The sequence below is a fragment of the Danaus plexippus genome, chromosome 14 (assembly GCF_018135715.1).
Source record: "Danaus plexippus chromosome 14, MEX_DaPlex, whole genome shotgun sequence".
NCBI lineage: Eukaryota > Metazoa > Arthropoda > Insecta > Lepidoptera > Nymphalidae > Danaus > Danaus plexippus.
Window position 1 is genome coordinate 3483197 of NC_083546.1, and position 60948 is coordinate 3544144.

The 60948-nt window shown below is 29.5% G+C and overlaps 5 protein-coding genes and 1 non-coding gene across 12 annotated transcripts; 3 read left to right on the top strand and 3 right to left on the bottom strand.

Moving 5' to 3' along the window:
• Nucleotides 1–3366: 3366 nt before the first annotated feature.
• Nucleotides 3367–6740, top strand: LOC116769566 (uncharacterized). 3 transcript variants are annotated; one of them, XM_032660699.2, is made up of 9 exons: nucleotides 3367–3699; nucleotides 4069–4232; nucleotides 4301–4494; nucleotides 4657–4875; nucleotides 4988–5159; nucleotides 5233–5410; nucleotides 5527–6190; nucleotides 6326–6441; nucleotides 6516–6740. In XM_032660699.2, the coding sequence occupies exons 1-9, from the start codon at nucleotides 3460–3462 to the stop codon at nucleotides 6651–6653; spliced, it is 2085 nt and encodes a 694-aa protein (XP_032516590.2). In that variant the 5' UTR covers nucleotides 3367–3459; the 3' UTR covers nucleotides 6654–6740. The 3 variants fall into 3 exon arrangements, with proteins under 3 accessions (XP_032516590.2, XP_032516591.2, XP_032516593.2); XM_032660700.2 differs by having other exon boundaries at nucleotides 5236–5410; XM_032660702.2 differs by having other exon boundaries at nucleotides 3642–3731.
• Nucleotides 6741–29930: 23190 nt separating this feature from the next.
• LOC116769846 (solute carrier family 22 member 13-like) lies at nucleotides 29931–33233 on the bottom strand. The gene is made up of 6 exons (XM_032661045.2): nucleotides 32911–33233; nucleotides 31725–31953; nucleotides 31346–31601; nucleotides 30639–31262; nucleotides 30230–30411; nucleotides 29931–30159 (listed from the first exon to the last, which is right to left on the bottom strand). The coding sequence occupies exons 1-6, from the start codon at nucleotides 33099–33101 to the stop codon at nucleotides 30007–30009; spliced, it is 1635 nt and encodes a 544-aa protein (XP_032516936.2). The 5' UTR covers nucleotides 33102–33233; the 3' UTR covers nucleotides 29931–30006.
• A 613-nt stretch (nucleotides 33234–33846) lies between these two features.
• Nucleotides 33847–50252, bottom strand: LOC116769727 (uncharacterized). Of its 3 annotated transcripts, none has more exons than XM_061522523.1 (16): nucleotides 49429–50252; nucleotides 49186–49273; nucleotides 48677–48805; nucleotides 48385–48504; nucleotides 48163–48289; nucleotides 40342–40468; nucleotides 40205–40273; nucleotides 40033–40119; nucleotides 39606–39718; nucleotides 39249–39329; nucleotides 38784–39171; nucleotides 35866–36067; nucleotides 35719–35785; nucleotides 35586–35635; nucleotides 34426–34590; nucleotides 33847–34183 (listed from the first exon to the last, which is right to left on the bottom strand). In XM_061522523.1, exons 2-16 carry the CDS (start codon nucleotides 49252–49254, stop codon nucleotides 33998–34000), a joined length of 1980 nt encoding a protein of 659 aa, XP_061378507.1. In that variant the 5' UTR covers nucleotides 49255–49273; nucleotides 49429–50252; the 3' UTR covers nucleotides 33847–33997. The 3 variants fall into 3 exon arrangements, with proteins under 3 accessions (XP_061378507.1, XP_061378506.1, XP_061378508.1); XM_061522522.1 differs by having other exon boundaries at nucleotides 49186–49291; XM_061522524.1 differs by lacking the exon at nucleotides 49429–50252 and having other exon boundaries at nucleotides 38784–39168; nucleotides 49186–49402.
• Trnag-gcc (transfer RNA glycine (anticodon GCC)) lies at nucleotides 41196–41266 on the top strand. The gene has a single exon. It is a non-coding gene; the product is annotated as a tRNA-Gly (tRNA).
• LOC116769726 (collagen alpha-1(II) chain-like) lies at nucleotides 42498–47503 on the top strand. Its single transcript, XM_032660912.2, has 6 exons — nucleotides 42498–42630; nucleotides 44038–44167; nucleotides 45894–46016; nucleotides 46105–46198; nucleotides 46349–46409; nucleotides 46512–47503. Exons 1-6 carry the CDS (start codon nucleotides 42621–42623, stop codon nucleotides 47198–47200), a joined length of 1107 nt encoding a protein of 368 aa, XP_032516803.2. The 5' UTR covers nucleotides 42498–42620; the 3' UTR covers nucleotides 47201–47503.
• A 169-nt stretch (nucleotides 50253–50421) lies between the features above and the next one.
• On the bottom strand, nucleotides 50422–57613 carry LOC116769673 (organic cation transporter protein-like). Of its 3 annotated transcripts, none has more exons than XM_032660831.2 (7): nucleotides 57235–57613; nucleotides 54766–54973; nucleotides 52817–52917; nucleotides 52006–52160; nucleotides 51293–51928; nucleotides 51030–51211; nucleotides 50422–50800 (listed from the first exon to the last, which is right to left on the bottom strand). In XM_032660831.2, the coding sequence occupies exons 1-7, from the start codon at nucleotides 57393–57395 to the stop codon at nucleotides 50612–50614; spliced, it is 1632 nt and encodes a 543-aa protein (XP_032516722.2). In that variant the 5' UTR covers nucleotides 57396–57613; the 3' UTR covers nucleotides 50422–50611. The 3 variants fall into 3 exon arrangements, with proteins under 3 accessions (XP_032516722.2, XP_032516723.2, XP_061378509.1); XM_032660832.2 differs by having other exon boundaries at nucleotides 57347–57612; XM_061522525.1 differs by lacking the exons at nucleotides 52817–52917; nucleotides 54766–54973.
• Between the last annotated feature and the right edge of the window lie 3335 nt (nucleotides 57614–60948).

Below are 60948 nucleotides of genomic sequence, written 5' to 3' on the forward strand. Positions count from 1 at the left end.
AATAGAAATAATCTGGACCGAATAGCGCTTCAGCTTCTAATCAATGATTTTAATTTTTATTGACAGTGACGTATTCATATGAATATGGAGATATCTCCTTAGTATATTTGATTTCCAGTCACAAAAGTTCTTTGTGACTTCATCCCTTATACAAAAATGTTTTCAACATCAATATTTTCAAAATGTGTGATTTTGAAATAATGTCATTAAATTACTGTTATCCAACAATAAATAGAAACATTATTTTAAAGAATATATGAAACTTATTAAGTAGATACTGATTGTTTAAATTATGTGTTTATTATGCAATCTAATCGATGTCCAAAAATGTACAAAAAAATATATATATATATAAATTTATTGACGAAATTTTAATTGCTTCAAATATTTAGATACGTTCAATAATGATATACAGGTATTCTCAATAATTTTAATTTCCTTTATTACTTCGGAAAACTTTTTCGAATATAATCATTATAATATATAAAATCAAATTTTAAAATATGTGCTATACAATAGTTCTAACTTTTGTTAAAGAAAATCAAAGAAGTAACTCTTTAGTACGCTGTAAAAAAGTTCTAAGATTCGAAATTGCAAATAATTTTGAGAAATAAGAGATATTCAAGTCCATAAAATTGCACAAGATAACAATTTTACAGAAAGTTCACAAAGCTCGTTGTTTTCGAAACTAAACAGTAAAATTCAACAAGATGAGCAGCTTTTCCTCCAGTAGTTTTGCAATAGAATATTATTATTTGATATTTTTATATAATATTGCATAATATATAATATTAAGCACGTATATACAATTGTTCTGAATATTGATTACTATTTTCTATAATTAAAATTTTATTAATACATGTAAAACTGTTGTAAGTCCTAAAAAATATAATAAGTTTAAAAAAATTAAAATAAAAAGTTAATAAAATATAATATAAAATCTGAGGAACACTCAGAAAAATATAAACTAAAACTTGGCAATAATTTCGTGAAGTACGAACCACGGAATTTTTTGAACAATTCCTAGGTCAGCTAACAAAGTAAACTAAGTTATCTCTCAAGATAAAAATAGCGTTCATAAAAATTTGAAGTACTTTATACTCTAACATTATACCCAAAATAAAGAGATTTCTTTTTTTTATATTGAAATTTATTATTTACAAATATCCATATTACTTTTCTCACTAATTAACCTTCGGAAGCTAACTAGTACAGTTAAGAATAAATGAAACTAATTATACTGATTATACTACGCGTATTTTATTAATAAAAAAATGTCTCAAAGGCAAACACGTCTCGTCCACCCGTGATCACGTTTGATGCAAAGTAGCCGAAACGTCGAGAGTATGTAGTTTTTTAAAGTAAGAAAATACGTGTAGTATAATGCAAAAAAATATTAATTTCATTTAAATGAATACTCGCGAAAGTCTTAGATCTCATTATGTGTATCAGTTAAGTAAGTTCTACCACTAAAATCTCTAAAAGGTAACCGATTTCTTTTGTTTAGTTTATTTGGTGCTATTTAAATTGTAATAGATACGTTGTAATAAAATTGCTATTGAAGTTTTATAAATAAATATTTTATTTGAACCGATTCTTATAATTTTTACCAACTGATTGAGAATTGTAAAAACGTGATGAATAAACTGATAACATTTATATTTGTTTATGTTCTTCAATCGTTAACCACACAAGAATATCTCTCGAAATCAACAGTTCATAAAAGTAAAATATCTAGTTTTTAATTTACCTGAGATAATTAAGTCCATTTCTGTAATTTAAAAAAAAACTTTAGACTATTCATTATTTGATATATTCAAATTTATAGAGTTAGTAATATATATTTTATCAAAATCACAGCTAGCTGCTCACAGCTCAACTAGATGCGCCACTATAAAAATCTAATATTTAATTGGTTGCTTTTTTTTAATTCTTCGAGCCATTATATGAGGGTCCTCATTAGATTCAAACACAATTGAAGTAATTGTTATTTAAAATAAGAAGGGATAATATTGACCCCGCGAAACGAACCCCTTTTTCGTGTGAACCAGAAGATTCGTGATGAATGATGGACCACACAAGGAATGAGATAGCGTTGCTATCCTACCATCGGGAAAATCATGTAGTCGCAGGTATTGATTATAAGTTTTAGTCATGTTATTCATATAACAATATATGTATATATGTCTTAGTAAGTTTCGTAGCTTTCCTGGAACATCTGGCTTGCTGTGAACCGCATATTTTGTAACTGACGTTATTTATTACGTTTATTATGTATTTTTTATACAAATCAATTATGGTTCAAACAAAATGTAAATAAAAACATTACTTTATTATTACTGCAGTAAGATAAAAATAATACTTTATTGAAATTGCCTCTTTATTTTATAATATTGCTACAAAAACTAATGGTGATAAACCCAAGTAAGAGAGAAATTTGATGTGGTTTTTATGTTGATGATAAACTATTTTTTGGTAATATTTTTAACCTGAACTTGATTCATCTATTGTAAGTTGGTATAATTATTTAATAATTAATGTACTTAATGTTATTAGTAGGTTAAAAAGGATATTTAAAATTTTGACGTAAATTGTCTGCCCGTTCTTAGGTGCAAAACCCATTCAGACCGATCTGTCAGAAATACTAAATTAACGATGACGTCAATGAGGTCTTTAATATAATATAATATATAATAATATTAATATAATATATAATATAATAGTTTATAAGTTATCACATGAAGTAGAAGTTATAGTTCAAGATCCCAAGACCACAGAACTTACTTATTTTCTGACAGACAAAAAAGGTAATGATACATTAATTGCGTTTTTAGCAGTGTTAAGCTTACAGTTGAATTAAAATAGAAAATATAGAATGAAAGATTTGTCGCCGCTGTAACGTCATATTCTAAAGGCAGTTTCAAATCCTACTCTTATTAAGATTCATTCGATATTTTTCATTTGAAGTTTAATCCATCTAAATTACATTTTCTGTCTTACGAACGTCTCTATTTTTCATTTTATATAACATGAATGTACAAATTAAAATAAAAAAAGGGGCCAGCATGCAATATATTTTAGCAGCTTCGATTCAGTGCAGTTCTACATTTCACATTGGGATTTCAAACTCTAGTTTTTGGGTGTAGTCCAGGAACTATAGGGATAATTTTAGCGATAAGCGATTTCGATAGTTACTTAATATTGATTTTAATGCTAGTAATAACGACGTTCTAAAATTTTCTATAAAATGACCTACTGAAATGATACTTCACGTAATTACGATTATACGAGCTCATGATTAATTGCTTTTTTATTTAAGTTGTCAAACACTCACGAAGGCCGCGAATAAAGAGTTTAATTGAACGAATTGACAAACGTCAATAAAAATATTTTAATAATATATTTTTCACTTTATTTAATTTCTATATTTATAATAAATACAACATATTAATCATTAATATGAGTAAACAACCGGCACCGAAAGCTTCAACAAATGACAAGATTGATTTAACAAGATTCTGCAGGAGCACATTTACCCTAACATTCGCAATAGAAATTATTGGAATTGATGTATGGCATGACTGTAATGAAGGTTGGCTTGACCTCGGGCCACCAATTCAAGGAATGAAGTTGCAATACCAATTATATCCAAACCAATCTTTTGATTTGGATATTCTTATATGGCCTCACGTCGCGAAGGTGAAAATTAAATCTGTAATATAATATCATAGGTTAGTTTTTCCTAGTTTTTGTTTGTTTCATATTATATTAGATTCTAATGATCTATTTTATCATGAAGTCTGTTTAGTAACTGCTATTACCAATACATAACTAGGTAGTTGTGTTTTACAACCTTTTTGAATTCAAAATAGTTTAAAACCTTTTATTTTCCATTTAAATTGATATGAAAGATTTAATATTCTGTGTATGTTTAGTTATGGTATATATCAAGTTGATTATCCACTACTACACGAAAAGCCTATCTATAATCTTCCTATAAAATATTCAAACATGTGTTATTTTAGTGTAATTCTTTAAATAGTTTTAATATTTTATTACTTTATGTAGATCTGGTGTGGTAATCAATATGGCTTTGTGCGAACGTGGCAATTTTTAGAGAGGCGTTGGATGGCGTTTTCAATTCGTCACGCTTTTCCACTTCGAGTACTTGATTTAATAAAGCACTTAGCTACCGTTACACCTAGTATGGGCTTGGGTGCTCTTAGTGCCAAGTATTTAATTTCCTGTTAAAAAAATAATCAATATACGACTCTTTCTACTCTAAAATTTCGATTTACAGCGCTAAGAATGACAAAAATGTGGAAGTATATCTTCCACCTTTAGCATTTGGTGAGCGACGGTATTTTGGATCTGTTTTTGAACATGAAATAATTTTGGGAGACTATATACAAGATTATATATGGCATCTGGTTGAATGCCATATACCGTCATCACATTTAGATGGAATTTTTGATAAACCGAACAATGTCACAGGTTTTGACTTATTATCGTATGTTCTAAGATAATGTATGTATGTCTGTTTTGAAACAAATTATTTTTAAATTTCCAGCAGTTAATTAAGATAACTATGAATTGTATTTCTTTAAATAAAAACTGTTTTACAAACTAAAATAACCCCAATAATATGAAATATAGCTCAAAGGCATCAAGACGCAGTGCTATTTCATGTACAAGAAACCATCCTAAAAGCTGTTTCTCATGACCATGAGGAATTATTGACGGATCCTGAAGAACTTATAAAGTCGAAAGAACGAAGAGATTCCAAAATAGCAAAAGAAAAAGAAAAAAAGAAGGTGGTTGAGATACCAAAAGTAAAATTTGAAATAAATTTATCAGGAAATACAATTTTAGCGGGTAACTTAAATAATAATAACTTTTTTGTAAACGAAATCTACTTTACATTTTATATATGTAAATACTGCTTGTTTTATGGAAACAAAATTAAAAAATATTACATAATTTTAAGGAATTGGAAGAGTTATTCCATTTGAGTCTCTTGGAGACCGTCCACCAGATATGCCAGAAGTTATTGTTTTAATAAGTAGCGCTAACCTTCCAGCACAAGACGATTTACCTATCTTATTTATAAACATTGAAAACATATATGATGTACCAGTGCAAGAATTAAAGAGAGCCGGGTAAGTAAATATATAAAGACTTTTACATACCACAAATATTAAAATAAACATCTTTTAATCAAATTTAATTAAGAAGATTCAATCAAATATATACGAACTGGAAGTTATACAACGAATCACACGATTCTCCAAAAGAAACCATGAAATCTTTGAAACCCATTAAATTCAACGATCACCATACTTTTCCCCTACCCTATGAAGTTGCATCTGAAATAATACCGATATTCTTAAGCAATCCATTTGAAATACAGGTAACTGTTTTACAATGTTATTTCCTATTAATACATATTATGATATGCGTGTGTTCAAAGTGACAAGAAACTACACAACATATTGGATATAACATTTCTTAACAAAATTGTTTTAGCTTCGAGGAGTACAAAATACGAAATCACCGCCAAAGGTTGGAAATTTTTTTGGCAACGAAAAATTTGATAGTAAATTTGGTTCTATGGTACCTTTTTTTAATTCAAAAATGGATGAAAATGATGTTCTTATAGCTGTCACAAAAATTGATACCACTATTTTGACAAGAAGTATGAATGGATTCATAAAAGGAGAATTCCCTTTATTTCCACCTATACCTGAAATGGATACGATTCCTCGCGAATGCATCTGCACTAATGACATAAATTCAATACGATGGCCTACGAAACAAAAAGTAGCTTTGCCGTCCCATATTGTTTTACAGGCTCAAATGACTTTAGAGGTATCAATGGGATTGGTAGGATGCAGACCACAAGATTTAGGTATAAATTTTTCTAGACTATACTGTCTAGCCGAAGATAAAATATCAATAGACGCTGTTTTAGAAAAAATTAAAAACATTAACGAGGAAACATTACAATCGAGCGAAAATAATGACTATATAACTGGTTTTGCCATAGATACTGGCAATATTGTTTTATTTTACTTGGAGGGACGTAGAGGTGGAGCAATTTTTAAAATTTGGGAGTTTTCTGAGGATTTCTATCCAAAACTTAAGCCTGTGTTTTCATGCTCGGAAAAACATATAAACAGAATATACCCTGGTGAGTATCAATTTAATATAATGCGTAGAATATATAATTTCATATATATAGTACTTTTTTCTTATCCTGCTCTACCTGAATGTAAGTAGAATCATTAAAATTGGATGCGTATTCTATCATAATATTTTTTTCTAGATCTTCTGACCTCAGCTACACCATTTCTTGTATTGAAAATGTTTGTACCGTTAACCTCACTTTTGGCCTGCCCTCAAGTATATGTCAAACCTGCATTACCACTACCTGCTAGAACTGTAAGCATAAATTGTCTTTAGAACTTATTCGTATAAACTATACTAATAATACTATTTATTAAATATTGTTGCAGGCTCTTTTAAAAATCGGTCGTATCATTGAAAATCGTTTCAAAATTATTCCAAAAACATGTGACATGCCTACGTACGGAGAATTGAAAAGTTTAACATTGGAATTATGTTCACCTTCCTACATTCATCCAACTTCTTAACATGGCGGAATAGTTGTTAATAGAGTACCGTCTTGTTAATTTAATAAGTTGTACAAATATGTAATATTAAAATCATATAATTAATTACATTACTTTTTTAATTAAAATACCATGTTTTGAAACTTTTTTAATTATATTGCCAACAACGTGTTTTGTGTATAATACTTGTTCTTAAGAATGAAATTTTAAAGTTTAATAATTTAAATTCCTTAATTTAAATATTTTATTTTATAACATATTTAAGAATTCTACTACAAATATAGAAACGTGATTACATAGGATAACATAATAGTTGAAATGATTAAATAGGATTAGAAAGGAATAAGAGATGAGGGGGAAAGCAAAATCTTATGCATATAGGAATATTGTATACTAGCTGTGCCCGCGACTTTGTTCGCGTAGAAAAAATACCTTAATACAAAATTTCTTCATACAAGTTGACGCTGTGTACGTGAACGCACGGTGAGTAAGAACGATCTAATCGTGTTTTGCTAACCATTGATAAGGCCTAGGAATAACGGGCGTAAGTATGTTGGTAATTCGTATGTACCTATAAGTATTTCTCTACTTTTCGGGACGATTACAGCTTGACCCGGTAGGTGCAGCTGCTATTGGTATGAAAGCTATTAAACGACTGGGCTGATTTGGTTGAAATTTTATCTATATAAGTAGCAGAGTTTTGAGTTCGTTCTAAATGCTATTACTATTAGACCCGGTAGGTGACACTGTTGTCTTCATGGTCTCAAAATATAAATTTGTTTACTTCGCTGTGGTGTATTTGTTTTACTTACCTGTCTATCGATTTTTAATTTCTGTTAAATAAAATTTTAAATTTGCATCTTTTGTAAAATTTTAACCGCCTTGTATATGATTTAATTATCTTGTATATGTATTTAATTCGGGACGGTTACGACTAATTCCGGTAGGTGGCGCCGTCATTGGTATAAAAACTTAAACCACTGGGCCGATTGGATTGAATTTTCCCTCGGAAATTAGTACATTAATTAAATACAACATGTCATTATTAAACCCATTAATTGTTAAAACTTTACATAAGTTTGCTTCAAAGTAGTTTAAAAATATTCCCATGGGAATGAGGCATTTTGCCGCGGTAAAAGGTAACCTAAATGTTGCATCAGGTGATCAGCAACCCTAAATTATGTAAAATTTCAAAGACTATTTTAAAACAGTTTTTTTTAGTACCCTTATCACGTGTTTAACTCGTCAAACTAAAGTTTTTCCCATAATGAAATATAAGACACTATTCCTCCATAACTTAGGACAGACGTTGGCACTGTCGTTTCTTCAAGATGGTAGCTTAATTTAGATATAAATGACCTGAGTACGAGTGGTCACTATACCAATGCTAACTATTGCTGCCACACACCAGTCTTCGCGATGGCTGGCCCTCTGCTGGAGAAGCTTGGAAGTTTATTAACACTCGAGTGTTAACAGGGATATCAAAGAATTTAGAAAACTCATACATACTGGTCCATTCTTTTTTATATACTTAGGTATTTCAATATAAATAATAAAGAAATGAATATTCTTAACAATTGAAAACATTTTCTCTACCTATTAGCCATTTTAATACTTGTGGATGACTGAGAAGAAATAGTGCAGTACCTTTATAAAACGTAAAATTGTGGGTAAGGCCGAGTTACTACAATCGAGATCACATTCACTAAATTTAATATCTCAGCCACGGAGTCGAAAAACTCAAGAAATGACTTCGGATAAGCGGTGTGCGACTAATGTACGCCTGACCATGGCATAAGCCACAATTGATTGTGAATTCGGAATAAAAAAATACATTTTAAATATTTTGTTGAAATATATTAAAGCTATGTTTATATTACTCTAAATAAATAAACCAGTTTTTGGTACATATTCTTATCAAATAAAATAGTGTTTTAATGCAATCTTGCAGAAATTGGATCTCTTTATTAAACAAACTTTAAAAAGGACCCTAAATAAACTACACAATTACACGAGTGAAATTTATTTCTTCAATATTCGGTTTTCCTTACATACTAATTTCCCTTATATACTAATTTTCCTTATATACCAATTTCCCTTATATACTAATTTCCCTTATATACCAATTTCCCTTATATACTAATTTCCCTTATATACCAATTTCCCTTATATACTAATTTCCCTTATATACCAATTTCCCTTATATACTAATTTCCCTTATATACCAATTTTCCTTATTTACTAATTTCCCTTATATACCAATTTCCCTTATATACTAATTTCCCTTATATACCAATTTTCCTTATATACTAATTTCTCTTATATACCAATTTTCCTTATATACTAATTTCCCTTATATACCAATTTCCCTTATATACTAATTTCCCTCATATACTAATTTCCCTTATATACCAATTTCCCTTATATACTAATTTCCCTTATATACCAATTTCCCTTATATACTAATTTCCCTTATATACTAATTTTCCTTATATACTAATTTCCCTTATATACCAATTTTCCTTATATACTAATTTCCCTTATATACCAATTTCCTTATATACTAATTTCCCTTATATACCAATTTTCCTTATATACCAATTTTCCTTATATACCAATTTCCCTTATATACTAATTTTCCTTATATACCAATTTTCCTTATATACTAATTTCTCTTATATACCAATTTTCCTTATATACTAATTTCCCTTATATACTAATTTCCCTCATATACCAATTTCCCTTATATACCAATTTCCCTCATATACCAATTTCCCTTATATACCAATTTCCCTTATATACTAATTTCCCTTATATACCAATTTCCCTTATATACCAATTTCCCTTATATACCAATTTCCCTTATATACTAATTTTCCTTATATACCAATTTCCCTTATATACTAATTTCCCTTATATACCAATTTTCCTTATATACTAATTTCCCTTATATACCAATTTCCTTATATACTAATTTCCCTTATATACCAATTTTCCTTATATACCAATTTTCCTTATATACCAATTTCCCTTATATACTAATTTTCCTTATATACCAATTTCCCTTATATACTAATTTCCCTTATATACTAATTTTCCTTATATACTAATTTCTCTTATATACCAATTTTCCTTATATACTAATTTCCCTTATATACCAATTTTCCTTATATACTAATTTCCCTTATATACACATTTTCCTTATATACTAATTTCCCTTATATATCAATTTCCCTTATATACTAATTTCCCTTATATACTAATTTTCCTTATATACCAATTTCCCTTCTTCCCCACCGCACCTACCCCGCTCCCCCCACGCCCCGTTCGCCTGGCGCCGCTGCCGGTATTTATCACCGAAACGGTATTTATCGCCGAAATTGCTATGACTCTGCATTTTAAATCTGTGATATCTTCGAAAATATTTATTTAATTTACATGCTGTAAAAGCCATATTGATCTTTATTAAATGCACAATGTATTTAAGATACTTAATTGGATAAGGATTAATACTGTATTGCTTAAAATCGCTTCGTAAATAAGCCATTATTTCTCGTACAAAGTAAAGGATAAAAAATGGTTATTGTGGGTTATTCCTAAGAGATAAACATATACCATCACGGACATTTTTGTAGACCTTTTTAAGTTGTACAATACTGTAGTAAATTGTTTTGATCTATCTTGTAGGATTCAGTCAGCGTTTGCAATGTAAGCGCAAAAAATGTGTTTTTTTTACGACCTCACATTAAAAACCTCAAAAATTTTAGCCTATGTGTTATTCTGATGTATAAGCTATATTGCGGTAAAGTTTCATTCAAATCCATTCAGTAGTTTTTACGTGAAAGAGTAACAAACATCCATACCTCCATACTTACAAACTTTCGCCTTTATAATAGTAGTAGGATACAATTTTCATTCCTAAAATTCGGCTTATTATAGAACCGGTGACGTTCATCTCATCTCCAGGAAGGGTCACAATTAATAGTAAATAATACGAAATTAAAGGAAATTATATTTGAATCCCAAAAATAAACTCAAGAAATTTGATTAAAATTTTTGAAATGTAAGCGAAACAATACCGAAATAGGAATTTTACTAATTCAATGAATAGAAATTAAAAAAAAAACATAGAAACAATAGAATTTATTGGGAAAAGACCCTTTTACCTATATATAATATTTAATAAACGTTGTTAATTAATATCTTAAATCCGTATCATACTCACTTATAATTATAATACCTCGAGTATAGAATTACGCCTACAAGATAAAGGATGAACTCCTAAAACCCCATTTCTGTTAAATTTCGTAGATATAATTTCTAGAAATTTAATATTGTTATATAAACTGCACGACAGCTATGAAATGTAAACCAGATACAAGACTACAAACCGAAGTATATTTTCTTATTTACCAAGATCGTGGTGGTGGCCTGGAGGTTAAAAGGCCCGCCTCTCATACGTGACGGCACGGGTTCGAAACCTGGCAAAGTACCAATGTGATCTTTTCCGAATCATATGTACTTTCTAAGAGTATTAAGACACCACTGACAAACGGTGAAGGAAAACATCGTAAGGAAACCTGGTCGTATAATTTCTAATTATAAGATTGAAATCGCCAACCCGTCTTGAGCAAGCGTGGCGATTAATGCTCTAACCTTCTCCATGTGAGAAGAGGCCTTTGCTCAGCAGTGGGCTTCGATAGGCTGATGATGACCAAGATCTATCTATCCCACCATAATTATCAAAGAATATGTGTTACTAATACAACCAAGCTATAAAAACAGCAATGTAAAAGTATATAGAATGTAAATATGTAAACTTATATATGTACGTATACAACAATATTGTACTTATTTTTTTTTATTTGTATATAAATTAAATTTAACCTATGCTATTTAAATACGTAAGTTAAGTTTAATTTAAATGATACTGTTTAACTGATCTGTATGCAATTAATTCAAGCTGTGGATTGCAACTCAAATAAATCAACGTGAATAGTAATGTAAGGCTAAAATTTCGGCTTTTATATTTACAGAACTCAATATCAAATTTATCACGATTGTACATTTCACCAAATGTATTAATATAATATTATTGGATATTATATTAATATTATTGGAGGTTAACTTTTAGGGGTACGATATAAACAAAATTGAAATGTTTATCATAAAGAAATTGTATTTAAAATGATATAATATTTGAATATAATAATTTTCTTAACAATAAAGGGCGACGCTTCAGTGCATATTTAAACTTATTTTTCTCAGATTATGAATAAAAAATCGATTTTTTATGATTTAATTGGATTTTGTGTTGTTTAATAAAAAACAGTACAAAACGACATCTTTAAGTGGTCGTCTTAGAACCCACGCTTGTTTGTTAAATGTACATGGCGTAAAGGACATTAATAGGGTTGAAGGACTAAGTATGGAACATAAATCACAACCAAATTAATTGTACTAGCTTATACAAATGAATAGATATAACATTTGAGTACAATATTAATTTTAATAAGGTATTAAATGTAAACATCACCCATACCACTTTCAAAATCATAAAAAAATTACTTGGATTTTATATTTAAATTCATTTATACTTTTTCAATCATTTCACATTAAACCGTTTATATTATTTTGATTGATTGGAGAATTCTTAAAATTTTTATACAAGTAAGGACTAATTATATTAGTCTTTAAGTTTTGTATATTATTAAGAACTTTTTACTTTTACATACTTTAAGTTTTATTATATTTAGATTAAGTAAATCTAGTGTTTTGGAAACTGTAGAAGGGGTAGTCCTTAAGTTTAGACAAAACATTGCTCAAGGGTTAGAAACGCTATGAATAATAACTGAAATCAAGACATGATGACAAGGGACTCAATATCTTAACATGTCAAGTGTGCGGTATCCCAAAGGCGTGACGCAATTAAGGACCCTATAATTATTAATTCATAGATAACAAATTATCATAAATAATGTTTTGTTATTTAAAATTATACTTCATTACAAATACTTAACTTTAAAGTTGGTTTATCGACTTATATCTCTCTCAATTATTTATATTATTATTGTATCTCTATGATGTAATTAGTAATTAAAAATGTGTTTTTTTTCTGTTTCACACCCACTAAACAACACTAGTCCAGGATTCTGACATTTAGAATAAGATCTCAATCAATAGCTACGTCCTACAAGTTCATACAGCGCCCACACTTCATGTCCATGGTTTATGAGCTATTTTCTACAGTGACATTTTGAATGATATTATATTAACTAAATATGTGAAATCTGTTTAAAATTTTTAGGAAGGTATTTCATAATTTTATGAGAAACATCTTATATCGCATTGGATGCTGCACAATGAGATCAAATAAAATATTTCACCAAAAATGCAATATCTATTTAAAGCAAAGTGTCCGGAACGCGTGGTTAACGTGATAATATTTCCATCTATTTAAACCATTTTGTGTAGTTTTATAAGGACTACATGGAGTGATAGATTTATGGTTAAAATATGTATACCAAAAATCTATATATTTTAGGTTCATTATAACATAAGCTATGCGGGAATCCAAGACCATTCAAGGTGCACCAAGCTACATGTAGCAATGGAGCGATTTACCGATTACAACAGAAAAGATATGTATGTCAAAATTATTTGTATTCATAGAATTCTTTTATCATAAATCTCTATTATAAATAGCTGACAATTCAATACGCATTATACATTTTCTGCTATTAACTTGGAATTTAGCTCCCTCTCTCACTCTTTGACCTAACATGCCGCACCAAAACAAAATCTTTTTTATGATTTCTCAGGGAATTTTTTTTAATATTCAGATTAGGTAGCTGAACATAAATTTTTGTAAGCGGCATTCAGGTCACTTTTGCATGTGAAAATTGGGAAGAGAAATTAATTGGTTTGATGTATTGTTTTAAGTTAATATCAATTATCCAGGAATGGAGAGTAAAAGTCTCCTATTAGGAACAAATATAAACATTTCACAAAATTATTTAAACAGATACTAGTACCCTTACTAGTATCTGTATTGAAAGAGTTTTATTGCTTTTCTAGATTTCTTTGGCTAAGTACCCAAAATTTCCGCAAAAGCATGAACAAGAGAACCTTTATTGAAACTGTATATACTATTATTTGTACATGAGTGACCAAAAGGCTAACACTATCTAAACATGACCTTTAATAATGAGATGTAAGACTTTGGCGAGTTTTATTCATTTAAATTATCTTTAATTTTGCCATTGCGAATGAACATTACCACTTTCCAAAAATTATTTGAACAATTATACTACAATATTTTTTGTTATTTTTGGTAAAAATTTATAATCAATATATATATATATATATATATATATATATATACATATAAAATTTATTGCGAATTTCATTAGAAATTCAATCAAGTCTTGTAGCCATAATAGAAACTACTAAGTTGCTAATAGAAGATTGCGGTCACTCTCAAATTCAATTTTGAAAAGGACTAATTATTTTACTATTGGAAATGGAAGAAAATGTAAAGGAATTCTTTATAATCTAATTTTTTTAGTTCTTTTTACTTGAGTCTTAGTTTAAAACATTTTCAATCATTTAACTTCTATGTAAAATATTCCGCTTAAAAAATTATTTAAATTTTGGAAAAACCAACAGATTTTTTAAAATCTTACCCAATAAATTCTTATAAATTGTCTGAACTATATTTATTTAATATTCCAAGCTACTCTATGCAAAATTTCTCTTACAAATTAGCTCGAGCCTTAGTTAATTTGCAACTGTATTTTGGCAAAGTGATACTAATAACAGAAAACCGTCTGTTTTTTCCTTAATAGCCGGGAAACTGAGGATCTCATTAAAATTTATACTAAATCCGTAAAATAAGTTTAAAGGAAAGAAAACATTTACCAATCAGTTTTACAATAAATAATAATTATCGTTTAATGAGGACAGTTATATTACAAAAATGAATGTTTTTGCGTATTAATTTTACGAATTATTTTATATAATTAAGGCTTTTACGATGCTTTGGACGACATTTATTCTTATAGCAGTTGAATTGATTAATGTTTATAAAACACTTAGTATTACTTACTACTTACTACCTACTATCATATATCATTTACAAAACAAATTGGAAATATGACTAAGATAACGAAAATTTTTGCAGTCACCTTATTATTTTCCTTATTTATCTACTTAATAAAATTGAAATGCATAGATTTTTAAAACAATCTTATTTTAATAAGTATTCTTGGAACATATTAAGTTTGAGGTTAATTAAGTATGAGATTTATTTCAATAGTAGGCAATTCCATACATAAATTAATAAATATAGTAAAGCGTGTGACATGAGTTTTATGTCATCTATGTCATGAGTCATTAATTATAATTAATGATGCGTGCCATACTAGAATGAACGTCCTGTATATCTCAAGGGACATATAACTCAATAACGAGATCTTAGATAATCAAATTTGGCTGAACCGCTAACTTTATTATTTATATACATAGCTATTTGAGCATATCATCGTCTATCGATTTTGTTGGTTAGAATTGGTAATTATCAACCATTTATTTTTAAAGCATCAATAAAAAATCAAGGCAAAACTAGTAACTGAATTATAAAAGATATTAGTTGTAAACTTGTCTTCCGTGCTATTTAGTTGGCTCGAAGTTTCTTGGGGGAATTGTTACAAAGTTGTTTAAATGAAATTGCTTGTCAGTCACTTTATCTAACCTACAATATAGAAACAACGTTAGAATATCTTCAATTTTATATTTTACAAAGAAAAACTTATAAAGGACAGGTCTAACTTTAAATAAATTGTTAATTTCTATACTTAGTATTTTCTGAAGTATGTAGTATTAACACAATTCTTACTTCTTACATTTTAATCAAATAGTTAAATTCATACTAGTCATAATTAAAAAAAATATTCAAAACAATAACTAACGATATGGCACTTATTCACAGAAATCAGCATGTGTCGTCAGTCGCAACAGCCAATAAAAGTAAATGATAACCAACTTGACAGTGCCATGGCTCCTGCGATATTAATTTATTTTTTAAGCTAAAGGGGGCAACCGAGCAGATTGCTTACCTTATGAAGGTAGTACCGTCGCCCATGGACATCCGCAACGTCGTTTTGCGGATATGTTGCCACCTTTGATTTGGGGAGATGGGGTGGAAAAGGTGGAAACGGGAGGGAAAAGGGCAAGGGTAGGAAAGGTTTTGAAAAGGGAAAGAGCAGCCGGCTCTCTCACTCATCGGACGAAACGCAGAAATTAAAAGCTTCCCCACGCCGATCTTCTGTGCAGTACTTCCCCGATAGAGCCAGCCCATGTTCGAGCTGCAGTAACTTGACCACAGCTAGATAGTTTACGAGAATGTTAAACATAAAATATAAGTTACTTGTTTCATACAATACACATATTTACACTTTTACAAATTGAAACTATTTTAAATTACACTATATTAAATCTTAACAAAATTTTCGTTTTATACGTAATGTATAGTTTCAAGATATAAACAAATTCGTAACAAAAAACATGGCATAAAAGATAAGTATAAATAAATAAAAAGGATATAAAATATAGTATTTTGCATTCGATAAATAACCAAATGGAAGAAATACAAATATAAATATTATGAGTTGCAATGTAACATGAAAATTCAACCCGAGACGGAAATGAGCAGATCTCCACAAAGCGAAAGAGATAGACCGTCACAAGCTCGCTTTGAATTCACTTCATCCAATACGATGGAATATAAAGTAGTTTACTGGCCAGGAAGTTCCGCTTTGTCTCAACGCAGAGATTATCTTGTTTGGTCGGTTGCTTTGCTAAGTCACTGTTTGTAGTTCCAATAACTCTTTTAATAACTACTTGTAAATATATTGTTTTCACCTAAAAGAAAATTCATTGTCTCCATATAGATAGTTCAGTGTGATATACATTTATGCTTAAAGTTTTCTCAACACTGTAGTTAGAACTTTGGCAATTGCTTTGCTAAACTTTGAACCGCTGCTGATGCTCAAATATAAAGATTTTGACAAATGAAGCTTAAAAGTTTAATATTACACTGGAACAACTTTAAAATTCGTATAAGAGCTTCATGGAATTTTGATTTTTTATGACTAAAAATGGATATTTGTCTTTTAATGTATATCAAATACAATTGGCAATGTATTAAAACATTTTACTATCAATGTTCTTATTTATCTGAAATAATAATGTGGGTAACAAAGTGAACATTTAGTTGTAGCAAAACCAGGAAATGGTAATTACTTCCTAAATATTAAAGTTCCTTCTTCTCTTATTCGCGCATCAGATTTTGTCAAAATTTAGCATTAATGTTTGTCTTTAATAGTCAACATTATTTCTGAACCTATTGAAGCTGGTAATGGATTAATTGGGAAATATTTTGTACCAAAAAGCTATAATTTAATATAGAGAAAGCTATAATTTAATATAGAGAATTTTGATTATAAAATGAAATTAAGTTACTATACCTTAACTTTTTTATAATTATCAAAAAAATAGATTTTTCTAATTTTATAGATTTTTAATTTAATATTTGTAATTTCAAGCAAGTGTTTATTTTTATCTTTAAAAAATATAAATAAATTTAGTTGAAGTATTTATTATATTTAATATCCGAGAAACAGGATCGTTAATAGATTACATTAATATAAACTCTTATGCAAAGAAAGATAATAATTATAACATATTTCTAATAATGATGCATAATATTTTTTTTTATTAATAAGCGTTAAGGATACAGTAATAATAAAAATATAAATGAATACTTATTGTTAGAAGTTTTTTTTAATTTAAAAAGAACATAAAAACCCTCATTAATTATTTATTATAATTTTAAAATAAAAAACTGTAAACAAACATAATTAGATAGTGAGACTCTATATTCCTTACTTAAACAAAATGTAAACATCAACTACTTCTATACGAGATACTTTTGTCAATTGCCCACACAGCTTGTAATAATTATAATCTCAGTCATTTTGTTCACTCATTTAATACTAGAAAAGAGACTGACTCCTTATTTCAGAACTATTTTCTTACACGTCACATTCTGTAGACTTGATATCAATTGCTTCTTTCATACTGTCGTGTACTTTAATATTAAGAGTTTCAGGAATAAAAAAATACCAACAAACGAAAGAAGTGCAAAGCTGGCGAAAAGAACAGAAGAGAAATTGTTAATTACTGGACATTACTGTAAGAAAATGTTTTATGTTATGAAGTTATTTTATTTCATACATGCGTGAAAATATGAAAAGCAACAATATTTTTCTTCTTGGGAAGGCTTTTTAAGTGGTAAATCCTCAATTTACATATATAAAAACTTACAAACGCTGTAGTGAGTGGTGCTAAAATAGTTCCAATTCTTCCGACCATCGATGAAAATGAAAAATGGCTTTGTCTAACTTATGCGATATAATTCAGCTGTGATCACCACAGCTGTGCTGCATTTCCAATTAAATAAATGATTACAGAAACAGTGCCGTTTTCTGGTAAAAGTTAATATAATGTGGTTATTTAACAAAATCAATATGCACAATACTTGACTGACGGTTCAAAAGTGTACCTTTAAAAAGAAAAAAATAAGCGATTTGACATAAACCGCAGAACCAGTGTGACCGATTACAGCCATTATTATCCCCCATATTGATATCACCAGAACTCTTGTGAAAAAAGTAATAAAATAATCCAAGGCTCAATAAACTTTTTTACAATTTATAATTCTTTCTCCTCAGTTTTTTCACTAATATTGTCTGTTAAAATTAAAAGTAATTTTGAAAATAACTTTTTCCTATTATCACGACTGGCTCTTGTTAAAACGTTTTCTGTTTTTTATAGTAACTCTTGCTTTGGTACCATCGAATAGATTCAGTCATCATCCATATCTATGGTATTAAAATGAATTTTGGTAGATGAAAAATTGCCTCCGAAGAGGTATTTTGAAAGCAATATCGCCTGTTGTCATCTACCCAATAGCAAAAAAGTTTTTACTGCCTAACCAGCAGCAACTCGGGAGCTTAATTCAACCATTTCCATCACTGGAAAAATATAATCTGATAAATATATATAGGCCAACTTCCTGTTATTCCACAGGTTTTATATTTATTTAAACTAAATTAACTTACAAAGTACATAACATGAAGATAATGCTCCTGATCCTTATACTACCTTTGCTGCCTTAAAAAAATGTATACAAAATAACCGTTCAAAAAATATCTTACACATTCTATGATCGCTAAATTTACTGAAAATAAAATAATTGCAGTCCGCCGACTGCTCGGATTTGATATGATACCAGTTTTTGGGAGAGATGATAAAACACCTAATATGCGCAGAGGAACAATAAGTGCTCGGAACAATAATTTCTATATTATGGTCAAACATACCACATGGACAGACTTCGTTTTGCTAAAGCTGATGAATTAATAATAATAAATAAATGGCAATTGTCGAATACCGATTTCTTGGAGCTGCATTTAAAATCCAAAATAGCAAAAATTCAGTAGCCTTCTGACCTTCACATCCGAGAATGAAACATTTAGGAAAAAAATAATTCTATTAAAAATAAGACGTAACTAGTTGCCCTAGTGAGAAAAATCTGTGTGGATTTATTAACAAATAACAAAATAGCTAATATATATGGAAATATAATATACCTTTTTGAAAACTGAGACGTTGTAAAAAAAGTTTCACTTGTGGTCCAACCACTAAATAAAAATTATAATTGCATTTTTAAACCGTACCACCCAAAATGAGCAGTTTCATTTATGAAAATTCTATCAAGATTCAACGCCTTTGTCTTCTTAAATGTATTCTTTTCTAGCTATCATTTTTAATATTTAAGTTTTTCATATTTTACTTCGTAAAAAAATTATTCAGCTAACTTGATTTACCTTTATTTCGTAAGTTTATGATAATTCAGCCAAACATTTTTGTCTCGAAATATCTGTTATTTAATTTTTTCCGTTCTACAATACACTAACGATCTTTAAAACGATATTTTAAGTTTCACCTAATTATGTGTTACTTTTTTCAGGCATTCTTATAATTTTCTGATGACACCAATGATAAAGATGGTACTGTGATATTATCATAAATTCATTAAATTTCTTACTTTGTGTTATATCGCTTCTAAATATAAATATATCGAAAGCAAGATGAACTAAAGTTCTTGAAAATATGAAAATAAAATGAAATAATAGTGCGTGGAGTTCCTCCACGCGGAAGAAGTGAAGCTTCGTAATGCTTCTCGCTATATCTCTTGTTATTCAAAGTGATCCCAACACTAAATTACGTTTCAGTTTCCTACCCTAATATTTTTTTTTTGCTAAGAAGTTAAGAATTGGCACGCATATTGAATTACAAGCTACATTATAATACACAGTTAAAAGAACTTCGAACTATACATGAAGCAACATAATTAACAGACTACAAAGAAGCGACTTTATTGCATTGTTATTACTATAATCATTGTATCATATTTGATGTTATTATGAAATCCTATTGTTCTTAGAAATATTTGTTCTCTTCCTTTTGCTTGAATTTCAATACGAATAATCTGCGTTTCAATATAATGTCTGACAATATAAAACACAAACAAACAATATAAAACAAAATGTCTGACCCAACCATACATTTGTATTCAATGAAACACGAATAACTCAGAAATCTTACGTTTGCAATTGATATTAACTGTCGTTAAATATTTGGAACAATTCCTCTATCATCACAGTTCTCTAGTTTCGTAGCCCAATTATCTAGAATTTTCACTTCTATAAAGCTGTTCAGTTGTAGAGAAATAATTTCAACTTGCCATAACTTACCTGTCGTGCATAATATAATAGTTCTTACTCCATGAATTTAAACTATTAATAAGTCCAATTTTAAGCTTAACGTTCTTTGAGGTGACTTAATTATCGAGTGCTGATGTAATTAAGGAATTCGACTCATCGCAAATCTTGGAGAGTTTCGAGTACTTTAATTAAGTAGAAAATTCAGCAAACATTTCTAGCTGCAGCTTGTCTTCATAAATTATAAATTGTTTCATGCCTGGCATAACTTCAGTGAAAATATTTAAAGTATAGATACTGCAATTGTGACTTAAAATTTAAGTTACCTTGTGACATTTCTATCCATTGGTAGCACTGTCTTCATATGTTATCATTTCTCTGTGTGAAGTCTAGGAGAAACTGCTTATTAAAAAATCTTATTCATATTTTGTACATTTTAAACGCAAACACTCATTATTGAAACATTAAGATATGTACTAGCGAGTGTTGGCTAATAGCCATAGTTATACACTTTAAACTTAATGATCTGTATGCATATTTCTTAATTACATATATTGATTTGATTACTTTTATCAAGCTTTGTATTCAATCATTTGATTGTCAAATTCTTAAAAGTGGTAAGCTATATATTTCTAAAACAGAAAAATACCAAATAAACATCGTCAAAATTATTTGGCTCACAATCCAAAACACCTCAACATCATCATCATCATCAGCCTATCGGTGACCACTGCTGAGCAAAGGCTTCCTGTCGCATGGAGAAGACTGGACTGACTGATCACCACGACTGAAGACTGAAGACTGCATTGATCACCACGCTTTCTCAAGGCGGGTTGACGAATTTATTGAAGATTTAATTGGAAATATAGGTCCAGGTTTTATGGTGATGTTTTCCTTCACCGGTTGTCAGTGATGTCGTAATACTCTTAGAAAGTACATATGACTCGGAAAAAATCACATTGGTACTTGCCTCATCTGCCCGTGATCACGGTTGCTGAAAGGTAACCGAAACGTCAGGATTATATAGTTAATATAATAAAGTACGCGTAGTAAATCTTAATAACATTAGTTTTATTTTAAATCCAAATGTGGCAATAATATATCGTTATAATTTATACAATTATTGTAAATAATATAGTGGCGCACGCCGTGTTATCGGTGGTAATTTATTTATTGTAAGTGACACTAATTTATCCTTATGTTTTGAATAATTCTAAAAAATACAATATTTATCACAAAAATGTGATAGAAATACGAAATTCATTTTCATTTATTCATTACATATTGTTAATTATAAATAGAACTATTAAATGTCGATTTGTAATATTTAAGAGAAATATAAATTCAGATTGATTGAATTGTTTTTAAAAATAACAAAATACCTCTCAATCAAAATTAATATGTTTAGCGCTTTATCATAGCTTTGTTATAAAAGAATTTTATTTTATTCAGTAACAGGAAACCGTCATTCAATAAACTATGTAAGAACGTTTATTTTGACGTGTTATGATACATTTCTTTGTTATAAAATAATTTGTTAAGAGTAATATAATAATTATAAATCTTATAACGGCGGAACAGAGTTCTGTACATGCATAAATATTAATTTAATAAATTAGATCGAAAACATTATAGAAAGATCAAGTGTAAATCAATGATAATTTAATATATTGAATATTTGTAATTTTGCTACCTCAAAGAAAGAGAAATTTGTTACATTTGATATTAGCCGTTAAAATACAAGAACTTGAAATAAAAATAATCAGAGTCATATATTTAAAAAAAGTTAAATAAATAATTTTCTTTTTAAAGTTTGTTTAATTTTCTTTGTCCATTATAATTATTTACGTCAAATTCTAACATTACACAAAATCCGTTCAGAATTTTCATAAACAAATTCATAACAGTTATTTACTTTGTCTTCTTCAAAGCATTCTGCTAGACAGAATTCTCCTTGCCTTATTGTTGAATTAACTTGTCTATAACGTCTACTATTAAACGTTGACATTGGCAAAATATTCCACAATTCCACTGAGAATGAAGCCATAGCATAAAATAGTAGATATTGTCAATATTGTTGCCATTTTGTGATATAGCACCAAAGAACTCAGGCATAAACTTATGTTTTTCTTGATTTTAACATTTAGGGATTAAAAAACCATTTCTTAAATAGTCTATTTATAAAAAGGAATACATTTTTTGTCATCAAAAAACCCAATTCGTAATATACCATTTTCAAAATTCAGTAAGTAGTAATTCGTTTTTTCAATAATCTCGTTTAATTACGTATGTTTCTTTTTTACTTTATCATAACCTAAGATTATCTTGTTACGCTTTATGTTATAAAATGAAATAACAATATTTTCTCCGGGTTGTAATAGAGGTGATAGTGGGGAAAATAGATTCTCCTGTTGCTGTTTCGCAAAAAGCGCATAAAAATTTTTTTTAAGTAACCTTTTATTACTACCTATTCGACTATCGAAAATCAAAAACCATTAAGCTCTTCTAAATTTTGAGACAAATACATTAAACCTTTACCTGAATACGGAAATTCTATTATGGTCCATAAATTGCATAGACCACATTCTAAAAGTAAGAGGTATCAGATCACTGACCTAAAAAAAATCTAGGAGCTAGTAAGATTATAATTTAACGTAAATAGAGTCCACCAATACCAAAAAAAATCATGAATTAACCATTACCTTGTTACAAAATTCCAGACTAGACAGTAGCCATATCTCATCATTTTAATATGTTTGTATGTTAATGAAATTCCCAAAGGATGTTATGGAGGCGCATGGGGTTACTTTGAAACCTCTGGCGAGCTAAATCCAGCCTTCTCAGTCTGACTGCTTGTGGGACAGGAGACCAGGAGTATGACGTGGCTTAAATGTAGACTTAAAAAGAAATCATATATGTACATATACTTCTTAAAAAAGATGTAAACTACATAAGTAAATGAAAACAATATTATCACTGTGCAGTACAAGGAAATTAAGATCTCTGCTTCTATATTTCTAAAGCTAATATTTATGAATTGAGAAAAATAGATTTAATTTTAATGTTTTTATTTATAATGTTATACATTTGGTTACGCACGGAAAACATTTTGAAAGAAAAATAACAAACATCAGCGGGACCAAAACCATGTAAGGGTAAAATAACATATTTCCTGACTGACTCCGCTGAACGAACACCTGGCCTTGTGAATCAGAACGTGAAGGATTAAAATTACCACACACGAAAAATAATGGTATTGCTATCCAAACAGTGATATTAATACCAAAGTATGCAGTAAAAATTTTGAACCGGTTTGTTTATCTCAAATAAATCGAGTACAGAGACAGTAAAAATAAGAAAATTAAGAAAAATTACATCAACAAAAATTTTTTTATTTATATAAATAACATAGCCACTAGCCCGAATATATAAGTAAAATATTGCTAAAAATTATTTGCAAATCTATATATAAAAGAAAATTGTTGTGGTTAGACTATTTATAACTCAAGAACGGCTGTAGGCATATGGTTGAAATTTAAATGAAACTAATATTATTCGGATATACTATGCGTGCTTTATTTTTTGTTAAAACTACATACTCCCGACGTTTTGGTTACTTGTCAGCAACCGTGATCACGGGTAGACGAGATGTGAATGTCTGTCAGTTGGTCCTGTTATTTATCATCTACTGCCATTGATTTCTTAATTTTCTGGCTTACCGTTCTGGATGCTGGCAGAATGCACTTACGGTGTCTCGAGGTCTAGCGGTTCTCTATTGAAATTGGGATGTTTTTTTAATTTCAATAGCCTCGGGGATTAACCTCTTGGTATGAACCTATCTTCACGAGCGAGAATTTCGATGGTTTATATAACTTGTAACTTGTTACAAAATTCTTAATAAATAAATATAGTTCTAAACTTAATTTAAATATCAAATTACTCATACCATCGTGTGCAAAACCACCGAAATTGTATGGGTTACCTAAAATCCATAAACAAAATATTTCCTCATGCCCAATAGTAAGCCAGATTGACTCACCATCTTATAAACTGGCTAAATTTCTTTCAAAGATATTATCACTACTCCTGAGCCACACAAAATTCTTTGTTAGGGATTCCTACCAGTTTGTCAATGATATAAAACACCAAAAATTGACAGACAATGACAGTATGGTCAGTTTCCATGTACAGTCATTATTCACTAATCTACCTGTTCTTCACTGCATCGAGATTGTCAGAGGTAAGTTAAAGGATAACAATATGCCTTTATAATATGCAGATCTATTAAAACATTTTCTAACATCTGGCTAACTCATGTGGAAGGATGAATTCTACAAACAAGTAGTTGGAGTTTCAGTGGGTTCACCGGTCTCCCCGTTGTCGCTGATATATTCATGGAGGACTTCGAGGCGCAAGCCCTTTGCTCTCCTCCAATAAAACCTTTAATATATAAACTGTATGTAGACGACCTTTACAATATTAAATAAAAATAAAACATCTGCGTTTCTGAACCACCTTAATTCTATCAACAGCAAGGTTCAGTTTACTATAGAATTAGAGGCAAATAATTCTTTAGCTTTCCTTGATATACTTGTAATTAGGAATCCTGACAATACTTTGGGACATACTGTTTATAGGAAACCCACACATACGGATAGGTATCTCAATGAAAACTCACACCACCACTCTATCAAGTTAGCTACCGTTGGCAAATCTTTGTTACAGAGAGCCCAACACCTTTATAATACTGACCACCTAGAACCCAAGCTGCAGCATTTAAAACACGCTCTCACCATCAACAACCTGCCCGTGCCTTGCCAGCATTGTAAGAACCACATACTACACCACCCACAGTTGAGCGACAACCTGCGATACTACTATATGTGAAGGGAGTTACTGACAGAATAGGCAACATTTTGAAGAAGGTTTCCATCAAGAATAAATACAAACCACACGATAAAGTGAGCCAATTCTTGAGACCAATCAAGAGTAACATTCCTTTGCAACAAGCAGATGTATATAAACTTGATTGTGACTGTGGTTTGTTATACATTGGACAGTCAAAGAGGAGCATTGGTACAAGAGTTAAAGAACACATATCAGACATCAAAAATAGGCACATGTTGAAGTCAGCAGTGTGTGAACAAACAATGGACAAATGGATAAAAAAAATTTATCTAAAAAAAGGAGTCGAGTACCATCATATAGAAGTAGTACAGAAGTTTTTTGGAGGATCTTTTAACCCATTTTACTCAATATTTGAATGTTATCTACATAAGAATAAACTAACACTATAAAATTAAAGTCTTAGTTTAATTAAAGTGTTAGTTATTACATCTACTAGCAGCTCATGAATTCTATTTGCATTTCTCTAAGTTCAAGACCCACTTATGTTTATCTAATAAACATTTGTTGGCTGTGACAATAAAATAGTATGAATAATCATAATAACTAAGTATAGTGACACTACATGCTTTCAAGACATACACATGTATAAATGGCCATTAATTTATGCAAAATCTTAATTAAGCAATTCCGATTCTATTAAAAAAAATTAACAATAAGAATATGTTAAATCAATAAATCAATCTGATTTTCGCTTGTATATTGGATTATCATTCAGTTGATTAACCTATCCACAAAAACCCGCGGTCACAATCCGATTATTTTTAATAAACTCCCGATGTTATAAATCGACAAGACAGAATAGTTATAGGACAAGTACTTTTTAAATTATGTGTTTTTAATGAGTGAAGTTTTCATAATATAATAAAAATTTTGATCTTTTTATGCTATCAGCTTTTAAATACCTCTTGAATAATCTGGACTATTGGGTAAAATTTATTGATTTGAATATACCAAATCTAAAATCAGTGAATAACGGATAATTTTAACACATGGTATACCACCTCTCTTTTATTTTTAAATATTTAAATTTTAAATAATTATTTTTGTTCGTACTTCATTTTTATGTAGTGTTTCAAAAATTTTGATGTCCATTTTGTAATATTTTTCATACTCGCATACCTCTCTTCTTCAACAATTTAACGACTTCACACTGTTTTACGTTATGAAGGCACTGACTTACTTTCTGTGCCCGCTACCCCTAAACCTCTGCTTGCCCTAGCTGAGGTTTATATTATTGCTTAGATTGCTCTCCATTTGCTTTTCATGCCCTTGAAAGTTAGCAAGTGCTTTTCAAAAACTTACACAGGATTTTTCATTGACAATCCTTTACTAATTCCTGCATACAACAAGATATTTGAAGTGTCATATTGGCATAGAGAATGAGCAACGATTATTACTCTTTACGGTCAAATTGCCTAGAAGCATCGCAGAGGCCGGTTGAAATTTTTCTGTTTCTTTCACTTTTACCGACTTTTAGAATGGAAATATAAATTTCAGTGTATTCTCGTTTTGCATGATGTTTAAGTATGAAATGGATATTAAATAAGATTTAGATGTTTTATACGTACAGTGCATACTTGCATCAATAGAGTAACACTGCTACTACCGATATAATATCTAAGTAACAATAAAAATGTTTAGAAAATGAAAAACGGGTAATATAAAAAGTTTTAAATACTTTAATTGTTTTTCGAAGTAATCTCAGATCCTCCTACACATCGTCACATTCGATGGAAAGATTGAGAAAAACAGTGCGCCCATTCTTCCTTAGGGGTCTATTGTATGGCATTTTCGCAAGCTTAAACCTTATCATCAAGGCTCATAAAGCGAATACCTTGAACTTTATCTTTAGTTCTTGGGAATAAATAAAAGTCGCCGGATGCCTGATACTCGTACATAGGAAAAAGGACAGCAGATGATTCATTATCTCGACAACTGCCATAGACAAATATTCGACAGTCCATTTGGGGGAGTGAGCAAAAGCATCGTTGTGGTGAAGGAGGATCCTGCTTCGAGGGCTTTGCTGTCGATTTTTTTCCTCAAAATTTTTTGCGGATATCCATGGGTGACGGTACTACCTCCATTAGCTAGGCCGTCTGCTCGTTTGCCCCCTTTGACATAAAAAAAAAAATACTAAACTAAATTTATGCCAACAATAAAATGTTTAATCCCACCAACTTTCCAATAGCATAACATCAGTTTGTTGCAGTAAGATTACGATGATTACATTCTGCTGTTTCAAAAAATATGAATCCAGTGAAAAACTAATTTCATGATTTAATTTAAGAGAGTGCCAAAGACTCGGACTTTCTTTAGGAGTTTAAGATTATATCATTTTTATCTTTATACTTTTTCGAAACTTTGAATTATGCTAAATTCTCATGATTTTATAAGAAAACAACAAAAATATATTGTAAACAAAATAAATATAAAATATGTGTATATATTGTAACAAAAAAATAAGAGGAGCTGTATTGACTAAATGGTGAGTTAGCGGCGGGCGAGGTGTGGAGTGGTGTGATGTATCGAGGAGGAAAGAGGTGTGGTGAGGAGAGGGGAGGAGAGATTATTTTAGTAGCCTTTTTGGATGTAATTATGCATTATTTTGTGAAATTGGAAACAAACAAGTGATTTAATAATATATTTAAAGTAATAATATTTCTTGATGTATTTACGTTTTTTCAAATCATATAAATAATTTGTTGTCCAATATTTCATAATCATAATAATCTGATCCATTTAGTTCTTAGACATTTGTCTTTTTTTTTCATAGTCATTTCATTCAACCAGTAGTGTAAATAATCATAGGGTTTAGTTGTTTTTGCAATGTATTTTTAAATATATTTTTTAAAAAGTAACAAATTCTCTATTTACAATTTGTATGTTTATAACTATATTGTCATTTATTTAGATATCCATCTCACTATCTTATTTTTACGGTTACGGAAGTAGACACTTCTTCTAAACCGTAATTAGGTTTTCGGTCACCAAAAAATTTAATCTATAAGTAATTTGAGTATCATTTCCTTGCAATTATCAAATTTTGTAAATTTTACTTGCATATTATCTGCATAAAGTTGAATAATTAAATGAATCTCAAATTTTTTATCATGTTCATTGAAATAATCATGAAGCGTGCTTAAAATGCCATTGATTTATTCATAGATGATATATCAGTTTCAGATTAGTTATCAGATTCATTTACATTTAATCAGTACTTGATATTGTTTTTCTGAGCGATTTAAAGTCTGTGCAGAATTTTCTTTAAATTTTCATCTGGGAGTACAGTAATATACATCCCGACTGATTACACATATAAACAGATTCACTGATGATTATTTCGAACTAACCTCATATTTTTTTTTTTTAATCCCTTTTCGGGACGTAATAATGATTAGATGAAATATTTTTTTTTATCTTTGTAATAAAGCTGTTTTGTGTGATATATTTATTTATGTTTACCCACTTACAGAACTACGAGTAACATATAAATGACATAAAAATCTCGAACTATCTCCAATCGTCCACATTTTACTCTTTTTTATTTTGTTTCTGATTACTAGTCACAAAACATTCTCGTATTTATTAAAATTATATTTTATAGTCCTCTCTCTAATGCTATTTCCACGGTATGTGGGAAGACTGCGACCAATTTGAAAGTGATTTAACGGACATGAGGTAATTGAGGACAGAAAAAATATATTTCCTGTTAACCAGGTTGTCTTCTTCAAAATATGTAATTTTTTAATAATCTCTTACAAAAATAAATACACTTTTGAAGTATTGAAAAAGTGTATATCTGTATCAGTAAATAAAAATTCTATTTTTGTTGTAGATCACTAAACTACAATATAAATCCGTATCTTCGTCATTACTAAAGACTACTTCAATTGCCAAATCCTCTCCAAATTTCCTGTTTTTTTCTAATCTCATTTCTTGACCACATCCTACCTTTTGTAGCATATAATTATTTGAAAACTTCCCTTTCATAATAAAAATATTGTCGTCCAACTGATATAATCTTTGACTCATAGCCAAATTGTTTTTTTTAATCAGCGGACACAAGCTTTATAGGATGATTCGATAAAAACTGAGGAATGATATGACTTGCATCCTTTGATGACGCAATGACTGAATATTTTTTTTAGCCTGAACTCTATAAATCACTAAATTTTTTTTTAGATTTAAGTGTTTTAATTTGGTGTAAAGTCAGTATTAGATTTGTTCGGGTAATCAGCGGCACCTTGATAGTATTATTATTATTTTATCGTGTATATTGTCTGTACTGGAATTTGAAAATATACTTTGATCATTGTAAACAGCATTTTTACTTATCGCAATACAGGCGGACCCAACACATGATATTATGGGCATTAGAACACGCAGACTAGAACATTTAGGTCATGTAACCATCGTGGCATTTAACTGCAAATGAGTTAAATTGACAAGTGTTTGCCAACTTTTGAGTGTGTTTTGTCACTTACAAACCTCAGGAGGTGACTAACATTAGCAAGAGAACTACGTTAAATATTTTTTTAAATAAGAATAAAATTTATTTCAAGCAATGATGTAAATAGACAATAACATTAAAATTAAAACACAAAATATGAGATTAAGACCTATTTTCTTTTCGTGCTGAGTTCTTCGGCGTCCTTTATAGTATCGGGTAATTTGGTACCCAAAGTTTCAGGCGTTGTGAATATAAGCAGACCAGATAAGAGCGCAAAAGAAGCAAAAAGCACGGAAGGCAAACTCTCCCATACTGTAAGGGCCTGAAAATAATTGCTTATTTAGGGAAAACCTTTAAAAGTAACTCTCAGTTAATACAAAAATTAAACATACAAGTGCGGGTGTCAGAGGTGCTGTAATAGATCCAAGGCGACCAAGCATAGAAGAGAAAGCGAAGAGACTGTGTCGATACTTGGTTGGATATAGTTCAGCAGTATACACATATACCGATGTCATCACGATAGCAATACAATACTTGCCGAGTAAATAAAAAATAAGTGACAGTGTAGGGTAGCCTGAAAAATAAAACAAAATGTACAGATTAGCTGATTACGATAATATAATACTCCACAGTTGACTGATACATATATTTTTTTATAACCATTGGTTTATCATAAACTTACAACATTTTCTATTTAATGTTTACAAAATATTAGAATTAAAAATTATTTATAAAAAATATTTTAAAACTTACCCACATACAAGTTTAAGTAATTGATTAGCCTAGACTAGTATAACTTACCAGAAGGAATAAATGCAAATGCTAGTTGACAGGCAGCACATATCCAGTAACCAGCGATTAGAACAGGTTTCCTTCCAATTCTATCTAGCAAAAGAATCGCTGTCCAATAACCCGGAATTTCTACAGCTGCTACATACACATAATTTAAATACCGGTTTCCTGATAAATTTACGGCATTTATGGACATTCCATAATAGACCAGGGTATTCGTTATCCACCATATAGGAGCAACACAGCATCTCGAGAGAATTATCTTGGATCTGAATACCAAAATCGGTAGCCATGGTTCTTTAGGTTTTACAATTAATTTCTCAGCTTCAGCTGTATCTCTCAATGCCTGCAGTGATTTCTCTGAAAGCTTCTTATTATTCCATTTTGCTACTTTTTGCAAAATTGCTTCGGCTTCTTCATATCGTCCCTTACTCATTAACCAACGAACCGACTCCGAAAGTATCCAGAAATATAATACAACCAGAAGTTGTGGAGCGTATAATACTTGAGTAAGGGATCTCCATGACGGTACACCCCAAGCTATAAGACCAAGAATTACTTGCCCTAAAGCAAACATTGTAGATATAGTTGCTCCCACTGGTACTCGATATTTAGGTCCAACTAGCTCAGTGACTAAAAATATATATAAAATTCTTATTCTAATAAAAATTAAATAATAAGAAGAATATTAATATAAAACAAAACTTTAAACTAACCTAAAATATAACACGATGAATATGCTCCAGCACCGATAGTCGATTCAATAACTTCTAAGGTTAAAAACCATTCGTACGAATTAACGAACGACCTAACTAGACCAAGCCAACCAGTGTTAAAAGCATTTATGGTTAAAGCAACCCGACGACCCCAACGATCTGAGATGTAACCAGTAATCGGGAGTACCAGCAAAGTTCCAATGGTACGAATTGAACCAATTTGTGATCGTTTCCATTCGTCGCAAGCCATATTAAACTATAAAATGTAAATAACACATCATAATCACATTTATAACCACAACTGTTATTTATTTAAGTTACCTTCCTGTGTATGTAATTAAAATATTATGTAAATTAAATAATATATTCAACAACTTACATCATACACAACACTCAGTGTATTCTCATACACATAATCCTGACATGGTTCAGTTTGTGTTCGATCAAATAGTTCTGCTGGACACACATTTGTGGAAGATAGCAGTTGAGAAGAATTAACATATCTTTCACAATTTTCAAAATTAGTCAAACTAGTCCCTGGCACTGCGTTAAGAATCCAATCCGGAGCGTAAATGGGATTTTCTGTATCACATTGTGGTATGCGGCACCTAGAATGTCGTGTTTGCTTAGCTATGATTCATTTAAAACTATTGCAGTTGCTTTGGTAAGTGTGTTTGTGTGTATACATGCGTGCACGTTTGTGCCTCTCTAATTGCCGCTGTCAGGATTTGGATTTAATTTCATTCATGATCTGGTTATCCTGCAGCCTTTTATAACTAGGTCATAATGTGAAAGTGGATTGGTAAAATTTGGTTCAATATAATGTATGTGTGCTGTAAGACAGTGATAGATACTAAAGTAGTTTATTTTCATTTTATTTGTACTTTAAGAAACTTTTTTATCTTAGAATGTTTAATGATATCTGAAAGTTCCAAAGCTTTTAATTAATTATATAAAAAAGTACCCCATCCTGTAATACAAATAACATTCATAAACTTTACGTCTTTAAAAGTTTTCGACTAGTTTTAACAACATTAAAAGCAAAACCTAATTTCTTCAAAATTGAAAAGATTTTTAAGATATAGATATCAAAAGCACCTTTAATATCATCAAGCAACAGAACTTTTAATAAATCCAAGGACTTCTAATAAACCACTGACTGTAATTTTACTTAAAACGGTATATCATATGCCCAAACTTAAATTATAAGTTTAAAATTGTTACATCCTCATTACCCTGTTTACAAATACGAATTTCTTAGGAAATAAGAAAAAAAAACACTACTAAAGCCAGGCTATGCTTGCTTTTTTAAAATTAAATTCTGTTTTAATTTGGTCTAATTATTTCAAATAGTTGACCTGACAATCATAATTTCATGATAGATAAAACTATTAACACCCCTGATCCGATAATTTTTGCTAAAATATTCAAGATAATATTTTTATTTTATTAGGAAAAAATTATAATAATGAGGGAAATTACACAGTGATATTTAAAAAAAAATGCTTAATTATTAAAAAATATAATTATTTTTTAAGAAATTTATGAATTAAGTTATTATTTACCTGGAAGGTATCCTGGCAGTTGTAAAAATGTATTCACCAGATGCAAAAGCCGAAAATATAACTGGAAGCGCAGCCAAGAGTACTGTTACAATTTGATATTTCCCGATTTGTCCAACCTCCTCGACTAGGATATTGTCTAGATCAATATTTGTCCTCCCCTTTTCCACATTACCGTTTTCTTCACTAGACATTTTTAGCACCTCTTTAATCTTCAATTAGAAAAATACGAGGTGCTGATTGCGTCAACCGACACAGTATAAAGCTTTAGCAACGTATTATTCAATTTTTATTGCGAGTAATAAAAGGATTTAGTTAAGTATAGATAACTAATATTATTATTGATATGTGTCTGATATGCATACAGTATTTTTATTGTCTCGTTTTTATCATATGGTTTTCATGGACATTTAATTGATTACGAATTATTTTACTTTTACAACCATCTGTCAAAGCAGATAATCTCTGATAAAAGCAAGTTACAAAATAATAATTACGTATAATAGTTTTGAATTTGCAAAATAATGTTCTTCATTAAAACGACTAAAACTACGTACATAGTATGCTTTTTGTTTGTAACGCACCCTGCTTTATAATTTGAAACATAGTTTTTTTTATTATTTCGTCTTCTATTAGCACTATTATGAGGATTTTCAAAGTAAATGTAATTTAGTTTTGTAATTCATTTTCTCTCCAATTTTCAAAGTAAATGAAATTCATTTTCACTCCGGAATTTTTGAATTTTGAATTATATTTCTACATCCATTCTTTTTTACTGTAACGGCACTTCTACCACAAAAATTTACATTTATATTTTATTCATATCAATCACAATGTCGAAAATATAAAAAAAATAATTAATGACAAATATACCATTTATGATAATTTTTCAACATATATACAAAGATATTTTATATAAAAAAATAATATAAACCCATATTTTATTCCAAAAGAAACTTCTTTTTTATTTTAAAATATTCAGCAACAAAAAAATGTTTTGGCTCATTTAATATACAATTGAAAAAGTGTAACAAAATAATAAATTTACATAAAAATATATATAAAATTGTATGGACTTATTAATATAAACCTAATAATTATCATCATTATTTCTAGGTTTGATTATTCCAAGTCGCATCGCAACCGCGGCAACATTTGCTCTTACTTCTTCTTGGACAAGATTAAAGGACATTGCTAAAAGAGCAATACCGAAAAGAAGATACAAAGAACAAAGAGCTATGGAATGAACTGCATCCCCCGCTGCTCCACTCTGGCCCTGCAAGGACATTGTAATCACATATTCTGGTAAGATTGTTATCGAATTATCAATAAATTTAATTAACAGTGAAATAAATTATAAAAATTTTATCATTACTGTCTGCAACTTAATCACTGATCTTTTAATATAAAAATGGTATCTAAAATAATATTTACATATTATATTAGCGTAATCAAAATAACTACGAAGTTTAATAGTAAGTAATAATTTTTTTTTTTATAAAATCGTTAGTAGCTTACCTGTGCAGGTACGAAATCTCCGAAACCAATCGTAGTGAGGGTTATAAAACAGAAGTAAGCAGCATCAAGGTACTCCCAATTCTCCCATCGTTTGAACAGGAACGTGCCAGCTACTATATAGGATGCCACGAGAAACACGCAAAGCCAAATAGGTACTGGTTTTATCTATAATATAGATTCTATATTGTAAAATATATAATAGGTCTGAAATCATGAGATTTAAAAATGGTGTTTCTATTATTTGGGCTGGAACCACACTATAAGGTCTATCACGTCTCGTTAGCGTTCCAATTCCAGTCAGGTTGTATCTAATCATATTCACATAATATAATGATGATAAAATAATCCTTACATACGTTAGTTTAAATTTACAGTAATTACATATGTGTAACATTAGCGATGTGTAACCTGGCATTGATGTAGGTTACTTATTATTTTTAACATTAATTTCATTTAACTGAATATTATTTAAGTTAATATTATTTCAATTTAATAGCTAACTGAAAGGGTAGCAAAAAAGCATTCATACTATTGATGTCGTGACAAGTTCGATCTTGCTCAAACAAATTTTCTTCAAGAATCATGACTGCAATATGAGCTAACTGGATCTGTTAAGTATATAGTATGAATGAAAAATTGTATTTTATTTAGCCCTGCACACCGAGATCGGACAGCGAACAAACCGCGATCGAACTTATGGTGTGGATCCAGCCTTATCGTATTCGACGAAAATAATACAGAAGTTATATTTTTTATACAATTTAATATACTAGAAAACAGTAAATATTGATATTTTATATACGCGTATAATATAAATAATAAAATCGAAGTCCATAAAGCTAAAAAAGGAATGTAATTTCTCAAACATTGTAATTTGATATTTACAATTTTTTATTAAATCATGTGTGGAAAAATAAAATTTCAAAACAAATATTTAAATCTTTATAAATTAAATAATAAAATTGCAATAATACCCCTGTCTATTACAAGTCTCATCAAGTTATTCGTAACAGTAACGTTTATATGAATCTATTCTAACCCACAGCATATTAAAATAACTAGTTTGTTGTATTGTTCATAACATTTATGTTTAAAGTCACGAATAACATTTAATCTTGTTTGAGCAATAATTAAATATATTTTATATATAATATACTCACTTCTTCCTTGACAGATGCAGCATATATTTCCGACTGACGGGAACCCCAAACTATTTAAAAACAAATATTTGTATAAGTATTGTAATAAATATTTATATGATATAAGCTATTAATAATTATTTCATGGACAAACCCGCAGGGCGATCGCGTCGTAATGGTGGTAACTCGTCACTATAGTCATCTCTTTCCGGTGTCGGCGTCTACATACAACAAGAGAAACAAATGAAATCGATATATCGATGTTTCTATTATTTATGAAGACATTCAAAATTTTTCTTACATATCTATAAGGCAACGGTACACTGTCATCCACAGTATGCAAACGTCGTAATCTTCTCCCATGACCTCTTTCAACATCTCTGTCGTCTTCTTCCCATCGGCGATCATAGTCTACGGCACTTTTTGCACGTCGCCCTCGCCCACGTTTATCAATATATTCTTCTAGATCTCGCTCTATATATTCTGATCTTCCTCGATCTTTTCTGAAAAAAATATAGGTATACTAGCTTGTAATATTAAGGTATAATAAGTGATAACGTAAAGCAAACATTTGTTATATCAATGAGATATTACAGTTTTATATTTTAGGATATGTAGATTTATGCTGATGAATTTAATTGTAATGGGAGCTACTGAGTTCCCATTACAATTGGAAATTCTCTTTATCAACGTACCTGTATAATCTTTGTTTCACTTAGTAATGTGTTATGGTTTAAAAATATATTAGTGTATTATATATGACATCACAAACATGAGACGAAACCTCTCAGCATTCCATGGATTCACCGTGCGGGTGCCGGGTCCATCGCGTTGCAGGGAGAGGAGCTTCAACAGTGCCAGGGACTTGCGACCCAGGTGTAGGTTTAAGGGGCCCCTATCCTACGGGCGTTAAACGTCCACCTCCACTGTCCAAGCTCCTCTCTCTACCTAACCAAATATGAAATGAACCTGCTAGGGCTGCCTCCGACGCACGTTCCAAGAATGAACTGATGTTAGTTCTTTGCAGGCTTAAGTCTTTTAGCAGGTTTTAGAGAGATTTGGCTGTTATACCTCTCGCTCCTACTTCTACCGCATACGAATTTACAACGAACATATTCTTAGTGAGTTCGTTAGTGAGCTCGTAATACTTGTTGACCTTGATGGCATGGTCTTTGGGGATGTTGGTTTCCCAAGGAACCGTGAGCTCTATTAGTACAACGCGCTTTAAAAGTTGCGAATATAAAAATATGTCCGGTCTGGAGGCCGACGCACAAATATACTCTGGGATCTTATATCGCTTCTCATACGTGTCCATCATTAAAGTCCAATCCGAAGCCGCTTTAAAAATAGAGTAAAGCTTGACGTTTGATTTTGTATCCCTAGTGCCTTCTCTCACAAAACCTATTGATCGTTGTTTCGTGGTTAATTCTTTTTACGCTCTTGCTACCGATAGACTAACCGCTTCTCGTATGATTTCTAAAACCCTATCGTGACGACGCGAGTATTGACCGCTATCCAGGAGTACCCTACATCCCACCAGCAAAGACTTAGCAGTTCTAACTGCCTCCCCGCAGATGTAGCAAGTTTTTTCGGTACCTTTACCCCATCTTACTAAATTACTCTGATCTGGGAGAGTCATCTGGAACGCATTGAGATAGAATTTTTGCAGTGCTGTCGACCAATCCTGAATTAAAGTGCGCCATTATAGTACTAATGGGATGCATAAATCTCCAATGTGTAGCCACTCATTCTGCATTTCTAAGCTCATTGCATGGATCTTATATTTAGAATTCTCGTCTTGCCGAATAAAGGTCTTTAATATATCCGTATCTTTGGCCTTCCTACTTGATCCTAACCCTACTCTGATACTTTGTGCACCTATCATAAACTGTTTGTTGAATTGAAGTCTCGATTCTAGCTCTAGGGCATCATTGTCTTTTGGGAGTCATGTAATAACGTATCCTGGGATTTACCCAAAATATGTCTCTTGGAAACTGTTAGGTGTTTATTGAGCTCCGATGGCCTTTTTAGATTCGTCCCAAAATTATTTCGATCCCTGAATAACGCTGACGAATCAGCCGACAGCGCGAGCCCGAGCCAAAACTCCAAAACCTTTACGACGCTTGCCAATAGTTTCGACAGAAGAGTCTTACTAAAATCATAGACGAGGAAAGGCCAATTCAAACGTGATATTAGATAATTATCGTAGATCCAAGCTTTTTTAACGTTACTAATCGGTTGGTTTTCGACCTTGTTAAGATCGTTCCAAAAAACTATCTACTATTCTTTCTAAAGATGGAGCACGACTTATATTATCAATCTTATGACCGAGAAATTTAAAAGCAGCATTTTCCGTTATCGTAGAAACGCATTGACCGCCTGACGATAATCCCGGATCGTATGAGGTATATTTTGTATTTCGTCTACCGAGACACAGACAGTGACATTTATTTGGTTTTGTCCTCAATCCATCCGTCCACTCACAGAATTTATCCACCTCATCCAATAGAACGTGACAGTGTTAGGGGTTACGTGTCAGTATAGCGAGTTCGTCAGCGAAGGCTAAGATGGATTCTGTGTATTTGTTATTGAACTTGAACCGATACCCCCATTTTTTCTCGTTGCTGATTAGTTTATCTACTAAAATATTAATAACAATATTAAATATTATTGGGGACAAACAACACCCCTGAAATAGTCCTACATTATATCTCAAAGTTTTTGAAACGCCTTCTTTAGATATTATAGAAAACTTTAATTTTGAGTAATATGACGAGATCATATCACTAACTACTGTTGGAAGGTTATACCATTTTAGCGCGAATAACATTACTCGTGTTGTATCGACCCGAACGCAATCTCTAAGTCTATCCAACAAACTGGTACTTGTCTATAATAAAATCCGTAAAATATTAAAAATAATTAACTCCTAATTCGTCATATTATTTCTACCCTATTTTTATCTGACTTACATGGCTAGTTTGGATACTTATAGGATGTATTATTTTATAGAGATTAGTTATACACATATTTATAAACTTTGAAAACCCAACAATTTTGTTATGATAAATAGTCATGTAAGATTTTAAACCTCTATTCAAGAAAAATGTGTCATTCTGTTTATTTATGTCAACAATTTTTTTTATAGCCATATACATTTTTCTTTTTGTGATACGAGAATTTCATTTCCATTTCTGTTTACACTTATCGTAAAACTACCTTCTTTCCATGGCTACTCTTCTGTTTCTAGGTATGTCAAACTCAAAATCTTCATCTTCAGGATCATAATCCCTTTCTCTATATATGTAATCATCTCGTTCTCTACGTCTTCTCTCTCTTTCTTCCTTCGCTTTTCTCTCTCTATAATTCTCATAATCAACATCATGTAGATCATGCATTTCATAAATTTCTTTCTCCTCATCGAAATCAAAATGTCTTTGATCATCAAAATCACGCCGAGGTCCAAAATCTGGTTTCGATTTTGTTGGTCTTGGTAAAGACTTGCTTCGAAATTCTGGTTTGGAAGTGACCTTACTTTGATAATCTTCCAAATCTTTGAGGGCAGCATGCAAGTCTTGTAAAGGTAAAGATATTTTTGGAAAATCTTCTGGAAGATAATAATAAATTTTAGTCACTTATAAGGACAATTTCTATCACTTAATACATCATAATTATAATAAAAACCTTCATCATCATAATATGGTTCTCTTCCATATTTTTCATATCTAACAGGAGATCGATCTTCTAATTCAAAATCTCTTAAACCTAAAGGAAAAAACAAAAGGGAAGAATATTTATAACAATGTCCATTATGATTGAATCTTATCTGACGCAAGCATTAAAAACAATTGTTGAATTTTAATCATAACAAAACATAGCATGTGACAATCACTTTTGATCTCACGAAAAATATCTATGAATATTAATTCCATAATTTCAAATGCACCAATAATCAAACAAATTTTTATATCAAATTTGTACTAGAGTTAATATAAAACTGTAACTTCTAATGTTGATCTTAAGTTTCAAAAAGGAATTTACCAGGTCTGGAATTTAAAGGTGGTTGTGATCTAGTTCGTGGAGGACTGGCAACAGCCGCTGGGAAGGGACGAACACGACGTGGTTTCGCGCTGTTATACCCACTGTCACGATATCTGATGGAAGGTTTTATTGACAAATTATAAATCAAACTAGTGTTATTCGGATTTACTACGCGGATTTTATTATTTAAAAACTACATAATCTCGACGTTTCGGTTACTTTGCAGCAACCGTGATCACGGGCAGACGAGGTTATGTAGTTTTTAAATAATAAAATCCGCGTAGTAAATCCGAATAACACTAGTTTCATTTAAATGAATACTCGCGAAAATCTTAGATCTCATTAAATTATAAATCACATAATGTAACTACGTATGTATGTATGTATGTAACTTAGTAACACCTCAGACGTTTATAAAACTACCCACCGACAATCGGTGTCAGAATGTGATCTTTCTAACGGTTTTTTACGTCTCACAGAACCCCGCATGCTTCCACCTCTAGCGGCTTTATATCTGTAATATTTTTAATTTTAATTACAAACTTTCTTTTTAGTTAATACTCAGACACCGTTTAAAATGTCAATAATTTTTTTTTAACCTGTGATGATGACGTCTTTGTTTCGGTGGTCGAGTGCAAACATAACAACATACACGCCAATATAAAAACCTGGAAGACATTAAGAATTATTTTTTTAATAATAATAATAACCAAAATTACATTACATATTTACGTACCTGAAGGATGAAGCCATGACGTCACCAATATTTGAAAGACAAAGCAACATCAAAGGTATACCAAGAATCGCATAAAAAATTGTCACAACTTTTCCTGTCTGAGTCTTTGGAGCGATGTGACCATACCCTAATTAAAACATAATTACTTATTATTCTAAACATGTATAAATTGCAATATATTGTAGTTAATTTAAAGAGATTTCATGTTTTAATTATATAGGGATTTAGAGCCTGAGTCAATAAAATAGCAAAAGAAGTATCATACGTTTTATTTTTTTTTTATTGAAAATAAGATACACAAGATATTAGTATTGGACTACTCTCTTGGGGAAAATATAATAGTTTATAATTTAAGAGATTTGTAATTTATACGATAAGTAATTACACAGAACGGCCCTTAGTTTTATAAAAAAGAATATAAATGGTTAAATAGAAACGCTTCTATTTTAATAAAACCCCCGACCCAAAAAAAGTACGCAATTGTTATGACAAAAGGTTAGTGTTTCAAATGTCAGATCCTACATATGCTTGCAAGCAAACTGTGCGTGTAACATTCCTATCACACCTAACAAACGACCTGTTGACTTTGAAGACCTGAACCGATTTTGACCAAACATGGCTAAGGACACTCTCGACGGATATACCTTTCAAACAAATAAAAACCGCATTAAAGTTTGATCATCCGTTTGGGAGCTACATTGCCTCAGACAGACACATACACACACAGACACGACAAACTTATAACACCCCTTCGTTTTTGCGTCGGGGATTAAAAACACAATTAGTTTTTGAATATCTTTCAAATAGACAAGATAACAAAAGTAACATTGTTGAAAATATTATCTAAGTATCAAGCATCGGTGGTTCAGTGGTAGAATGCTCGCCTGCCACGCGGGCGGCCCGGGTTCGATTCCCGGCCGATGCAAACTTCTTTTCGAATTTATTAACGAAACTATTTTTTTATATTCATATTCTTTAAATCTCAGTTATTACTGTACTATTAGCTTTTTATTAGCAATGAGCAATAAATAAATGATAAAATAATTAAATTAAGAAACATTTTAATTTTTTTTTTAAAGGCTGATCTCAATTTCATAAAACAATTACAAAACTACAATGTTTATTCCATTAATTTTACTTAATACGAAAAGTCAACTATGCAATAAGATAATACTATCTGGTTTTGATGATGATGTATTGTTAAAATAATATGCTTGTATTAAAAAAATATTTTTTAACAAGTCAACATAATAAGCAAGTGTAGAATATAATAATAACTCGGCAAGAGTTATTTTACGCTGCATGATTTTCTTATGTCATAGAATCTCATACAATGTCAAAAAAGTTTTGAGCCTAAATGTAGTCCAATATCCGAAATCACACATCTGATCAAATTGGATTGAAACTTGAAGCAGTCGGAAAAAAAAACAATTATTTCAAACTAATGACAACATATTTTTAAGAACTCTTACAAATCGATATCATTAGAATAGAGCAATTTAACAAATGTCTTGCTATGAAACTATTTAATAAAAGAACGTAGCAAAAATACTTAATCTGATACCGAGGTGGTCAAAACCGAATATCTGGGTCGCCAAGACCTTAGGGCTTCCCCAACTTTAAAATCCTGTTATGGCGAAACAACCTTCACCGTACAGCTTATTTATCTAATATTATAGTTTTTTTTTTTAAAGCGATTTTTTTATATAGATTTCCACATTTTAATTTATATCTCTTCATTTTAAATCGACGTCTCATTATTTTTCTACTGTAAGAAAAATGTAATAAACGCTCGACATTGAGATCCACCATATTTTTAATGATAATAAAATCGAGTAGTAAGTATTTTCAATAGTCTCTTTTATTAAATAAAAAAATCAGATATTTTTAAAGTTAAGGCACATTTTAAAATTGCGGTTTGTTATGATTATTAACTTGGCGTTTAAATTATTTTAAGAAACGAAAATTTTAATGCTTTGAGAAAAAAAGCTCTACAACGTAAGAGTATCAGTATATATTATTTATTTTCCAGATCATTATTTAGAGCAATTCATCTATTACTTGAGTCATCAGCCATTTTCCTTGAAATATTTTCGCAACAGTACAAAAAGATTAACATTGGTATAACTATCAATGAAAAGAACTTTAATAAGATGTTAAGGTGGGCACTCGCAGCTACACAGTCTTGCAGTTGCTAGCAACGGGTGCGCCCGCGACTTAATTTACCGATTATTGCTATCATTTATTTTGTTATGACTACTTAAATTATTATTAAAAAAATGTTATTCGGTAAGTACACTTGATTATTAACTTTAAAGTTTTATTAAGCAAAATAAAATATATTGTTTTAATAACTATAGAAGATTCATATAGATGTTACAACTAAATGCTTTCTTAGGTTCATTCATTTAATTTTTTTTTAATTCTCATTCCTAATACTCTTTTATTATCGAACAACATCAAAAACCACTTCGAAACCAATAATATAGCCTTGACCTACATCGAAGTCCAAAATTTTATTTAATGATCAACCTTGCGACATGCCATTTATGTTGTTTATATTTTGACTATAAGGATTAAAGTACTGGCCATTATTTTGTTTTGCATATTTGTGATAAAATATTATATACATCCACACAAGATTCACAACATTAAAATGAACTTAATATAAACAACACTAAATCAATTAGTACATAAAACATTTGGCGGTAATATACTACTACTTATTATACTAATTGGTCTATAGATAGAATTATAACCTAACGTAATTAAATTGTATTTAATATTAGAATGGATTATAAGAAAAAAATGCGTAAAACATTTAAAATACTTTGGACTCGTTAATTTATATTCCTAATTATGAGTCACCATTAAATTAAATGAATATTTATTTTTCTGCCTTTTGAAAATTCTTGTGTTACGAAAAATTCACGGTTAAAATATATGAAGCATATAAAGTCGCATCAATTTCTGTCTTTTCATCGTGTTGTGTTGACTTGTGATCGATTATTATATAGACATCCAAATTATTTCAACTTGTGTATTGAGTCACTATTCGTTATTTAGAAAAATGTCTAAATCAATTTCTTATCTACCCGTTATTGTCATAATAATATATGAATAGATCATGTCTCTGAATAACATTTAAAAGAATCCTACGTACAAAATTTAAAAAAACTCTCGCTGTAAGATTTTCTGTCGGCTTCCTTTATAAATTATTAAAATGACTATCACGTCCACGATAATAATACTAATATGTCGTTTGACTATCAAATGGCCTCAGATATAGCCATTTATATAAAAAAGAACATAATAATATTTTCAAAATACTAAAATTAATGTTTAACCAAAAAAATATAAAATATATTTAGTTAAATGTATTTTTGATCAGGAATCAAAAAGAAAAACATAATTTAACTCATTGACTGTTTAAAATCATATTTAGAACTCAATAATTAAACTCAATAGAACAAATTGTTTTGCATTAGCATCAAGGGTTGTATTGGAGTGAGTCACAGGTAAGTGCACTTCGCGTGTTATGGTTGAATATAGGATGTTATTATAGAAGACAATGCAATGATGTCACTCAATCTTATATAATTACTAGTGCATATGTTTTAGAAGTATAGTTTACAACAGTAAAAGTAAATACATATATATTTTTATATTGTTTTCATATTATTTTTTTATTTGCAGGCATTATTTCATTATTTGTCATCATAGTCAGCGCTGAAAGTTGGCGCTGGCCTGACATGGCCGCTGAAGATAGCGTGCGCATTGATTCTAAAGTAGCCTTTATCGATTCTAAATCTGATATCACTAAAAGGTACGCTTAAATTTTTTATATTAAATTACAACTTTCTTCGTAATATCCAAATGCTAAAGGTACTTAATTTCGTAAGTACAGGAAAAAATATTCCAATACAATAGAACAAAGTGGATATATATAGTTCCACGCCAGTGAGTTTCGGCACCTTGGCCGGGTTTGCTGCATCTCACAAATTGTTTAATAACAATGCCTATTACGTATCATCACACATTCAATTAGATTGCGTGGTAAATATTATCTAGGTTTATTTTAAGTATCTTATTTGCGTTACATATTTTAATCTTATTCCAAATGGTTAAAGCATGCATGTACATGATCAATTTATTTAAAAATTAACAAACAATATAATTAGATTTCCATTACGTTATTTAAAGTATTTTGAGGTAATTTTATATTTAAAATATTAATTGCTGTCATAAAACCCGAACACATACTCTTAGATTCTGCCAAAGAAAAGTGATTTAAGTATATGGTAATTTGAAATATACATATATCGGAGAATTTCATTAAAAGAAAAAGAGGAAATTTGTTGCTTCATAAATAAAAAAAAAATAAGGATTAATAATTGAAAAGGAATCACGGTTATAATGGATAATTCCATACTAAAAAAATTAAAAACAATATTCTATAAAATAAATAATCAAAACTGAAATAAATAGTCTAAATGTGAATCAACTATTTAATCAAACTTATTTAGTTTGGGGAATACCAAAATCTAATAGAGCGGGGCCGGCGTAAGATTACGAAAGATAAAGTATTAAAATTATACAGTTGCTTCATTGCATTTGAGTTAATTAGTTATTAAGTAATATTACATTGTTTAATTTTTTTATTCATAAAAAATTTCAGTTGAGTTAATATTTGTTAATAACAAGAGATAATATTTGTTATAGTTAAGAATACTTTACAAATTTTCGTAATGAAGCAAATTATGAAATAAATTTTATTCTCTTCCTATCAGCTTTCGATAGCTTTTTAATATTTTATGTAAATAACATGAATAATAAAATGTAAAAGAAATTGTGCCAGAATAACATTTTAATACGTAGTAATAAACTATTCTTTCATGAAGGTTTGGTCTCCAAAAGTTAAACAAACGTTTATAGGTTGCTATAAAAGTCTATTTTTATAATAAAGTTAATTAATATCAATAAACATTTGAAAGATTCATAACTTTAGAGATTTAAATAATGTTTTATTAGCAAAAGCGTACTATAGCTTTGTAAAGTTACTTTCATTGTAATATTGTCTTTTATATAGTAAATTATACTGAAGATAGCAACAGTCGAGGTTTTTTTTATGGTTTTTCAGTACAGTACTATATTCTTGATGGTTGATTATACTCACAAGTACATTTAATTTAACCTATTTAAAAAATATTCCTTAGTATTATTGAATAACATTTCATATAAAAAAATAAATAATAATAAAAACACGGAACTATTACCAATTATTTTACCTGATTGGCAAACGTCTTTGAACCGCAACAGTTCAACAATCGATACTGCTGGTCATGTTATGCAAACATTACTTTTACTTACCAACAAGAGTGATGTAAACTTACAAAATAGAATACGACCTTGGAATAACTTTATTACAAGCATTTAAACGTACATTTAGTTTACTTAAAAAGACAAACATTAAAGTATTTCTTTCTTCGATTTATAATTAACATCTACTAAAATATTGTCGATGCATGTCTTATGTGTGATTTTGATTTTAGAGGTGACCGTGGAAACACGCAAGCAGATGAGATTCCTTTCGAAAGACCCAAAGATACTGAAGGCTTTTATAACAGACCGCCTGACTCCGGACGATATCCCGTACGAGTTGAGGGAGGAAACAGGTAAGAGATATATTTATATACAGTGATATGAATTATGCAATAATTTATGACTCCTTGAATTATTCTCAAAATTATAACATTATTTCAGAAACCAAAGATATGAATCAGATGGTACATTAGATTCATTACAGTTTTGTAAATGTGTGACGATGCCGGATTGTCAAGTACAGACCGACACTGCAGTAAGTAAATCAGTATTTTAAAATACCAAAAATAACGTTTTATTGTTAAAATAATAAATGATTCAAAACTTACATATATTGAAGTTGCCAAATAATAACTATAAACTCAACTTCAATTATGCTAAAAAAAATCTTTTGTTTTCTTAACAGAATGCTTGCGGACCGAACAAATATCTTTGCTGTTATAATCGTCTAAATCCATATCAGTCAGGTATAATAATTTTATTAATATTATTTACGTCATCAGAAGATATATAGAAAAAATATTAAGATTGCGTAAATAAGAACGCTTTAATTGTTTTTCTTATTTTAGATTACTTTAATGAAGTTAATGGAGATCGCCCAATGCTTCTTCCTAACCGAGAACAGTTATCAGGCTCATTTTCACCTCGGCCTTATGCGGACAATAATATTTTATTTAATTCAAGATTTGAACAGCAAAACAGTTTTCAGTCACCTTTCAATGGCGCTCCAAAACCACAAATTCTTGTAGGGCCAAATGGACCCACAGGAATTATTGGACCCCAAAGGCCAAAAGTGACAAATGAACCCTCCGGAAACATTGGACTCGATAAACCTGTTCTTGTGGGACCTAGTGGACCAACTGGTATAATAGGACCATCGAATGATAAGACAGGAACAAATGTTCTAATTAGCCCAAACGGTCCCAATAGAGAGTTAGGTCAAAGCGCATCTGCTCAAAGAGGAGTATTAGTTGGCCCTGGGGGTCCTACTGGAGTTATTGGACCAATCTACAGGCAACCAATTCTCATTGGCCCCGGCGGTCCTACAGGTATAATAGGACCAAGACGCCAAGGTATATTAGTTGGACCCGGAGGCCCAACCGGTATTATAGGACCTTCCAGATACCAATATTCACAAGGTTCTGGGCTATTAGTTGGTCCTGGTGGGCCAACTGGTATTATTGGTCCTGGAAGACAAATACTCGTAGGTCCGGGTGGCCCTACCGGTCAAATAGGACCAAGAAACTTCGGTAAATAAGTGTTATGTTGTGATAAATACTAACTTAATTTCAAACTTTTGATGATTAAATGTGGGCAACACTCTTGTTTACGACTTACTGAGTGCTAGTAGTGATTAGTTTAAGTAAATATTGCGGAAAATGTAACCGTAATAACGAAATAACGAAAATCTGTAGTTTTGCAGTTTTTATGTAGTTGTATATAATAATAGTTTTTCATTTTTGTATAGTTGTATATATAGTGTAAGTGTTTACATATGTATATTTATATTATACGTAAGCTTTCTTCATGTATGGAAAAATAAATGAAAATTGTTTGTAAATTGTACTATTACATTTTCCAGGCTGTTCTCGTCGCAAGAATAATGACACAAAAATATTATCAGATTCTGTAGTCAAGCTAAATAAAACTAAATGTTCATGTATTGCCCATTAAAATATTGTAAATGATTGAAATTGGATGTTTGAAAAGTTCCAATCCTGTTTCTCTATGAATCTTTCTTTCGTGATTATTTATTTCAGTCGATATTATTTAGTTGAATATTTCTGGTGTTTATTTATTTTATATTCAAATTAAACCTAAAATAATAAACGAAACATACATACTGGAAATGTAATATTTGTAAATTCAAAAAAAAAATTACTGTTAGAAAGTAAATATTCTCAGTCACAAAATTCGTCACAATTTAAAATCCAAATATAAAAAAATTGATGTATAGAAGCAATCTGGCCGCCAGCCAATATTTGCTCCCGCGCAATACTTCCTTTGATATAATATTGCTATGCGGGAATAACTCAAACTAAACATTTTCTGGGTTCACTATTGACTTCCATTCAAAAAAAAAACAGTATCATAAACATTTTCTTTCTTTTGATTTCATAAACATTTTAGTGATGACATAATAAGGTCTGATTCAATTGAATAATAAGTTGAATACACCTTTTTGAATCATAAAAATATTTAGGATATTGTAATACTTACCTATAGTAGTAATAACGATAATCGAATAAAAGAGTGCTCCGGTGAAGGTCCATTGAATCTGTTCAGTGCTCTCGTTTCCATCCCAACCACGAACTTTCATCTCTAAGAGGATAGCGTTTTCAAAATCCTAAGAAAATTTTATATATTAGAACAGCAAAAATGAACAACATGAAAATTGATTCTTCATTTTGGTTTAAATACATCGAGATTTAAATATCCAACCTTCAACATATCGACGACTTCTGCAGTCCAGTTTGTTTGATTGAGATATGGAACTCTGTTCGTCATGAACCAAATACTATGAGTGGTATTGCCACGGATTTGTGAGATATTCTTCTTAACCTTTAAGTAATATACAATATCTTAATTATTCCCCATATTTTAATAGCAATTACACATTTTTGCGTGTTTTGTTTTATTACTTGTTAACATTGTGTATATATCTTTTACATAGTGAATTTTATTCAGATTAAATTGGTTATATATGTAAGAAGATATAGTTAGTAAGGTTTACCTCTCTCTCATTCTGCGCCTCTAGTTTTTCGAAAGTCACAGCTCCAAGAATACAGTAGGCTATCACCAAACTTATCATTACAAAGTGCGAAAACACCACAGAACATAGCTTCCATGTGTAATACAACACCTAAAAGGTAAACTGATATAATTTTTACATTATGCCCTATAAAAACTTGAGCTTCTAAAATAAATAGAATTTATATATCATTATTATTGATGAATAAAATTCCAAAATAATATTTACATAACTAAATACATAACTACATTTTAGAAAAATATATTTAGAATCAAATCATTAATCACAACTCATTTTTATTTTGATTTATTGGTACGCTCTCGTCTATGTCAATTTGCGTTGAAAAATGTCATTTCTATATAAAAAACTAGATCTGTTGAATTTCATGTTAATTTTTTTTAATAATTCAAAATAGATCTCAAGACACCTGTAGGCAAATTTATATATGAAGGTTAATATGTGTTATTAATTTGCTGCTCATTTGACATCACCTTAGCGCACTTGCTGGGTGGAGGTGGTGGACATACAGCACGTTCTACTCTTGTCTCTCTCCGGGACATCTTTTTAATTCTCTGGACTCTCGAACGTTATATTTATCTTTTCAAATTAAAACAAGGTCTATCTATCACTCTGATCATGAATATTTTTTAACCATTGACATTAAATAGAGTATACTAGGAAAAAAAATAACTCAGTATTTAGTTGTATCTGCAATTTATAATATTTATACTTACAAAAAAACAAAAATTTCACTAAATCTTTAATTATATAAATAAAACATTCGTCCATTTAATTGAACATAAACATTATTTTATTATAAATTTTTTGGTTGTTACCAATATTAAATAAACCTTTATTTAAACATTAAAACTTTATTTTAATTATATAAATTAAATACATTTGACTAAAAAGCTGAACTCTGTGAGCGACCATCGCGGGCGATCGCTTCTGGATACTAGTTTAAATCGGGACTCCAGAGTAGGTTTACGATCAACTCTTGTTTATGAGGATTTGGCCTATGTTTCGCAATAATAGTATTTGAAAATTTAACACCCGTTCTGTCTCATAATTTTTAATTCTAGATATTAATAAATTTTATAATTTGTGAATGCTTATTTATACAACATAACTGATCTGCATAAGCAAGAATGTAAGTATTAAGAGCCTTAACAACATATTTTTAATAAAATATTACGTGATAGGTTCCCTTAAAATTTTCTAATGTTTTTAACAGGACACACTCATTATTTCCCCCTGCCGGTGACGCTTTAAAAGCCAATAGGGCTAACAGAAACAGACAAGTCGAAACAAAAAAAAATAAAAATAGGTAGTGGATATCTTGTATACTATCTTCTAAATTGCTATGCTGCTTTCGACACTATAATTTTACTAAAATATCCTACAAAATACTTACTTAATTTAAAGCAAATTCTCGAAACCGTATTAAAATTGTAACATTATAAGTTTGAGAAACTTGAAATTGAATGTATTTTAATATTGGTATTATATGTGGGTTACATAAGGGTGCTGTAAGTATATTTATCATTGGTCAATAGTTTTTCCAAATTTCCAATTTTATAAACGCTCAAAAACCTTATTTTTCATTTATACAAATCTCCATCTAAAATCAAAATTTATCAATATTTTTACATCAAAAGTTAATCTGTAACAGTATACTATTGACAGCACTAAATATTCAATGGGTTACATAGATAAAATAATAATAATAATATTAGGGAATAAAATTTATTAGTACGATAACTTTATTGATATAGAGGAATATTTAGTAACCATTTGTAATTTTGTCAATAAATAATATAAATGTAATATTTTTATCACAATTCTTAATAATTATTATTATATGTACATCTTTCAATTAATTTCTATTTTCGTCATGTTGTTAATGTCATATTTTGTTTATAATTTTGATGTTAATTGCATGTCAGTACTTTTGGGCTTTACTTTTTTGCTTGCTATAAATTCGGCTTCTTTGATTGTATCTGGAAGTTTTGTGTTAAGTGTTTCAGGGGTAGTCATCATTAGTCCACCAGCTATTATAGCAGTGGCCCCGAAAAGCACTGATGGCAGCCATTCAATATAAATAGCCTGTAAACAGAAATTCATTGATGTAGTGAATCAAAGCATATACGTTATTTTTATTCATGGTAATAATGTGATTGTGATTATTAAAATTATCACTATTTTAAATGAATTTATTGCCTTCACCATATTACACTTTAGATCCAAGGAAATAAAAAACATTTTGATTTTTAAGTAATTTAGCTTAGTATACTCCCTAGTAATTTTATTAAATTAAAAACAATTGCCATTTTACCAGTAAAGGCATCTGAGGTGAAACAATGGATCCAATTCTTCCTATCATAGAGCAAAATCCAAGCAGTGATTGCCTCGCATGCGTGGGGAAAAGTTCCGATGTGTACATATAAATGCCGCTAAAAGCCTGTGTAATAGCTATTTTGCCCACTAAGTACAAGACAGTTGCCAACCAGGGTAAATCTTAAACAAAAAACATTCAGTAAAAAAATATATTTCATATCATTTCATTCCTTGTTTTGTATTCTCACGCTTTATACTTACTCTTGGGTACAAATGCAATTGACCCACAAGAAACTCCGCATACAAGATAAGCAATCATCATAGTTTTCTTTCTACCGATTCTATCCAATACCAAAGCATTTGTGACTACCGCAATGATTTCTACACTGCTGACTAACATGTAGTTGGTGTATTTATCTCCAGCCAGAGAAACAGAATTTATTGCCAGACCATAAAATACAAAGGTACACGTTATCCACCACCATGAACAAATCGCCAAACGAGTCATAATAATCGGGGATTTTATAACTTGCAGCCATAAACCTTGTGTCTCTTCTTCATTTGCTTCTGTTTTTACTCCTTTGGTTTGTTTTTCTTCGACAGTGAATTGACGGATAGTTTCATCGGAAAGTGTAACATTGTTCATTTTAGCAGCTTTGGTTACTATTTTAAATGCTTCTTCTCTCCGTCCTTTCGATAGAAGCCATCTGATGCTTTCAGGTAAGAAGTATATATATGAGAGAAAAAGTAGAGACGGTGGATAGACCACTAATATAAAAGTTCTCCAATATGGAAAGGTTTTTGCAAACATTGCAAAACTTATACCTCCAAGAGCTAACATAATTCCCAGAAACGCGGTCGTCAAAACACGTTTATTTTGTCCTAGCAATTCGATAGCTAAAAAAATGTTTAAAAAATGTTTAGCTAATATTTGTTTTAGTTAAATTTAAAAATATATATTTATTAATACATACTGAGGACATAGGCCGCAGGGAAGGCGCTTGCACCAGCGACGGTTTCGAGAAATTCCACTATAACGTACATTTCATATGAGATAGAAAATGCTTTCATAGTGCCTATAATTGCTAACAAGGTGGAACTTAATATTAAGGAACGTTTGCGTCCCCATCTGAAAAGAATAGAAAGAAAAATATACTAAACATTTTACTAATATTTGTAAATCAATTCATTCAATTAATTATTAAGGCCAACCGTAATAAAAGTATGCTAATACCAATAAAAGCATAGTTTCACAACCGTTACTGACTTAAAAAATCGCTAACATTCTTTATTTTTTTTTTTAATATGTCACTAATATACCACGAAACTAATTTATTTATGAAAACAGAAGCAACTTATTGCAAAATTATTTATTGCCTTATTAAATTATAATTGGAATGTGTCGAGATATATTAATATTTCACAATATTAGCAACTTGAGAGTCATGCTCTCATATCTACATTTAAGCGCATAAACAATTTCTTACCAGTCATTTAAAGAAATATAGATTTCTATTAAATGTATTATCACGAAAGAATTATACAAGTTACAGTCTCAATACATATTATACCTCAGATATTTTGGTGATGGTATTTTCGTGTTGTCAATGATTTAGTGTATCTTAATTAGTTTAACAATTTCAAATACAAAGTTTTCGCGTAAATTGTTGTTATTTATTATGCCCTTGATGCACGTTTTATCTTAGAGTATTAATAAATCAAATACAGTTAACACATTGCATCGATTCAAAATAACCAGTTCTATTTATATTAAAAACAACAAACCGGTCTGATATAAAGCCGAAGATAGGCAGAGACACGAGCATACCAATATTATGAATTGTGCCCACCAAGGTTCTCTTCCAATCTTGACATGCTAAATTAAACTGAAAATATGAAAAACAGATAATGAATATTATGGCAATCTTAATCACTAAATTAATTTAATTAAATTATTTCATGAAGTAAACTAAGTCTTTTATTGCTAGGTTTCGTTCATTTTCTCAATATCTAATCCAAGAAATATCTACTTCAACACCACTATTCAAGAAAGTAAATATGCTTATTTATTATAGCTAATGAAACTGAAATGTATGAGTCGACTTATTTATATTTTCTTTATACAGCATTCTCCTAATAATATTTATATCCCAGATTTATTACGTTGCAATTCTATATGAAGGTGAACTAATTTTCCAAAATATATAAGCGTAGTTCAAAATGTAACAGCATACATAATTCAAACAAAATAAAAAAATCCCTTCAAATAATCAGCTTATTAAAATACGTCTGTTTATATTTTAGATTAAATCAATGTTAATTTAAATATTTTTACTATTTTCTCATAACGTAATAAACCTAATACCTAAAACTCTAGGTTAACGTGATCGCCAAGAGAACTTTTATAAAATTATTAAAAGTCATCGGAAGTTGGAGAGCTAGATTATTCATTAGATAAACAAAAAACAGTTGCTTTTGTATTGAACCCTATGGTTAAAAAACAACGAAAACATTATTAGAAACAAATTGATTATTGTTATTAAAACTAGTTGCTATCTGCTTTTAAATATAAAAAAGGACTTAGTTTGAATTTCAATACTTTTGTGACCAATGTGAAAACTGAATCATAAATTCCCCGATTATTCTCGGAAAACTGTACTCATATTTCATACAGTTTTTTTTTTTCAAAAAATAAATACCAAAACGACAACTAATATAACCCTCACAGCGTAGAATATTACAAGCTACAATTATTTATACAACTTATTAGAATTTTGACTATGATTTTTTTATTTTACATTGGGTAAGACTAAGTTAGTTCATATATATTTTTGACCGTATTCATTTAATTAAAAATATTAACAGACATATTTTATTAGGCAAATATATATATATATATATATATATATATATATTTTATTACATATTTCATTAAGCAAATATATATATATTTATGAATGGAAAATTAAATGATGGAATATCATTTTAACGAAGGAAAATTAAAATTTGAGTTTGGTACTAACGCAGGCTGGTAGCTTTTGTCTGCTTCATAAATATTGACTTCCAGTAAGTAATCCCCACATCGTACAAAAGAGAATATTACTCCCAAAGGATTACAAAATACTATTAGTTACTAGAGTTTTTTTTATCTAACTGATACTTATATGATTAAGAAACTTATTGAGACTAAATGTATATTAAAACTATTTTGATAATTATATACTCATTAATAATCTAGTAATTGTCAAAGTATTTTATGTTAATGATGTCCTTAATTATATTCATTATTTTTGAAGGCCTTCATAAAATCTATATAATTTAAAATTTACTGTTAACTGATACTCGTTTTTAGCATGTATGTATGTATATATAAATTTAATACAAACCCCATAAAATTTCAATGTTATCTTAATAATAAATAAAAATGTTTTAAATTTATGTCAAATACGTGTTAAGATTACCTTGTCTAATAGATAAGAGAGAACATAAAAAATTAAATCAGTTCAAACACTTACTCGTATTTACACTTTTATAATTCAAGTACCTCTTTCTATTAATTTAATTTATATATTCTTTCAATAATGTGTTTCTTATTTTATTTATATAAATAAATTTTTTGAGTAAAATAAAACAAAACTATATATTTTTTTTACTTTGTGAGTATAATATACTCATATATAGTGGATAGTGGAATAGTGGATAGTGGAAGTTTCAAACACATATAGAGAACTAACCTCAGCTACTATTGTATCATGTGTTTCATATAACCATTGTTCACAAGGTCGTAGCTTATCAGAAAAATGATCTGGTTGACAGAATCCGTCCTCCATTGGAACTTTCACACTGCAGCGTCTTTCTCTACCATTCGGTGGCAAAGCATTTTCTAACCAAATTGGACTGTATTCGGTAGTATTTGCTGCTTCACATTCTGGTACTAGACATCTGTGTGAGAATAAAAAAATATAAATACTGCATAACCCGCAACTACATGAGCCATTACCTACTTATAGAATACTTTTTTATTTTTCTTCTAGGTTTAAAAGATTTTCCAGAAAGAAAATTATGATTGCTCAAAGAAAGTTAAACTTGAGAAATATTCAAGTTCTATCGACTTGATCATCATATTATTTATACTTGCACAAATTTTCGCGATGTTTAAGAGCTTAAAAGAATAATGACACGTATTAATAGTTAAAACAAAAACGAAAGACAGAGATTTACCGCATGTTAGCTAAATTAATATGAAAAACGTAACGAAAGATTAAAACAATGTTCTTAAACAAACTTCTATTCAAGCCAACTAAATATTTTCGTAAAAAATCAACTCTTTTATATAATAACTAAAATCATCAATACTACGTTTGTTGAAAAGTAAAATTTCCCTAAGTTGGTTGGAAATGAATTAAATTCAAAATTATATTAAAATCATAATAAAAAATTAAGAAACAGGGATGTCCATTTTTTTTCTAATACATTTTGGATAACTTATAAAAACACAAATTCACAAAGATAAATTGGTGTAATTTCAATGATATTGTGTTTTAAACTTATATTCCATAATAATTAAGAAAGAACTGTTTTCTCTATATGAACTTTGTTAAGGCAATTGCATAATATAAAAATTAGAACATATTGTAGTAAGTTGACTGTAATTGTAGTTAACTAACAAACTGTAAATGGCGTATTTGAGAACACCGTCCCCCAGAAGGTCATAGTAAATTAACTATTGTAACTTTAATCAGTTTCGTTCGGTTTCCTCCCGTTATCTTATCGTACCAGATCCCAATTGTCTCTTAATAGTTTCAAAGAAGTCCTCTGTACGACGAAAAAATATCATAACTATGTTAATTTAGAGAATTTCACAGATAAGCCGTTTGATGATTGATTCACCAAAGAAATATTAACTATTTACAAAAACTAGAAACTAAAATCTTTTAATGCTGTTCTTTATTCCTCATTTCTGTACAACTTTTACAATCCAGCATAAAGTGGTATGATTGACATAATATTGTACAAAACCCTCTTGTCTGTATTGTCTGTTCGACAGCGATCAAGAATTCCGACAACATCCTCATTATCAACAAACTCTGTTCGAGACCGATTATCTCAATTACTTTTAATTTCATTCGACGTAGTAATTTCGATATTTAAAAGCTGTTAACTCATTTAACATTTAATACCATTTAATTAAAAATGCACTTGATAAAATATTATGTCATAATATTATTTGCTTCATTAAAATAAAAGCAGTTCTTTACAAAAACAATCTTAATTAAGATAAAAAAATAAAAAATGTCCTTATAATTATATATCTTTTTTTTATTTTTTAACCACATGGTATTCCAATTATTAAAGAAGAATATAATAGTATAACATTGAACAATAGCTGATTATTATTACAAAGATATTACCTTGCATCGCAGTAACATTCATTAAAATTACATTAGGATCCAAAGAAAAAAAAAATCTTAGACTATAATAAATACGTTCGGTTATTCTTTGTATACAAAGATGTAACACATTCTTTTAAAAACCCCACCGAGTGTATTACCATGTAAATTGATTTACTATACGCGTTTTCTACCTTTGTTTTCTATTTTTCCATCAGAAATTTTAAGACACATACAGTTTTATTGAATTAATTTTAATGATTAACTTATAGGTATAATATTAACACGAGAGAATAAAAAGTTTATATTTTATGTTCTTAGATTTATGCTATTGTATAAATTTACCATTTTCCCGAGTATTCATTTAAATAAAACTAAGATTTTCGGATTTACTACGTTCCTTTTAATATTTTTAAAACTGCATACTCTCAACGTTTCGTTTCGTTTGCAGCAACTGTCTGCCCGTGATCACGGTTGCTGCGATGGAACCGAGACGTCTTGATAACTAGTTTTAAACTAATAAAAAATGGGTAGTAAATCCTAAAAAAATTAGCTTCATTTGATTTGTTGATTAAAATTAGTTTTTCATTTGTATGGTTGTATTAACTACATGGAAACAGCCGGAATTATTGGTAGGTGCATTAAAGGCTATGTATAATAATTGTTTCTTTTTTTCAATTTCGCTAATGTGAGGACATAAATATAGTTAATTTAGTAATTATGATTAGATTTATTGTTAAAAACAATTAGACATGAATTAAGAAGTTTCAAAGTGACAAATGTATAAAATATTAACATAACAAGAAATGTTACCTGTATTGAACATCACCTGCTAAGAAGACATAGTTAACACCATAATGGTTAAGTGCAAATGGTACTAGCGATAACAGCACATAGTTCAACAAATGAAACTTTTTGAACTGACCCAGTTCCTGCATCAATGCATCTACGTCTAAACCCACACCGCTTTCCATTTCTTTAGATCTTTTTATATTGAACAGTTTATTCCACTTAACATCACCATTAAAACAGTTTTTTTATTCACGGATTTTACTTGTATACACTAAATTAATAATTTATTGTTTTTAAATATTTCAAAAAAATATGTATGTGGGCGCGTTTTTATATTTCGCTTGAATATCTCACAGTGGGACAGTCGCGTACGACGCCGGCGCACACAACCTTACAACTGATACAAACATAACTCAAACATTGCGTTTTCACCTTTTGTGTAAATTCAAATAATCCTTCCGGATTGATGTTCCCATTGGTTGTAATGTTTAATTAAGTTATCAACTAATTATACAGTGACATTGTCATTTTATTGCTATTAACATATTATTTTAACTGTGGGAAGGAAGATTTTTAAACACGTATTGTCATTGATAATGAATCAACCTCGCTACAATAACAACCAAATGTAACCGAGACTTTGCCTTAATAATAGGTATGGCACATTACCAGATGTTTTATGACATGACAATTATTTTTAAAGTAAATTAAAATTTAAGCCCGCCATATTTTAATCTTTCATAAAATAATAAATAATTAAGTATTCATTACCTTGAGATAAAAATATACAAGGATAAAAAACATTGTTTATAACACTCAAACCTAAAAAAAACTCAAATAAATCCTAATATCTAGAAAATTATAAACTATACAAATAATATATAAATTCCTATGCTATAATATGTTTTCGATTAATTTAAATATAAACACGTACATTAAGTATCTTTGACGCTTTAGTAGTAATATCACGTAGCTATTGCACATAAAAATGTACACAATTTAAGAGCACTTGCAGGAAAATATGAGTAACATAAATAATAAGTTGAGGAAGTGAAGGTTATATTAACATTTTCTTTCGTGAGTTTGTCTTGTAGAAATATGAGTAAACCCAAAATGGCTAATATGGACACACGCATATTTTCTGCCCCTTCTATAGAATTAAAAGCATACTCTGTTTTCATTCGACAAAAAAATGTTTTCATTTTACTTTATTAATTTAACTTTATAATTATTTTTTTCCATCTATAATAAATTCATGGCAATAAAAAATAAATATCTATTATTTTTTATGTTGTTTATTATTATTATTACTTCAATATTTAATTTATATCTTTGTTTTTAAATTGACTTGAAAAAAAATCTTAAATATATTTCTTAGGATTGCTTATTTATAGTTACAGCAAAAAAATTATCTTCAAGTTAGAATCTCATACGAAAAATTCTATACAATTTAAAGTTTACAACCCCTAGTCGATTTTATTTTTGGTAAGAATTAAGCATTGAAATTAAAAAAAAAAAATCGTGAAAAATTCAAATTTTTCACACCCAACAAATCTTTCGACACAAAATAATCTTTAACAACACTAACTTCACTAGGATTAAATCGAATTCTATGTACACCTTTGTGATCCATTTTTCCCGCAGTACCTACGAATACGCAATTTTCTTTTAAGTAAAAATTCATTTCACGATTGTACTGAAATAATCTCTACTCTTTCACAATACACATAGTCAAACTATAGGACTACCAAACTAAACATGCTTTTACATTTATATTTTAGATTAAACAGAAATGTAAATTTAAAAAAAGCCTTTAAGAAACTTTTAAATATTTATGTTCAAATTTTTATTATGTTTTTATAACTTTAATTATTTCTTTATATACTTTTGTTTTCACTTTCTGGCAAATTCTTATTTAAACTAGTACATGTTTTTTTTTTTGATAGCTATACCGTTTCTTTTTGTTAATACAATTAATCTTTATGCTGGTTATCAGAGAAATAATAACAGAACAGAAGATAAATTCTTAATTCTGTACAGTACACGCACCAGAGCACGAGGTTATTAGCCGACCCCCGATGCTGATAACACTACTGGAATGATTGACGGTAAAGCAGCCTATTGTCCATTCAAAAGCAGGTGCTAGCCGGTAAATTGAGTTAAAACGTGACTCTATATCTATCTATCTATTTAGTAGATGAACCTTATTGGAAAATGGCTCTAGCTGTTTCAGCTCCTCTTATAAAAAAAGCAAACTCAAACGTACGAACTCTCAGTGGTACGTTAGAAATTCAACTAAGCCAAAACTATTTCGATAGCAAATGCATTTAAAACTTTGCTGGATCGATTCTTAAAAAAAAAAACAAAAAACAATAAACATCGTTCTTTACTGTCTATAATATTAATTATTAATTATAGGATTATTTAAAAAATATATATAATTTTTTTTTCTAAATATGAGTTTACTTTCGCAACATTAATACATGTTATTGTAGTATTTATAACTAACAATTATTTTATTTTACGCTCACTAAATCACATCTTTAAGTTGTCATGGCAACTTATATCACACCTGTTTCACAATACCAATAAAATTAAATTTATATTCAAAACATTTAAGACATCTTTAAGCAATGACAAATACATGCTACATTTGAAAGTAACCTAAAAAATATTATTATTAATGTGACTTATAATTGTATGAGTATTTACCGTTAACTTATTAATAAAAAAATATTGTTATTTTGGAATTAAAAAAACTTAACATGTTTTTTTTTAAGAAAAAAATTAAAAAACGAGCTTAGTTAATAGTTTTAACTAGTAATTTATTATTTAAAAACATTATTGATGTTAAAAGTGTTTTAATGCCAATACCCTATCGTGATGTACAAAACTTCTTTTGAAACTAGAAATAAAATTTTATTTATTTATATAAATTAAACTGGTAAAAATAGTAAAGAAAGTACCCCAGTTTTTATTAAAACCGTTAACTTCACCATTCTAAAGGATTAATGAAAAACAAACAGCCTTTTTGTGAACTCAAAATAGAAGTTTTATAGCTGAAGATTTTTTAAATTAACTTTACACATACTTTTGAATAAAAAATATACTTCCATACTTCAATCATTAAATTTCAAAAGTATTTACGGGCACAGAAATTTATATTCAGGTATTAACAGTTTTTATGAAACTAGTGTAAGTTGTTAAAATGAATAATTTAATAAAATACTTATAAATATTTTTTTGTCATAACTTTTATCATAAAATCTGTTTGTTTATTGGTTTTATTATTTCTGAAGGGTTTAACAATAACATAACGCCTTGTATAAAAAAAAAATATATGTACACATATTTAACAGCAATATTTCGAAACACTCGAGACTATTATTAATTTTAAATATTCTCAAGTACTGTTATAAATTCTTTAAATATATCTCATATTTTTTTACAATATCATAATTACCTATATGGTACGTCTCCAGCAAGAAAAATATAAGTGGTGTGTAGCAATCCAACTTGAACAGCTGCTAACGCTACTAGCACATAAACTCGGAGATGGTACCGCCCAGTCTGACCTAATTCACTCATCAATCTATCCGTATCCACATCCTTAGATTCGCCCATAATTAAATAAGCTCTTGATATCACAAAAAATTGTAAAGTCTAGGAGTCTAAAGTATGTTGGGCTGTGATCAGCACAAACGACACTGACCAAAACTATCTGATCAAAAAACA

Coding starts and splice junctions, on each gene's coding strand:
- LOC116769566 (XM_032660699.2), top strand. CDS start 3,460: ATGAGTAAACAACCGGCACCGAAAGCTTCAACAAATGACAAGATTGAT. Junction 4,876..4,987: donor AGGAAATACAATTTTAGCGG/GTAACTTAAATA, acceptor CATAATTTTAAG/GAATTGGAAGAGTTATTCCA. Junction 5,411..5,526: donor GCAATCCATTTGAAATACAG/GTAACTGTTTTA, acceptor AAATTGTTTTAG/CTTCGAGGAGTACAAAATAC.
- LOC116769726 (XM_032660912.2), top strand. Junction 44,168..45,893: donor AAATCTGATATCACTAAAAG/GTACGCTTAAAT, acceptor TTTTGATTTTAG/AGGTGACCGTGGAAACACGC. Junction 46,017..46,104: donor CGAGTTGAGGGAGGAAACAG/GTAAGAGATATA, acceptor ACATTATTTCAG/AAACCAAAGATATGAATCAG.
- LOC116769673 (XM_032660831.2), bottom strand. CDS start 57,395: ATGGAAAGCGGTGTGGGTTTAGACGTAGATGCATTGATGCAGGAACTG. Junction 54,974..57,234: donor GCAGGTGATGTTCAATACAG/GTAACATTTCTT, acceptor ATTCTCACACAG/ATGTCTAGTACCAGAATGTG. Junction 51,929..52,005: donor CCCTGCGGCCTATGTCCTCA/GTATGTATTAAT, acceptor ACATTTTTTTAG/CTATCGAATTGCTAGGACAA.
- LOC116769846 (XM_032661045.2), bottom strand. CDS start 33,101: ATGTCTAGTGAAGAAAACGGTAATGTGGAAAAGGGGAGGACAAATATT. Junction 31,263..31,345: donor TTCATCGTGTTATATTTTAG/GTTAGTTTAAAG, acceptor ATATATTTTTAG/TCACTGAGCTAGTTGGACCT. Junction 30,412..30,638: donor ATTTGCATTTATTCCTTCTG/GTAAGTTATACT, acceptor TTTATTTTTCAG/GCTACCCTACACTGTCACTT.
- LOC116769727 (XM_061522523.1), bottom strand. CDS start 49,254: ATGTCCCGGAGAGAGACAAGAGTAGAACGTGCTGTATGTCCACCACCT. Junction 35,636..35,718: donor ACGACGCGATCGCCCTGCGG/GTTTGTCCATGA, acceptor GTTTTTAAATAG/TTTGGGGTTCCCGTCAGTCG. Junction 34,184..34,425: donor GAGATTTCGTACCTGCACAG/GTAAGCTACTAA, acceptor ATGTCCTTGCAG/GGCCAGAGTGGAGCAGCGGG.